The 72,089-nt window shown below is 45.6% G+C and overlaps 3 protein-coding genes across 3 annotated transcripts in view; 1 reads left to right on the top strand and 2 right to left on the bottom strand.

Annotated features, from left to right (window-relative positions):
- The window catches only part of SSPN (sarcospan), a gene marked incomplete at both ends in the record, with an annotated part of 19,469 nt that extends 18,324 nt beyond the window's left edge, over nucleotides 1-1,145 (bottom strand). Inside the window, 2 exon segments of the mRNA XM_080636887.1 lie at nucleotides 658-986; nucleotides 989-1,145. Of these exon segments, the coding sequence (XP_080493013.1) occupies nucleotides 658-986; nucleotides 989-1,145 (486 nt within the window).
- A 28,722-nt stretch (nucleotides 1,146-29,867) lies between these two features.
- Nucleotides 29,868-32,116, top strand: BHLHE41 (basic helix-loop-helix family member e41; the record flags this gene model as incomplete). The annotated part of the gene is made up of 5 exons (XM_080631598.1): nucleotides 29,868-29,929; nucleotides 30,152-30,215; nucleotides 30,500-30,607; nucleotides 30,864-30,975; nucleotides 31,086-32,116. 5 exons carry the CDS (start codon nucleotides 29,868-29,870, stop codon nucleotides 32,114-32,116), a joined length of 1,377 nt encoding a protein of 458 aa, XP_080487724.1.
- A 20,593-nt stretch (nucleotides 32,117-52,709) lies between these two features.
- On the bottom strand, nucleotides 52,710-69,854 carry RASSF8 (Ras association domain family member 8; the record flags this gene model as incomplete). Its single annotated transcript, XM_080634641.1, has 4 exons — nucleotides 52,710-52,831; nucleotides 53,980-54,124; nucleotides 56,929-57,818; nucleotides 69,752-69,854. 4 exons carry the CDS (start codon nucleotides 69,852-69,854, stop codon nucleotides 52,710-52,712), a joined length of 1,260 nt encoding a protein of 419 aa, XP_080490767.1.
- Between the last annotated feature and the right edge of the window lie 2,235 nt (nucleotides 69,855-72,089).

Below are 72,089 nucleotides of genomic sequence, written 5' to 3'. Positions count from 1 at the left end.
CACACGGCGAGGCTGGCATGTCACTCAGAACTGCATGTGACTTGGCCGACGGGCCCTGGGACGCGCTTTTTTTCCCTGCCACGCTACCCACCACTGAGCCAGCCCCTTCCCCATGGCCACGAGCGGTCTGTCCCTCAGCTGTGGGAGCAGCAGGTAGGAAGGGGTTTAAATAACAGCGGTTCTACGACGCAGCACAGCGAGGAAGCTGGAAAGACAGCCATGTCTCTCCTCTCGTTATTACCAACACAGCCAGCTAAAAGTTGCAAATTCTAGAGTTACGCTCCCACTTCTAAAACCTGATAGTTAATATTTGGTGGGGAAACGGGGAAGGCAGTGTAAGTAATCAATGGTTTTTTTCAGCATCACCAGACAGGAGTTCACTGCAAAGCAGGAGTTAGTAAATACGTCTAGTGAACAGCAACCCTGCGTTTTATTTAAGGTCTGTTGCGTACTGCAGGGAAGAATAAGAAAGATTGTGTTATTCTGCAGGAGCAGTTTCCTTGGGAAAGTATACCCAGACATTTAATCCCAGGAATATTTAGTTAGCATAACTCAAATGGCGTTGTGCATGCAGTTGGTTAGTCTAAAGTGGAGCGTCATGCAACTTGCATTAATGCTGGCAAAGGCACTTTATGGAGAAACAGACTTTATGCTTACAATTATCCCAGCCCAATATGGAGTGTCTCTGACTAGCAGAGAAGAACTGATGCCTGCCATAAGGAAGCCCAGCACTGTTACAGAGACGCCTAATGCCAGCTGCAACAAAGCAAACAGCAGTGGGAAACGGCAGCCACAACAAGTATGGGATTCCTCCTCCTGGCCAGCTTTGGGATCCCCCTTGGTTTTCTTCTGCTTCTTCTTCTTCATCGCAGACTCCTGCGTCTTGCTCGAGTCAGTGCTTTTCTCCCCTTCAGGTGCCTTCAGGGATGTGCTGTGCTGGGGTTTCTTCTCCTTCTTTCCCATGCTGATGAACTTTAGGTTTTCACGTGCGTGTGTGTGTGTGCACGCTGATGGGGGTGTGAGGTTTTTTGCCCCCCAAAGCTTTGCTTTGTGCTGGCTGAGTTGTTCCTGGTATTTGAATCAAGGAGGCTGAACAAATATGGAAAACATTTGGAGCAGATTGTCAGAGCTTCGAAATGCCACATATAGCCCAGAGAAGAGGGGGATTCGAGGGGGGTAGTGAACTGCCAACGTGCAGGCACCGGCTCTGCTGTGTACACACAAGGACTGGCTGTGTACACACAGCTGAGCATGCGTGCCACCGCGGCTTACACACATAGGTGTGAGCACACATGAGTGTGCATGTTTGTGGAGGAGCTGGACAGGCAAAGAGCGTGCAGGCAGTTTGCATTGCCAGCTGATAAACAGGAGGGAAATCTGTCTCACCAGGGAGGCGGGAGTGATCAAGTGCCTGTGCGCGCACTGAGCAGGCAGGTAGGAGCTCATCACGCCGTGGCTCCCCTGGGGATTACTGGCACGCAGAGTGTAACTCAGTGAACCCAAGCAGCACCAAGCACACAACGGGCATGTTTCATACACCAGCTGAATCAGATTAAATAGGGGCATTTCAGTGGGAGGGAGTTGACTACGTGTATGGAAAGTATGAAATTAACAAGTAAAAATTCAAATTAATATCCTAGGGAGCCAAAAGGAATCCTGTCTCTTCCCGAAAGTTGCAAAAGCACAGCTAGGCATGTTTTATGATGAAGCAGACAGGGACCAGCAATGAGGACTGGTGCTTCTGTACAAGTACAGGTAGAGCACAGAGCTGAATATCTGCTGAGCAAGTTTCCAGGGCTGCAAGTTGTCCATACCAAGAAGATTGTTAATCTTACCTAAAAGGGAGAGGGATGCATTATTGTGGACATGTGATCATTGCAATTTGTCCATATGTTGGCTCATGCTGGTGCTTGGGGATAGCACACTACACTAAAATTGCTCTGGAGGTGAACCCAGAGCTGGGAGCCCTGGCACAGCTTCTTGGATGCTGGTGGGGGTCCCAGGGCAGGGGCTGAGGTCTGAAGAGTTAGACATTGAATAGGAGGGAGCAAGAGTCGGTGGGTGGTGAGCAGTCCTATGGAGGCGATGCCAGTGGCCGTGCACACGTCTTTGGAAGGGAAGTCCGTGGGAAGCAGGAGGCTGCCACAATGCCTGTGCTTAGCTCACACCAGAGCTTACTCAAAAGCTTAGGGGTAAGCAGGTGCTTAAATGCTTTGCTGGTGCATGGCCCGGGTGCGTACAGCCTGTTGTATTGCCCTCCTATGAGCCAGGAGCTGCATCGGGACCAGCAGAGCACTGAAACCCTTCCTCCGTGTGTGCAGCTCTGTCCCCACCACTGTCACAGGACACTGTGAGGACACATGGGCTTGTACTGCCTCACCATCAGCTGGAGCAGTATAAATGGGCCAGCCAGCTCTGTCCCCATCATTTGTCTATGTGGGTTTTTATTACCCTTCGCATAGAGGAGTCAATCTGAGCAGGTGACAAGAGCAAAGCACTGGGAGGAGTAGGGAAGGCAGGAAGAAGATGTCAGATGTTGGAGAAGTCACCAGCAAAGCTGCCTTTGAATGCTGCAGAGTGGTTCAGGAGGGAATAACCAAAATGTTGAAGTACTTGGAGAGGATCTTACGCATGCTGAGACAGCATCAAGGAAATCTTTCCTTTGACATATTGGCAATGCCTTCTGAGAAACTACTCTATTTCCAGCTCTTTATGGCATTTAACAGCAATGAACTGTGTCTTCTGTATTAATAAATTATGATGTCACTTTGGTTTATGGGTTAAGCAATATCCTCTTTGGTTATTTATATTACTGAGTGTATGAAAGAAAACTAGAAACAAAGTGATTTCAGAGGCTTTCTGCACACATAACTCTCGTGCTAGATCCATAGAGCAAGATGAAGATATGTTGCTCAAAAAAGGAAAAGGCAAAGAAAGTAGAGGTTAAAAACAAAAGAAAGAAAAAACCTTCTTCCCTGGCCATGTTGCTTACTGTACCACGCTTTCAAAGCTTCTCTCCAAGATGTTTTGTCACCATCATCCACTTTTTAAAACGTTCTTACGATAACTTGCACTCACCGGTGTACCTTGCCTCTTGATCTCAAAGCCACATGCAAGTATGTTTAACCAGAGCTTTGAGAGGGAGGAGGTGTTCAAGGATCCTCACCAAGGCCAGATAGGGAAGCAGATGCAAAGCTGAGAACACATGTTGAACATCTCCCCTAATAATAAATATGAGAGTTAAACTAAGTTAGAGTTTCTTTTCCTTTCTGCCTGCCCATTTCCCCAGTTCTACCCCATAAATCTTTACCGTTTTTTTTTTCCCCCCAGGAAAACCCCTGTTTTTAGCACCTGGATTTGTGTTGGAGCTAGATTTATGTTTGTTGTCTTCTAAAAGGGGCCAAAATCCAACTGCTTTATTTATGACAACATGTCATGAATGTTAGTTTCAGGGGGAATAATTGCCTGAGGAGGATGAACAGGAATTAACCCAAAGTCAATAAAATGAACTAGCACTTACCTTAGAGTCAGTAACAGCCCTTGTTTATCTCCTGGTCCAAGAATCTCTCTTAAAACAGGCACCTAAAGATCTTTCTGCACAGCAAGTGTCTCAAAAAGAAAGCCACACTCCATGAGCAGCAGGATGAATGTGTCCTACGGGGAAATGCGCCTGGGTCCCAACCTCCTGCAGCCCCTTTGAAAATCCTAGTCGTATTGCTGGTGTCCAGAGTCTGAAAGCCTCGGGTATGAAACTATGAAACGCAGTTAGTATAGATCAGTTTGCCTTCTCACAGCTGTTGGGTCTAGAGTAGCTGTACCACTTGGAGCACTTGGTTTTCCCAAGGAAACCAAAGACATTAGGTGCCATCTGCCCTGGTCATGCTGAGACAGGGTGCCTCTCCTAGGCTGCGTATAGTGTGGCTGCACGGGGAGATACCCTGCCCATGGTGAAGGGCAGCAGGACCTTGTCCAGTGGGAGCAGTTTGCAGCTACCTTCTGCTTTGCTGCTCCTGGTGTTCACATGGTTGTTTGAGTAACATACTGACTGGATGACAGCTCACCTGCTTCTACCGGTGAGCTTTTACTTTTTCCTGAGCTGCTTTTACTTTTTACTTTGGGACTTCGATGGATGAATAAAGACAGTCACTTGTCATAAAATTCAAGAATCCCCAACAGATTGCATACTTAAAATCATATACAGTATGTCTAATCTCTGCAGGAATACATAGAGGAAAAAATAGGGGCCAAATACATTGAAAAAATTGGAGCATGGATGTTGTTGCTTTGAAATGATTAAACAATGTGTACAAGAGGGAATAAGGTTCTTTTACTGTGGCTATCTCTCCCTGCAAAGTCAAACATGCACATCTTACATGCTGGGAAGTCTAATGGGGACAGAAAAAAAGAGGCAGATGCAGGATTGATCTTCCATAATTATTATCTGAACCAGATCGTATTTGCTGATTCCACTTGGCATTAACAATCAAGTGTAAAGCAGCTGTGAAGGAATTCACAGCACTGGCAAGCAATGACAAATTAAAAGAATTACTTTTTTAGAAATTGAAAGATTAAACGAGGACACCGAAATAACACTAATTTTTTCTCAAGTAATACATCTTCCAGACGTCACTTGGAGTTTCTCGGCAACACAAGAATAATCATTACCCTTTTATGCCCAAAGGCCCCGATTAAGTACGTTCTTAAATTAAGCACATGCCTGAATACCCTTCCTGGATGAGGATGTTTTTTGATTCGAGCCCAGCTACCATCTCTCATGTGGCACACAGTTGTAATTTCTTGTCCTTTACACAAAATTAGTCATGTTGCACAGCTTTTCCATAGCCAGATACTGTCCTCTGTAAAACATTGCTTGTTCTTGTTCCTCCCTTTGCCAAAAGGCAGCACAAACTGGGTGACGATGACAACAAGTCAAACAGCACACACAACGTCAGACACAGAAATGGCAAGATCTGGGCTGCAGCTTTGCAATGACACAGCCTTTCCTATTCCTTCTCCTACCCGCGAGGACACACAGCATTGCATGGGACTTCAGAAACCTCAGGTTTTTCTCCATTGTGATTTTTACACTGGAAATAAAGTGTGTTTGTTGCAATTGAACCCACACAGGCACACAAACTCACACTCACACATAATCGCATTTATACAGATATTTCTTCAAGGCATCAGCAGTCCAGCCAAGTGCCAATCACAGGGCTGCAGCTCACAAATATGGAGCAGCAAAATTAGTAAGGAACAAAGGCTTGGACAAGGCTTGCAGCATTGCCTCAAGGACTGTGGGGCATTTGGCTCCCTTTGGCAAAGGAGCCACTCCACAAAACAAAAGACTGCTGATCCAAGTATCCCCTCAGAGGTGCCACCCCCAGCACCATGAGTGGGGCCAAATGTGCTGCAGCCAGTCAAAGGCTCACTCACTTGCCAAGTCAGTTTGGGCTATGGAGAAGCCAAAACTCATCCTCACTCCTTTCTTCCCCTGCTCCCTTCACCCCATAGCAAGCCATGGATCACAGAGCAGCACAAATACACCGTTGAGTAGCCATACTCAGCACACCGATGCTCGGCTAAACAGAAGGTTCCCCTTTAAAATAAGTGACAAGATTCTCCCTGAAAGCAGTTTTGAATCCAGCCGCTGTGATTTCTGGAGACTCATGCCCACTGACAACAGGTTATAATAATATCTAGCTTTTGAAAGTGCAATTACATGAAAGACAAGGCAAATTAGAAATGGGTATGACACACGCAATTCAGGCTGGCTTCTGACACAGCCATTTTTTATGTTCAGGTCATCTGGAGGTGAGGCTTGTTTTCAACACACGTTTGAGGCCAGTTCACATCCTTTTGTGTGCCTGTAGGCTCTGCTGTGAGCACCGGTTTGGGCCAGCTGATGTCCAGAGGAACCATCTAACCCACATTATTCTTCGTGTGTGTTCCATGTGCCCTTTTGGCAATACTAGGGATAAGGTGTAAAATTCTCCAATTTAGTTGCATGGGGTGAGAGAGGTGGAAAGAATTAGAGTTGTTTTATGTCAGATTACTCCACAATCAGAGGCTGTGCATTTGCCTTTTCCCTCTAGCCATCACATCTGACCATGAGGTAAATCTGTGCATACAAAAGAAATCAGATTTTCTTTTAGATTAGATTTATTTATTTAGATTTATTTTAGAAATAAATTGTGTCTTGCAATGTGTCCACAATAACTGTTTTACAGTTTTTGCTAAACCTTTGCTTTTGCTAAAGCATACTTAGGTGCCCTGTGCCTCAAGCTCCTCACCTTCAGCTGTTGTTCCTTGAATCCAGATGGTGGCCCGGAATTTACTGGGGCCTCCTATAAAAAACTTCCCAGTAGTTAAGCTGTCCATGATGATCTGACTGCTTTTGTCTTGCCTTCTACTCCTAGGGCAGGTTCCTTGGCGTGGAATGTGGAAGTCATATTTTATTATGTTTCTGCATGAGGCCTGGAGAGAGTCCTTACAAGCTACAACTGACAGTCCCTCAAAATTGGGATGGAGCAGAAAGAGGCGAGAAGCTGTGACACCACAGGAAAGTAGAGCTAACTGCTGCAGCTTGGTGTACACGTTACCATGCTCTGGCAAGTATTTTATACCAGCCCGGAGCCCTTTGCATCTCACTGAGCAGAGTCAAGGAGTCTGAAAACAAGGGATGACTAGCTTACAAACACCCTGTGTCCTTTCCAAAGCTGGTCCTTCTTCTTCAAAGTATGTTTGAAGAGGATATTGCCCTTCAAAATACATTAATGAGATGCTATGGCCGTTAGACCTTCTCACCAGGTGTTAATTATTACTTGGTTAAACAGAGACAAATCCTCTTACTCATGTTCTTGTCGAGGATAACAACTAAGGCCTGTTCCGTGCATGTGCTCACGGGAATGCATACATGCACACACATATGTGCAGGGCTCAAGCTGCCATCTTAGATAATATGCAGGAGTGCCAGGAAACCTGCCAGCACACTGTGGGCAGCAAACGAAAGGCAAAAGATCCTGCTCTCAGTTTTCATTAATGAGAGGGATAAAATGAAGGACCTTGACCCCACAAGAGGAAGAAAAGCTTCTGCAGCAGCATTGCTGCAGCCACGTCCATCACTCACACCCTGATATGAATCAATCCTGTTAATAACCATTTTACTGGTCTCATAACACAATTTCTTTGCATTTAAAGGCTCCAGTCTCACTATTTCCAAGTGAAGGCAATGCTCAAGGGTCCCAACAGCATATGCTGCCTGCCAAAGGGAGCGCCCGTGCTCGTGTCTCTGGCTCAGCAGGCAACAAGGCTGAATTAGACCAAAACTCTCCTTCTAGGGAAAACCCACCAGCCCCTCTGAGGTTCTTCACCAAAGGCAGCTCCACCTGGGGGGCAAGGCCAATACAGCTGGCAGCAGCATCGCCCTCATGGGCTGCTGATCTCCATTTCACCTTGGAGAAAGTGCAGGTGCCTCTTCCCCATCCCACCAGGCAGCCCCTCACCGGTACTTGCAACCCAAGGAGGGTAAGCAAGCAAAAAGGAAGCCCAGCTAAGGACTTTGGGCATAGGAATCTGGCTATCTTTGCACAGGGCGAGGACGGGATGAAAAAGAAAAGCAAGACATGCCTCTCACTGCCCAGCTCTCCATTTCTTTCACACACCCCCAAACACAGAGCTAGGAGCCCACAGAAAATGGCAGAATGGACTACAAGAAATTCTGCCAAGTGGAGAGATGATACTTAAAGACCGTCTAAGCTCTGGCTTCACTCAGCGCTGACTCCCAAGCTCTGACTGCATGAGTGGGACTCACAGCTGGGATGGAGGGATCAGTTGGCACAGAAGTCAAAGAGGTCTCCCTCACACCAGTGGGTGCCAGACATGCTCAGCTTGTCCCATGCAGTTGATGCTTTCCAATGGAACTAGAAAAGCCTTTTTTTCAAGAGGCACATGAAAAAAAAGTGCTTCTAAGTTGGTGTAATGCTACTGGCAGCTCTAATAAGGTGCTCTCTCCAAAGATCCAGGACAAACTTGGTGGTGAGTATGCATATGTATCTCATTTCTCAGACTTTCTGGCAGTTACAAACACTCAGGCCTTTGTTTCTGCAGCTGGCTCAAGGTGTCACGCTGGCACCTGGGTAGTTTCACTGTGTTATTCACTGCTCCAGCCGTACTTCAAGGTCTGATGTACTCAGAGGCTCTGCAGTTGCCTGAAGCCCACATTTGGGTCTTCCGGAAGGCATCAGCTGGAATTTGCTGAAGATCCCTCAGTCTTCAAAAAAAAAGTGGTTGTGACTTTCCTCCAGCCGGGCTCCACCATAACTGGTGGCTTTCCTCAGAGTCACCTTTGGAGTCCTGAAGCACCTGAGCACTGGAGCTGTCTCCAGCCCAAAGTTTGTACCTGACCTCGGTGTGGTGTGGCCAAGATTTGCCCCTGCCTCTTGGCTGTGTTGAGAATGGACTCCATGGTTTTCCCTGGAGACAGGAGACCTGAGTATATTGGGTTAATATGTCCCAGTCTCCTTCTGAGTTTGTCTCAGCAAATATAGGGTTGGACAAGATGCTGGGCCATAATCTTCAGCCTCACAAAGAACTGGTTAAGCCCAGAAACCAGTATTCCTTTTCTTTCTGCATTGCTGCATTGATGTAAACCTTCTATAACTCATCTCTGTAAAAGACCAAAGCTGCCTGCTCTTTATCTGAGGCAAAACAGAGGCCTGAGGCTCAGGTCAGAGCTGCGTGACAGCAGATTTGGAACTCTTGACGTCTGCCCACCTCTCCCCTGAAACAGCCACCCAGCCCTTGTCTCTGCACTCCACCTCTCCTTGGCCTCGGTTTCCCTCTGATCAGCAATAACAGCCCCGCTTTGTGTACTCCATTTTCTCAGACCTTTTATGTGAAAGGGTTCTTGAGGACACAGGGCTTTCTGCACTGCCAGAACTATTGCATGTGCTCCACCAGATGTTGAAGAATATTCCCTCCCATCCAAAGTTACCCTGAGTATTATATTTTCTTGGCTTAGCATTGTTATGAAATGTCAGTGCTTCGCAACTTCTCTGACTCTCTTTTGCAATGTCCCCAAGGGAATGCAACCGCTTTTAAAGCACTGGCTATGTCCGGCAAGCCCTATGGACTTGCATCATCTTTCCTTCTGGAAGAACCCCAACCATGCCTCAAGATAGGTGAGACATAGCAGGAGGGGAGATGAAAGCAAGATGTGCTGAAAGCAGATCTGGAATGCAGTTGCTAGTGGAAATGTCTGAGGGCTGCTTGGGGACTGCTTTTAGTTAATATTTGCCTGTCACACAAAGGAGGGAGGAGTGCATCATGAAATTTCCTGATGACACAGACATGAGAGTGCTTGTCAATACACAAGAGGCCCAGCCTATCAAACAGGAAGAACTGTGTGACCTTGAGGGTGGGAACAATGGGAATAGGATGAAATTCAATTGTGCCAAATGTAAGGTTTGGCACGTAAGGCAGAAGTGTCGGAATTTCTCTGGGAAAATAAAAAGTCTCAAGCGCCTTGGCTGGTCACAGGATTACTATGAAATGGCAGCATAGCATGGGCATGGAAAAAGGCAAATGTGATCCAGGCTGTATCAAGTATTTCTAACACGGGCCTGAAGGGTATTGATGATGGAGAAAAAGTACTGGTGGACCCCATGAGGGGCTACATACAGCTTTATTTTTGTATTCGAGAAAGAAGAATTGCGACTGGAACAAGAGTAACTAAGTGTTGGTAGGGTGTTTGGTGGAGGACTGGAGACCCTACTTGACAACAGGAAACTGAAAGGGATTCAGCCTAACAACATTAAAGGTTAGAGAGGACACAACTGGCCTATAAATACCTTGTGTTAAACTTAAAACAATGTTGGCACAAGGACAAATGGATACAAATGGCCATGAGTACATTTAGCCTGGAAGCCAGAGGAAGGTTTCTAACCATGGGAGCAGTGAGGCTGGGGAATAGCAAGAAACATAGCTTGCTGTAAGAGACTGTGCTATCAATTTTTGAATTGCACCATTTGACATGGTTGCTTGAGATGATCTGGCGATGCAGGAAGTGCCTTCCCTTCCAAATCCCTGTTGTGGGCACACTTTCAGCTCCTTCTCGTTCATACAGGCACCCTAACTCAGCCACAGGAGGAGGCAAGACTCCTGGTCCCCTGCCTAGCTGTTTAAGGGCTTGGCATAACCTAATTCTTCATTTGTTAGTGGCAATTATTTTGATTTCATGCATTTCCAACAGAATAAACTGGAGACTTACATTAGTAGCCAGCCTCCGGGGGGGGGTGTGTGTGTGTGTGTGAGGTGTTGTTTTGGGTGGGTTTTTTTGTTAATACTTTGTACTTATATAGCACCTTTCATCTTTCAAAGTGCTTTACATACATTAATTATTTAATTTTCCCGGTACCCCCTTTGATCTAGGCAAGTATTGTGATGCTCAGTTTACAAGTGGGGAAAGCAAACGCGGAAGAACAAATCCTTGCTGCTAGGCTCATCTCACCAGGACTGATGCAGCTTCACGGCTTTAAAAGGCAAGGAGAGGTTATATGATGTGCACAGGATTGACAAGTGGTGGAGCTAGGGCAGTAACTCTTCTGGTTACCCTCTTGTTGTGAAGAGGGAATGAGAGGCGGGCTGTCAGGGAGGGCTGTGGGCAGGGGCAGGTATAGGATGCTGGGTGTACAGTAGAGGACCAGAAAATAATGCACCCTGTACTTCCAAGAAAGACCCAGAACTTAGTTAAATCAAAGCATGTAGAACAAAGCTATCACAATGGCTAGGCAAGTAAGACCCAAGTGACAGGAATTAATGCAAATAGCTAAAAGTCTGCAATTAATAAGAGCTGATGGTGATCTGTGTAGACATGCGTTCAGTGAAAGGATGTGAGCCTTCCCTTTCAGTTAAAAAAATAACTGATATATTTTTGATTGTCCTTGTTGAACAATCTTGTGTTGAATGTTTACACTGTTTTCAGAGTGACTGTTGGAGGCTGATTTAGCAATAAAACTGGAGATTTTATTGCTAAATAACTGAGCAATTTTTCTTGCAAATTCACATAGTGATGTTATTTCTGTGTTTGGATTGCTGTGATGATGTGAGGATGCTGCAAATACACTCTGCCTTATTCCAAACAGAAGTCTCACGTTCCCACTCTCTTTTTCATCCTTTTTGAAGAACATTTCTGTCTTACAGGGGCAAGCAGTGTGGTCTGTTAAGCAGAGCAGGAACCTGGGAAACAACACACGTGGGGTCTAGAGCTCATCCTGCCAGTGGTTTAGTGTCTGGCTTTGCACAGGGTTAGTAGCTTCATTTCAGTGGCCAATGCCCAGAGTGGGAGTTAAAAGATCAACCTACAAATTTTGACAGATACTGACTCATTTTGATGCCAAGAGAATGCTATTTAGCACTAACTCACTGCCCAGCCTCAGAGGACAACAGTGTTGTTTGTAAGGGAAATGCAGCTCTGTGCATCCTCCTCCTGGCAGAGCAAACACAGCTTGTGCTCAGAGCACTTTCTGTGCTCCACTGGGTCAGTCAGCACTATAGCCTAATTGCCTTCTTGGGGGAATAAAAGGGGAAATGGCCTGAATTTTGTCATATTTTTCCCTGCAGCTTTTATTTTCTCCCCTGTTACTTCTAGCATTTTATTCCCAGAGAAGTAAAATGACTGAGGTTTTTTAATTTCATGGTCATTTTGATAAGCTTAAATGGCATCAAGAGAGCCAGTGGGAAATTAACAGAGCTCAAATCCCCATGGAACATGGAAAGTGCAGTTAAAATAGTGCTGTTAAATATTAGTAATTAGCAAAAATTATTTTAAAGGGTAGCATTTTAATTAGCTGCAAATGCTGCTCACCACATCAGTATTTCCCACAAAATTGACTACACCTAAGACAGTTAAGCTCTTCACTTGCATAAATCCCTTGAGCATCCATAGGTAATAACTCTGAGACACATGGGGCTGTACACTAGACAAAAGGAAAACTGTGTGAAGAGAACAAGGCTGAAAGCACAATCATCCAACAAGCATGGTAGAGTCAAAGATGTAGTTGTTGCAACTGTCTTGTTGTGTCACTCCCTCCTGCTTGGGTTCCTCTGCATTTCTTAGTATTAATTCATTATCCATTCCTCAGGACCCATGTTAAAACAGGGCCCCCATCTAGCTTCATCACTGCATCAATGGGCTTTCCCAATATTTGGTAATAGTCATTAATTCTAGAAGATCTCATTCTGCAGTGGTGGATTCACCCCTCAGGAAGGCTTTCCAGGTCCTTTCTCTTTCTGTAGGAAGTCCCATAGTGTGAGAAAAGCAAAGCAACAGACCTCAGTCTCCAAACTAAGGGGGTGTGCAAGGCACTGGCTGTGTAGGAAGAGGCAGAGCCCACCCAGATGATGAGAGAAAGAGAAAGAGAGGAAGCTCACCCTAGAAAGCTCTGCCACACAGAGTAACAGGAAATTTTGAGATACCTCAAAAGCAAAGCCATGCACAACATAGGATCCATGGACTGGCTGAACAAACAGGCTAGATACACTCACATTTGGAAAACCTGCAGACAGTGACCTGCAGGAAGAAAAGCAGGGGCAGAGTGGGGCACAGGAGCACCTTTCCTCTATCTCTGTGACATTATGATGCAGGATGTCAAGGTAAGGTTGTTCAACAGCCTGGTAAGGTGCCCTTAGAAACACCAAGACCTACCTGTATTGCTGTTTCAAGATGAGGAACCGAGGCACAGAGCAATTGCCTTCTGTAAGCTTAGGCTTTCTTGAGGACTCTCAGTCTAGCAGAACCACTGGAGTACTCAGGTGCTTATCTACAAGTAATATCAATGGGATGTGCATCCCTAAATATGCCCAGTGAGCTGGGTCGAAGCCTGTTCAAGGTCAGTCTGCAGCAGAGCTAGGAGCTGTACTCCTGCCACCTGAACCCAGGCAAGTGCCTTTACAATAAGATCATTCATGCTTAGAAAAGAATTAACAGCTATATATTAGCAATACTATGCTGAAGGAAAATTAAAATTCAGTTGCCTGCCCATGGAGCCCTGCTACTATGAAAACCCTTGGATGCATTTCTTTTATAAATATCAGCTGACAAGGGTGCTGGTGCAGGCAATGATGGGACAACAGAGACAGTCAGTTATGATGGGGTTGATCCATGTGGCCAAAAACACACTTGACCATCCTGTGCCATCCTGTAATTCATCATGGAGCTGGGCCCCATCTGCGCCAGCCTGTCTGTTCATGGGCATCCAGATAAAAGTTGGTGGGCTAATGGCAAAAGTTGGGTCTCTGCCTTAAACATCTTTTTTCATGTCATTGCTGCATAAGATGCAAGGAAAAGTATTGCTTTTAGGATACACAGCGGCAGTAACGTTTGTGAAATCTCAACTGATTTCAAACACTTTTGGTTCAAGCTATGTTGAAAAAAGCAACAAAAGGTTGGGGGTTTATCAATACACCATAACTAAAACTACATGAGACTTCAGATGTGAAAGCCAGCTGTGTGGGATGAAGCAAAATAGCAATAGATACCTCTTTTAAACCAGCTTTGGAAGTGAATTGAATTTGCACAGGTCAGTTCAAACCTGGCACTTCTAAACCTCTCAATATTTCATTTTGCAGCTGTAATAATTTTCAACACAACTTTCCGGATGTAGTTTTTCAAGTTACAAAGAGACAGAAATCCCATGGTCTCACACAGTTAAGACAGCCCCACGGCTCATTAGCGGGGCTGCAAAACTGGGAGGCACCAGGCAGAGGTCAAACAGCTCAGACAACACAGGGACTGGCAGCAGCAAGAAGGTGCCGCAGCCAAGCAGGAGGTGATGGGAGATGGAGGCTTTCACAGGTGGGAGGTAACTGAGAGACCCATGGCAAATCACAGAATTGTATCCCAGAATCACAGAATGGTTTGGGTTGGAAGGTACCTTAGAGATCGTCTCAAGGGGGGGGACACTTTCCACTAGACAAGGTTGCTCAAAGCCCCATCTAGCCTGGCCTTGAACACTGCCAGGGGTGAGGCATTCTGACACATCTTCCCTCTTGCCAAATTTCGAATCCTTACTCCAAAGCAGGGGCATGTTTGAGCTGTTCAGCTAGAAGGTCACCGAAGTGCTTTGGGTGGTATGAAAAAGCTTCTTCTGCCCCTGACTTTTGTGCTTGGTGCCAGGCGTTGGCCAAGCCCATTTGGCTGGATCTTTCCCTCAAAGAAGATAGAGATAGCCATACAGCATGGAAAAAATCAACTTACAATGTTTGGCAATGCTTTAGTTGACTGAAAATGGGGTTGTATAGTTGGACGTCCTGAATAACTTGAAAAGCAAGCATCCCTACCAGCACTGCCTATGCTGCAGTTTACTGTACAAGGTGTATAAATGCCATTTTTGAGTGTTTTTCCAGCTGCGATGTGTTCACCCAGCCCTAAAATGATGTCAGTGGTGTCTCTGACTGTCATCCACTCCTGCCAACACAGGCCACTTTACATGGGCACAGTCATAGGGAGCTGCGCCCTTGGACATCCACTGATCTGGAAGTACCAAACCTTAAGCTTAAACTACAAGTCAGAAGGAAAAACAGCCTTTTGTGTCATGTATCCATAATGAGTAACAACAGGGCCTCTTCTGCAGTGACAATGGTGTTTTCTGGCAGCTTCTCGCTAGCTTTTCATGCTGTCTAGGGCCCAGCAAATCTCCTCTGGGCAGCTACAGCCCAAGCTGAATGGGGAACACTTGAATAATCAGCTTTCCTTTTCACAGGAACCTCCAAAGGGATGCTGCCACTCGAATCCTCACTCCCATTGCTCTTGATGTGCCACAATACCATGTGCGTGCTAGATTTTCCCCCTCCTCTCTCTCTGATAGCTGTAATTGCTTTTAAAATCACTTTCCTTCTCTGGCTCCTCTTTTTACACCTGTTTTATCAGTCACTGAGGTAGAGCGCAGGCTGCCTGCACTCCACACTGCATCTCACAAACAGGGATTCTCGGGCTACACTTTCCTACTGCAAAATGAGGTCCCTGATGCACATGAGGCCTCGTGCAGCTGTGTTAGCAGTCCAGGCACAGGCAGGTCAGTGGCTTCCATGGCACAGGGAAGGTGAGGGGGGATGTCTGGCCTTGCCAGGGTGAAATAGAAGCTGCAGGAAGGAGCTGCCAGATGCCGGCTGAGGTCCCTGCTGTAGGTCTTGGCCCAGATCAGGGTAACAGGAGCAAATCTCATTAGCAACTCAGCTGAGACAGCTCCTGATTTCAGCATGGTTGCATCTATAGCAAAAGTACCTCTGCGTGGACCTCAAAATAACCCATACCATACCTGCAGGCCTGGTGAGCCACCAGTGAGGGTGGGAGGCAGTTTTGTGCCTCAAGGGCCAAAAAGACTCCTGCTCAAGATAATAGGAAAGCTCCTGTGCAACGGTGGACCAGGGAGTGAAAGGGAATATTAATAAAGGTGGTACTGAGTGACTGACACAGAGAACAAAGTCCAAGACAGGCTGGCGCAAGAAAGTCCAGGTTATTGTTCAGTAGAAGAGAATGAGAATGTTTGATTTGATTTTAAAAATGAGCAGTGGATGGCCAGAGGAATGGGGATGCTTTCGGCAGCGCACCTCGAGATTGGGGTTTGGTGCCACGGGAGATTGCCAGGACAAAAAGTTCAGGAGGTCTGAAAAAAATGCATGGGCATTCATAAAGGTTGTGGATATCACTGGAGTTACCTCATCTGAGATAATCATGCAGAAGGGATATAAACCAGAACTCTTCAGGGGACATGCCAAGTGATAAATGCCTGGGGGTAGAAAAGTATTTTCCTATGGGCAAGTTATGGTTGGCCATTCTGGCATTTCTCGTTCTGGCTTTACAGCCCTTGGCAGTTGGGTACCTTCAGAGACAAGACAGGGGAGAAGATGAACTGGGAGGCCAGTCCAAGGTAGCAATCCCTCTGCTCCCGCATCCGGCTGCGTGAGAAAGCATGTGAGGAATTATAATTCCCTTCGGACATGTGACCCAAATTGCAGCAGGAATTTGCATTCCTGGTGCCTGCTTCCATTTCAGATCTTTCCCCCATGCACAGAAACACCTGCAAGAAGCTTTATCACCCTCTCTGAGAGCACAAGCTCCACAGTGTTTTCAGAGAAATTAAGAGCGTATACAAAGGAAACCAAAACAGTAAGAAGAGTGAAAAATATGTCAATGCAATGTAAAAGCTTATCCATACAAAACAAACTTGCTAAAAGAAAAATCAACTGTCACTTTAAAACCTGACACTAAGTTTCTCAAATCACAGCCCTTAATCAGGAGTAATACTTGAAGAAGAACAAAGAGAATTTATGATGAAAAATCAGGACAGTTGAGCGCTAGGCTCAGCGGGACTAACGGCATGACGATATGGATAAGAATGATAATTGCATTAGCTTAGCCTGAAGTGGCTGGCCAGATCTGGGTTTTTTGGTCTGCTGGATTTTTGTAACATCTTCATTTACTTTTTAAGCAAAGTTGGAAGTAGAATTACAAATAGATTAGGGTACATCCACCTCTTCTCTTAAGGGGGCAGGATGTTTCAGAAATTCATCCAAAGATTTGCCTTAGTGCTTTTCAAAATGCACAGGCCCATGCGGGTTAAACCAAGGGTCCCTTACTGGTCATTCTGTTAATCACAGGGATTAACAGAAGTTAGCTCCTACTGATGAAAGTTAGAGGATCCAAACCCATGAGTCTCTCACTTTATTCTATGCATTGTACTCTGACCCCAGCCCCCAGTCAAACCCTCCCCACGGTCATGCTCTCACTTTATCCAATTTTTACATCCTATTTACCTTTTTAAAAATTGGGATAACTTCAAGCAGGCACTCATCCTTTGCCTAGAAAGATACCTCTACCCAATCTATGTTTTCTGCAATAGGAAACTGTGTGTTTACCTCCCAGCTCTATGGCCAAATTCTGATTCAAAATCAAGCCCAGTGATCCCAATCCTCTGTCTGGCTGCCAGCCCCATGCAGCCAGGACCTCCTGTAGCACCTCGTGGGGACAGCTGGGGGTTCCCAAACCAGTGCACTGTGGGATCACAGCCAAGGGAGGTGGCAGCCAGTTCAGATGGTGAACATTCAGGTGGACATTCCCCCACAGCCCATATCTGGGCCACTGGTCTCACTGTTGAGCATTGCTTTGATGGAGCGGGAATTTGGCCTTACCAAAACCAGGAGCTTGAAGTTAGGAGCATGAATGAAGTGATGGAAATGTGAACAGCAACAGAAGTGGCTGACCATGGCAAACCTGTTGCTGCCCTGTGTGCAGCATCACACACACGGCAGTTTTACATGTCTCTGTGCTGTGCAGAGGGCCAGGAAGTCTGTAAGATGGTCACTTTCAGGGTAGGAGGCAGTGAGCCCTACAGTATGAACAGCACTAACAGGTGGCAGGGGCAAAGGCTCAATCAGCCCTAGGGGCAAATCCATCCGCCTCTCTGCAATGGGGAACAAGTTACTTTTACCTGTTTTGCAGAAAATGGCCAGGACAAAAGTATCTGCACCTCTAATTCTTCCTTCATCAGAGACCTTGGCAGCTTCAAATCCCTGATCTTGAACCACTGTCTGACAGGCAGCACAACTCTCCTGCAGCCAGCTGAAGAAGCAGCATAGAATGGCTGCTGCTGGCTTGCTGTGGGTGAGCTCAGGATACCTGCTTTGAGCACCCCGGATCCTCTGCAAGGTGCTGGTGGGTCTGCAAGACTGATGGATGACCAGAGAGGAGGCTCCTGCCATCACACAAGCTGCCTTCTGTGACCCAGTCAGTACATACAGCTCCGATTGCGACACAGCTGGCCTCTCTCAGCGGCTGCTTTTATTCATCTTCCTCAAAGGCTTAAATAAACAAGAAACAGGTTAAAAACAAAATCTTGGCCCCAGCCCCTTCCTGAGCTGGCTGTTCCATGGTGGCTTCCTGCCCCGCACACGAGCTTCCCCCTCCAGAGGAAAGAGGCACCGTCTTGCAGCTGCCTTGAGTGGAAAATAGGGCCTCGTACCCAGCTTTGATATTGATGCCAGGCCACTGAAGCAGCTCTCTCCACACCGTCCTCGTCGCTTTGCGTGTTGAGTGGGAACTCAAGCACTACTTTGGGAGCTGGGAGAGGTTTGCCTTCCCAGGACTGCAGCAAAAAGACAAGGTTGCATCACTGGGGCACCAGCTCCACGTGGTGGGGCATTTCTGAAGGCATGAGCTCTGTGCACCTCTCCAAAGCCTTCACCTGGGGGGTGGGAATCTTATTCCACTTGCAATGCGTCATGAACATAAACACAACCTTGGAGAAGCCCGTCAGCTTGAGAGCTTTTGCCCTTGGGACCCATGGTGCAAGCTGCACTCAAGTGAAGCTCCTCTGGTCATTTTGATGAAGGGACATAAGGAGCTTGTCTCATTCACCCCAGCCCAAGGTCACCGTATGATGGCTGGGCAAGGCTCTTGGGGGTTTCAAAATGCTTCACATGCACAGACTTGCCACACTGCACCTTTGTGATGGCTGTTTTCTATTCTTGCCATTTGAAACTTTCAGAAGCAGATTAAAGGACACCAAGGTACATGCGAGACGCTGCGCTAGACAATGTGCATTTCTTCCTGCCCCTAGCTCTGTGCTTTCTTCATGAGGCCCAAATGTTTCTCTTAGCACAGCATCTGAGGCTTTGTTTTCTGAGCATATTAAAGAACTTTATGTCATCGTACTACTGCTAAAATGTGCCACTATCTAGCACTGGCAATATGTTCCTGACTAGTCCTTTAAAGTGTTATCTATAAGTTATATGATGCCTCCTATTTAAATTAAAATACATCAAGTTAAACTCAAGGAAAGCGGATAGCTGCACTTTCATTTTATTTCGTTCTATTTTCTCTTTATGATTAATTTTACCCTAATAATCAAAACTTGGACTCTAGTTCCCTAAGGCACCATGTTGCATGCAGGACCATGCTGGAAACTGCCACCAGGTCTCACATTGCCAGGGTTTCAGCTGCCAGACAGTGGCATACGCAAGGCGACTAATGTCAACATGGCATCGAGGGCTCTTTTTCCTCCTTCTGCTGAAAAAGTCCAAACTTCTCAGCTTGCCTGAACCCCACAGGCATGGAGATACGGATCTGAAACATATCTGATGCTGGCATCCATTGCTGGTGCTAGCAGGATCTCAAACTGTGGGCATGGGCTTCGCCACATTGAGATGTATCCAAGTGCTTTGAGGAGATTCTTCCAGTGCACAATCCCAGGAGACTGAAAAACCAGACACTGGGGGTAGAGCTCCTGGAAGCAAATGCTTCCTCTTTGGTCTGTTTCGGCCCCACAGAAAATAGAGACTTGAAGGAGACATACTGTCCCACTGCAGGCACTGGCCATTACACCAATGCCGGTGCCCAGCTCCTGTGCCACTCCTGCAGAGCCAGAGTTATGGGACAGCCAAACCCCCAAGGGCTTCCATGCATACAGATGCCTTGAGGAACTCTTCTAAATGGTTTTGGCTACACTGGAAAGGGTGTATAAAGCAAACAAACAAGAACATGAATTGTAGTATTAATCTGCAAAATTGCAAAGTAATAAAATCCAACCTTTCTCATCTCCTTCACCATTAGGTTTGTGGGGCTGAGGAACAGCAATGTGGTTGTGGTCCTGCTTGTCTGCTCACCCAGCTGGGCTTTCGTCACCTCAGCTCAGCTCACAGGGCAGGTAGAGGTATTTGTACCTCATGGCACTCCTCAGGGAGCACAGTTCTGGTGAAGGCCTTATTGCCTTGGTCATGACTTCACACACTGGGGGTCTTAAAGAGGGTCTTGTGCCACATGGCAAAGCCCACAGGCAAGACATCCTCGCAAAGGGCTGGACCACTGTGCAGAGCTCCATGGGCTGAACTTTGGCCATGGCTGTGGCACAGCAAGGTTCAAGGAAAGAAGTGAAATGCCTGCATGCCTTCTCCTCCTCACAACAGAGGAGATTCTCCCCAGCCCTGCTCTGAATGCTAGGAGGTGTGATGAGCATCACCCGCTGCTTTCCCTGGCTCACCTGCTTGCTTTCAAGAGTCCTGTACCCCTCTGATCTACTGCTTCCTTCTCACACCTTGTTCAGAACAGTAAAGGGAGCAGAGGACAGTAAAATCACTGACCTTATTACACCACAGACCTTTCCAAATCCTGACATAAATTCATGAGCTTTAATAGGTACATACTGAACATACTGAAGCGTGGCCTTGGGTTTGGTGATTTAAGTCTCTGCTCTTTGCCAAGGCCATGCAGGCATGGCGGGTTTGTGCTTGGGGACCGGATGGAAGGTATTTTTATGAAAAGATGATTTGGACCTTCATGGCTGTGTGCTGCATGCATGTGTGTGGGGGGAATGATGCAACTGCAACCTCAGCAATGTCTGCCTGAGAGCAGGGGTCCCCGGTGATCATGCTGAGATGCGCAGGCTGCCCACCACCTTTTAACAGGGCATCAGCGCTGGAGACAGAGGATGCCAGCATGCCTCAGAAGTGAGCTGCATGGGTGGCACAAGCATGTTCCCATCCCATTGGCACACACTGGGATCTCTTTCTGGCATGCACACCCCCCCACCCCACCCCCCTTCCTCCACACCAAGGAAGGTCCCCATTGCTCCTGAGGGAGAAGCGCTGCCCCTAGGGCAGACCCACGGTCTCTGCCACCCTCACTGTTCCTGCCATCAATGTGGGAGATCGGGACCCAGCGTGCCCTGGGTGGGCAGGGTCTCATTGTCAGGATGTGCCTCGGGCACGGCGCCTTTGCCCAGCCCTGCTTTCTGACCGCAGAAAGAAAATATTTGCCCAGACACAGCCCGGCCCCCTTGCCACGTTGAAAGCCTGGCTGCCGACAGCTTAAAGGGGGTCATGCAATACCTCCCCAGCAGGACACAGAGGACAAGACTGGGAGACAAGTTAAACGAGGCTGGGTTTTAGAGCCTTGTTGAAATCCGTCCTCATAAAAGGGAGCTGTCTGGAAACCTGCTCATCCGAGGGGAGGAAAGTCTCCTGTGAAGAAGGGAGGCTTGCCAGGCCTGCCACCGCCACTGCTCGCACGCAGCCAGGTGCCACGCAGAGCTGGTGCTCCAGCCTGGGCTGCTGCAGCAGCAGCCTGGGAAAACAAGGGGGAGATGAATAACACTGCAGGCAGTGACCCCTGCAAAGCAGGATTCACAAGAGCTTCAGAGCCCGCACCCCGTAGCACTGCATGCCCCAGGAAACACTGCTAGCACAGGCAACCATCCCTGCCATCTGGCCTGGGAGCAAAGGGCACCCCGGAGGGAGCAGGGAATACAGGCACAGTGGTTGAGAGGGTATTTCCCAGTTGGTACAAGGTCCAGAGGTATCCTAGATACCTCCTGACAAGCTACGATGGGTCTAAGGGCTGTCTTATCCTTCCCCCTGGGACAACAGGTTTTAGTGATCATCAGACGTGCCTGTCATTTTTCCTGTGTGTCTGTGCTGAGCTCTGTACTGTCCTGCTTATGGTCCAAGTCTTGACTGCAGTTGGTGCCCATCCTAGGTCAGCAGGGAAGAGTTTGGCTTGCCAGTGGCACCTTTATACAATGCAGAGGGTCTCTCCTTGTTTGCATACCCCGGGCAGATGTGGGGTGGTGACAGAAGCAGACAGGCACAAAGAGATTCCCTGATTTCTCCAGCTGTCCTTCTAGTTAAAAAGCTCAGCACTTCCAAACCTGTATGCCCTTATGCACCCTTATCATGTACCAAGAGGACAGCAGGATGGCGTGAGGACAATGGCCTATGATGAAAGAGACAGAAAACAACACTGTTGTATTTCTGCCCCTAAAGGTCAATCAGAAATGCAGGTTCTTCAAGATCATCCCAGCTCTGAGGAGAAACCTAATAGGAATTTAGAGGGTCTCTCACTAGAGTCTTTGTTCATAAAAAACCCAGCTCTTCTTCTTTGAACCCAGGAGGACTCGTGCAAGGGGAGCCTGGGTCTTTGCTCAGAGCCAGACTGCTGCAAGTAGTGCTTGTACCCAAAAACGATCACTGAGCTTTTTCCCTGCCTTCGCTCTCAGCTTCTTTGCACTTACCTGTCTGCAGCCAAGTGTCTGGGATGGAGCAGGTACTGTTTCATAGAGAAGGGTGACTGTCCTGCCTGTCCTACACCCTTAGATTTAGGAGGACTCATTCCCCCTCCCACACCTGCCCTCTCAGCCACCTCTTTTATCCTGAAGGAGCTCAGAATGACAAGGCTCTAATAAACCCACCGTGCAGAGAACAAGGGAAAATTATTTAAGAAATGATGAATGACACATTCTTACTTATCTGTAATTACACAGTACGCTTCTCTAAGGTATTTTCCCATTGCTAATCCAAAATATTTGTACTCCCTTTTCTCATCGTTTTCTGCTCCTTCATTCCCTCCCAGGCAGCTGTTCACAGAGCTCTCAAGGTGCATTCAGTGTGCTTTCAGCCTGCCTGCAAATGTCTGCCCATTTGGTGCCAGTGGGGAGAAAGGGGATCTTGATCCAGTTTCTCCAGCCTTGCCTTGGCTTTTCAGAGCTATATTTCAGAGTTACATTTGCAGTAAGGGAAGCGCAGAGAAAGAGCGAAATCCTGAAGTTTTGTTTCCCCAGCATGTTTTCCCCTAGTACATTCTCTAATCAGCCTCATGATAGCATGGGATTTTGTTTCAGGACCGCACTGTACTCTGTATACCAGAGTACACATACATCAATATCCAGGTCAGGACTGTATGCCCTTATACAACAAGTCCCACAGTATTCCTCTAGGTTTATCCTTAAGATTCTCATCCTGCTTTTTCTAAGACTGTAAAATATCCCAGATTTCCACTTTAAAAAATAAAGAAACAAAAAAACTCTGGCCAAACAAACATGTGCTTCTAGGCATGATCCAAACCTTTGTTCTTTTCCCGAAACTCCACAAAAAGGCATGCAGAAGTCCTTAGCTTTTCACCAAAATTGTGAGGAAGTGCTTTGCTACTCCTGAGGTCTTCAAAAGGATGGGAATCTGCTGGGTGTTGCCCCTTGATGCAGTTCCGAGGAGCAAACCAGTTGACTGGAAGAGTATGCAAAAAAACACCCCACCAGCCCTTCAGGCTGTGGTCACATGGAGATGTTTTAGGGATCCCAACCACCTCACAGATCTGCTGAAATGTTCTGGATTCAGTGTTTCTCCCTTGAGCTTTGTGCAATACTCCCATACCTCCTAGGACTTGGAGGGAGAGGACGTCTTTCACTTGGACATCTGGCACTAGTGTCCTAACAGACAAGCTTCAGGGCGTTTGTGAAATAGTCTGCAGCTCCCAGAATCTGCTTCAGACAGAAACCCAACAACATCAGGCAATGTAGCCCATTAATGAAATTACTCTGACAGATACTATTTCATGGCAGCTCTCTGTGTTTCTGTGGGACTGTTACTTGCAATAGAGGCATTCATCTCCTGCACGCATTTTCTACATCCTTCCTGAATCTTACCCAATAGGATTTTTCCTTTAGCTTAGCTAAGATTTTTCGGGACTGTACAGAAACCCAGCATCATTCAAAACATTTGCCAATTTCGAAATAATAACCTCAGAACTTCCTGGACCAGACGTCACCTAACAAGGTGTTCTAAAGATCGCTTCCATGTACTATAACTTTAATGAAGTATTTCACCCTTAATCCCAAATTTTCCCACCATGACCAGAATGTTTTTCCCTTGGTACTCCAAATATACAATTCACTGTGCTCCAAAGGTATACCTCATTCCAGGACAATTGAGTTTCCCACCTCATTTTCTAGTCATATCTTATTGGGATCCTTTCTGCGATGCACCTTCTGGTGTGAACGGGTTCAGAAGCCTACACTCCCTCCCTGGCATTGCCCTTCCCATTCTCTTGGATGCACTAGAAGCATTTGCACATCTGCAAGTTTTAAGAAATGAAACAAGCATCTCCTTCTCTGCATTCATCCCTTTGCAGAATCATCTCTTCCATTTTGCACCCATGACGTTGTTTGCACTGCGCCCCAAAGCTGCTGCCTGGACTGTAGCAGTAGGCATTGCTGCTACTCCATTCATGCCCAGACGTGTATTTAACTGTGCAGTTGCAAAACTGCCACTTTCCTTAATACTTGGGCAAATTGCATTTGGAATTCCTAGGCCCACAGAGTGAGCTATTGCAAGGATGCATGGCCTACCCTTACTGTAGTGTTCCTGGTAGTGCAAATACCAACAAAACTTATCAGTAAATCTAATTACTGGCAGGAATTGCACTAGTTGAAACTGCTAAATCTCATTCTGTTGGCCACTAAAAGGCTCTCCCTCTGTCACCTTACCTGTGCAAGGTTTTGCAATGTTAGCAAATCTACAAACAAACCTTCTGTAATAGGAGCAGAGTCCTACGGACCTGCACCTCTGCAAGTGGCTGGGGAGAGGGCCAGCTCCATGCAGTCTCAGTTTTGTTTCTTTCAGTGGAAATTCCCCATCACCAGTAGTGTAGGAGGCATAGGTTACCTGCTTTTGAAACTACTCCCTTTCCTTTGGGACCAGTTACAGACTGTCAGCCTCGAACTTATCACAAGCCACGTGCAATTGCACCTACCGCTTCTTGTTCAAAGGTCTCAGTATGCACCCATAAATAGCCAAAGAACAACGGAAGTCCGGAAAGGCTGAGGCCACTCAAGGCCTTCTGCTGGCATGGTCTGCCCGACCTTCCCCACCAGCCTCTCCAGTGGAGCTGGTGCATTATGCAAACCCCGACCATCACTTAGGTTGGACTTCGCTGAGAAGCAGTCTTCCACATCTTTCAGGTCCACTTCTGCCTGTCAATATGCAGATCTATTGTGAATGACCAAACTGGACCCACTAGTATCATCCAAGGCATTTTCATTCACAGATTCAGCTGCTTTCCAGTGACTTCAGAGCAGGGACTTACAGGGAAGGTTGTTTTATTTGTTCCTGGTTGCTGCTCCTGGAAAACACCCAGCAGGCAGATGGGGATCATTCCTATTTCACATCCACAAGATCTGACTGAGCTGTTGGTTAAGAATCTATGAGGGTCCCAGCTCTCCAGGCAGGTTTCAGACCCTCTCATCAGTCAGGGCTGGAAGCAACCTCGAAGTGGAGCCACCTTTATTTTTTACCGTCCTGAGAAGCAGGACAGCTTTTCATTGCAGACCAGTTACCCACAAATAATTTACTTCACTTGAAACACAGCTTTAAAGGGTATTTCTAAACTGATAGAATAAGGCACAGCTCCTGGTGTTTATCACACAGTTACAGACATGGAGCACTGAGGTCAACATCATGCTTTTTGCTCCAGTGCCCCTGTTTCACCAATCTGACTTTCTCAGGTTTAGAAACATCGATGCTCTCCTGTCACCGCTATCCATTTCAAGCTGATTAGCTCGGCCACCATTAGCCCAAGTGCTGGTCTAGCTTGGCTGCTCTGGTAGACTTTGGGCCATTTCTGTCAATATCACTCATTTCACATGGCCTCTGTGACCAATGGCACCCTTGTAAGGTTTTTGTAACAGTCCTGCACAAAAATGAGGCCCTGACTCTGCACCCCCAAGCTGGACCTGCCTCTATTTCCCCATTTTACAACACTGCAAAGGCTTTGTTGCACGTCCTATCTTGTCTTGGCCCACCACCTTCCCACAGTCAGGTTATTTTATTTCTGCTTCTGAATTCAGCTGCATTTTTGCATGGCCACTGTCTCTCTTTTTAATGTATGTTTTACATACATTGGGTGAGTGTGGCACTCTCTAAAATAGAAAGTTCTCTTTTCTTCTTTCTGCATTAGCCACAGAGCTGTGCTGACAGGGCTCCTGGTGACTGACCAGCTTCTCACCAGAGTCTGCTTCCTGGCCCAATGCTCTGCTGCAGCTCATGATTTAAGCACCTTGGCAAATTCTTCTGCCTCTCACGGCGTCTTTGGCTTCTCATTAAACACAGAGATATCATTTCTGGCTCAGGAAGTTTCTGCACCACGGGACACCAGGACCTGGGAGACCGGCCTGGAGGGCATTCATTATGTGCATGCTCTGTTTGTCTGCTCCTCCCGAGGCATCTCCTGCTGGACTCTGGGGCAGCTGGACCTTTTTCCTGACCCAGCTCAGGTTTTTATGTGCTCTTGCTTCATTCTTTTCCCCTGGTCTCAATCCGGCCATCCCATAATTGAAAATCTATTAATAGTCAATGTTCAATTTACCCTGGAAGTCTTCAGTATTCTCTGCTATTCAACTAAATCTCTGTTACTCAACTAAAATGATCCAGGTCCTTCAGCTGAACTCTTTGTCCCTCTCTTTGTAGTATGTGGCTGACCAGCTGTCTCTAATTTGATGGTTGATTCTAGTCATATAGCCAGCCTAGATAATTTAATCTTTTATCCAGAAGGCAAGTACTGTCTGCCATGAGAGCTGAACCCATCAAGTTGCCTCCTAGGTGCTCTATTTCAGAGCCATTCCCTTACGTTGTGGTTATGGACTGAGTTGAATAACCCTCTCAAAGGTATTCTCCTCAAAGACCGTGGGTTTTGCACTTATTCAGCTGGGATAGTCAGTCTGATTCCTTCCTCCTGCAGACTGAAAATGGTGGCGAGTGTTTGGTAGTAGGCGGTGTTCTGGCTAGCCCTTGTCTACAGCACAAGGCTGTTTTTTCCTGCGGTGACCTGCAAGCTTTTGATTTCCTTTTCCAAGTGATTTTTTTTCAGATTCTTAACTCTTTGGTGTGGTTCATCTTGGCTTGTAAATTGGCCAAAAGTTTCTTGTGTCTCCTATTTTCTGGAAAGCATTCTTTTCCATGACAGTCATGCTGCCGATCACCTCTTTGATCCATCTTGCCATTTTAAACTGGGAATCTTCCAGGAGAATTTTGCATTCTCCCTTGACGCTGAAGCTTTTTATCCTTGTCTGCAGGTGACCTCTTATAAACCTCTCTTAGAAGTTTCCAGATGTTGCTTGAACTCCTTTTACAAAGTCTCCAGCTGTCTCGGCTCGCGTTTTGCATCTTTTGGTCATCTTTGATTTCCATTCCCAATTGGTTCCAGAGGAATCCCACAATTAGGACTTCTCCTAGAGGCTGAGTCTCACTCTGGGCATTGTTTCCATAATTTGAAGGTTTGCAGGTTGTTCCTGAGAGGATGGAACTGGCAAAGATGGTCCAGAAATGCTCCAGGTGCCCCACAAGAAGGTGCTCCAGAAATGCTCACCCCCATCTCCCCACCCCTGTATTAGTTACAGAAACCACACAAAGCCTTGCTTTGCTGCCCATGGGAGGAATCAGCTAAAGAAAATGGTCTTTTCTTTCAGAGTTCAAGTTCCCTTTGAGTCAGCACTCCCCCAAAAAGTCTCAGGGTTAAGCTCCTTCTTTTATTTGGACTGTGCCTCTAGTTTTCTTGATGCTTTTCTCAAAGACCAGTCCAAATCAGGAAGAGAGGAATTTCATGCTGAAGGTGATTGTTTCTCTCCACTGCCTAGCAAGACAGCCTATAGCTCCACCTTAGATGTCCAACATGGATTCCTAACTTGAGGCTACCAACACCACCCGGCAATTGCCCTTCCTGAGGGAACAGTTGCATACAGTCCAGCCTATGTAACAGTTCGTTTTTCCCACCAGGAGCAGATTCTCCCAACAACCTCTGCAGCAATCCACAAGCCTCTTCTCCTGATATTCCCAAATATAACCTATGGGCATGCGGTATACATTTATGTTCGTTATTTTTAGCCCCCAGTTTATTTGCACTGACAGTGTGAAGATGCCATCAGGTTATAACAGGGAAAAAGGCTATACCAGCCTGCAGTGCCACTCGCTTGCCTGCCAAGCAGGAGCCTCCAACACCTCATCAGAGTCTTTGCCGCTCCTAAAACCTCATTCGCACTTCACAGCGGGGCAGTGGGGTTTCAGCAGCCCCTCCGCGTTTAAAAATCACGAGTTACACTCCCGGTAAGATTACCTGTAAAGCACCATCATTAGGAAGGAATGACGCGGATCTTTTTCTCTTTTGGCTGGCGGGGGCATGCTTTTGGACTAGTTCCCTCCCACGTGCTGTGAGAGCCCGAAGCTGACCTTCTCCTTAGTGCGCCCCGCGTTTAGGGGTCCCGCACCTCCGGGAGCCGGAGCCGAAGGGAGGGAGTGAGGAAGGGAGAGAGAGAAGGTTAACCAAACGAAAGGCAAGCGGCCAGGGCTGGCGCGAAGGGGGGGATAAACACATCGCTATGGTCTCCTCTGCTGCTGACACTTCCCACCGGGAATACCGGAGAGAAAGCCACTTGCCCGTCCCTGTGTCTGGGAATAAGTGGCAGGGAGGGAGAGATGTCGGGGGGGGGGGGCGGGCCTCATCTCCCCCCGCATAGCACGTGGGATGGGTCCTCTGCACATCCCGCATGTCTCCCCCCGCCCCCCCGCCCCTGCACACCCCGCACGTTGCAGGGCCGCACATGCGGCTCCGGCGTGCACACAAACACAGCGCGCACGCAGGGACATACACAGCGCCTCTTCCCGGGGCATGGGAAGAGCACCCCATTTCCCCGGGGCAGCAGCACCCCCCCACCTTCCGCTGGTGGGGTCCGCGGCATCCTGGCGCGCTGCCCAGCAAAGGGAGGGGAATGTGCGGCTGGAGGGGCACGGCGCCCGGTAGCCCGAGCTAGGGGGGGTGCCCGGTGCTGCCCGGTGCCGCCGTGTGCCGGTGCCTATGGGGGGGGCGGGGCAGCGCCGCCAGTTGCTGCCGGCGGCAGTGATGTGGCAGCAGGTCGGGTCACGTTGCCGGCCCTGTGCTCGTACCAGTGTGAGACGGGATTAGGGAGGCGGCTGTCGGTGCCGCCGCCGGCGGGGAGCGAGGACTGCGCGGAGAAGGGGAGCGGCGGGAGAGGGGGGGTTCCCCCTCCGCCCCGTCCCGGGACTGCCGCGGGCGGTCACGCTGCACCGGTGTAAATCGGCTCCCAATGTCACCCCCTGCGCTCCGCGGGGACGCGGGCTGCCTGTCAGGAGGGCAGCGTCAGCGTACAGATACGTTTGTCTTAGGTAGATATACATATATATATATGGGCATATACATATTGGTATATATATGTAACCGTACGCATATATGAAGCGGTGTCGCCGCGGTCTGGCTTTGCAGGCGGACCCCCTCTGCCGTTCAAAGGTCTGCCGAGCGGTATCACCGGAGGGCGAGAGCTGCGGCACCGCAAAACAACTACGCGTGTGCGCCTGTTCGTGCTCACGCACCCTCAAATGTATATACGACGTATACCAAACGTGACGCCCTATTCGCCCCCCTACCTACTCCTCCGAGGAGAGGGGCTCGATCCCCACCCCCCCCCGTGGGCACCTTTTCCACGGGCGGCTTCTCCTCCCCAAGTACAATGATAAAATGACAATAATAATAATAAAATTACGAAAAGTAATGAGGGTTCAAGTAGTAATAACTACGGCAACGATGATGACAGCAACAGCAGTGACACGGGGGAAAGTCGGTGTCTGGCAGGGCGGACCCTGGGCCGCCGGCGGGGACATCCCCCCCCCCCCCCCCGCCACCGCTTCCCTTCCCCCCGCCCCGGTCCCGCCCCCCGCCCGGCGCCCGCCGCACGTGAGCCGTGTGCGGGGCTGGCTGTCGGCGCGCGTGCCCCGCGGCAGCGGGTGCAACCTCGCGTGTGCTGCGGGCGGGTGCGCGGGGAGCGGGAGCGAGGCGGGCAGGGGGAGCGGCAGCGGCGGAGGCAGAGGAGGGGAAGGGGGGGGGAACGGGGACGAGCCGCCGCACACTTTCGCCACTGCACGGGAGAAGGGGGGAACGGAGGCTGCATGTGCGCAGCGTCGCTCGCGGATCTCCACGGACTAATCTCAGCATCCCGCCGGCTCCATCAAAAGCAGAGACGAAACGTCAGCCGCTGCCAGACATGGATGAAGGAATCTCCCGCTTGCCGGAGAGGCAGTTACTGGAGCACAGGGATTTTATAGGGTAAGGAGCCAGGGCAGCACCTCCGGCTCCTGGCTTTACGGCGTTTCGTCCCTTGCAGAAAGTGCTGTGAGGCGCTGGCAGCATAGCCGTCTGCCCGGCGGTGCGCGGAGATAGCCTCCCTCCGCGTCCTCCCGGCCGTCCCTTGCCCCATCCCCGGCCCTCCGTCTGCCTGCCCGCTAGTCCTGGCTCTTGCCGATGCCGGATCTTTTTGTTTCTCTCCAGGCTGGACTACCCTTCCCTGTATATGTGCAAACCCAAAAGAGGCGTGAAGAGGGACGAGAGCAAGGTAAGTTTCTGGGGTTGTTCTCACTCGAGCGCTTATTTGGGGGTCGCTAGATTTCACGGCGCAGCTGCACCCCCAGGAGCATCCCCGGATGGCTCCGCTTTAACTTCCCCCCCCCCCCCCCCACGAAGTGCAAGCGGGTTTCCGAGCGATCTGGCACGGCGGAGAGAGCGGTGCCTTGGTGATAATTTGCGCGGCATGTGGTCGGCTTGTCATTTGTTTTGGTTTTGGTCGGCGTTCCGAGGGACTCTGTCTAACGCCTGGCTTTTCCGGATTTTGCTAATTAGGAAACATACAAACTGCCACATAGACTGATAGAGAAGAAGAGGCGAGACAGAATTAACGAATGCATTGCCCAGCTGAAGGATTTACTGCCCGAGCATCTGAAATTGACGGTAAGGTGTAGAGGGGCGTAGATGTACATGCAGATGCGGGCTCCGGCAGCCTGCCCGCTGCGCAGCCCGAGGGGCGGTGGGGTGCGGGACGCCGTGCTGCCTGCCCGCTCTCCTGCCCGTTTGCCTGCCTGCCTGCCCGTAACTGGCCCCTCGGGGACCAGTTTCCCTAAGTTACAGAGGCGGCCGGGCGTTTGGCAGTGGCCACGGCATGCCGGGAGTTAGCCAGCCAAGCTGCCCCCTTCCTTTGCCTTTGCAGACGCTGGGACACCTGGAGAAAGCAGTGGTGCTGGAATTGACTTTGAAACACTTGAAAGCGTTAACAGCCTTAACGGAGCAGCAGCACCAGAAGATCATTGCTCTGCAGAATGGTAAGAGGGGGGCACCGGGAGCAGACGGGGGGGTGCGGGGGAGGCGACGAGCTGAGCACCCCACAGTGGAGCCGCGGGCAAACGGTGTCTCCTGTCTGTGTCCGCCTCAGGCGAGCGGTCCATGAAGTCCCCCGTGCAGGCCGACCTGGACGCCTTCCACTCGGGCTTTCAGACGTGCGCCAAGGAAGTGCTGCAGTACCTCTCCCGTTTCGAGAGCTGGACCCCCCGCGAGCAGCGATGCGCCCAACTCCTCGGCCACCTGCACTCCATCTCGTCTCAGTTCCTCCCCGGCCCTCAGCTTCTCTCCCCGCCGCCAGGCCCCCTCTGCAAGGGATCCTCCTCCTCTTCCTCCACGCCTGCCCCCCCCTGCGCGCCGGGCCACAAGCCGGAGGGCCAGGCTAACTGTGTGCCCGTCATCCAGCGGACTCACGCCGCCGAGCTCAGCGCTGAGACCGACACGGACACGGACAGCGGCTACGGCGGGGAGGGCGAGGCGCGCGCCGAGCGCGGCCCTGCGGCTGCCGGGGGCGCGCTGCCCGCTCTGGCCATCAAGCAAGAGCCGTCGGGGGAGGAGGCTCCCCCCGCGCCCAAGCGGCTGAAGCTGGACCGCGGCGGCAGCCCCATGCCCACCCCGCCGGGGCTGGCGGCACGGGGAGCCGACGCGGCGGCGGCGGCAGCGGCGGCGGCAGCGCTGGTGAGACCCGACGCCGCACTGCTGGGCTCGCTGATGGCCCTGGGTGCGGGAGGCAGCGGGGTCCCCTTCGGACAGCCGGCTGCGGCCCCTTTCTGCCTGCCCTTCTACTTCATCTCCCCCTCTGCCGCAGCAGCCTACATGCAGCCCTTCCTGGATAAAGGCAGCCTGGAGAAGTATCTCTACCCCGCCGCCCCCATCCCGCTCCTCTACCCGGGCATCCCGGCCCAGGCCGCGGCCGCCGCTGCTGCCGCCGCCGCTTCCTCCTTCCCCTGCCTCTCCTCCGTGCTCGGCCCCTCCGAGAAAGTGGCCGCCGCCGTCGGGCTGCCCCCGGCTCCCCACCTCCCGCACCCCTTCGCTGCCGCCGCCGCCGCCGGGATGGCCGCCGCCGAGCCCGGCGAGGAGGCCGATACCGCCGCTGCTGAGGAGCCCGGTGCCGAGGGTCCCTGAAACGCCGCCGGCCGGGAGCCCCCACGGGCCGGCTCCCTGCCGCCGCTGCCCTCCCCTCGGACTGGCCGCCCCACCGCGGGGCGGGGAGGGGCCGTCGGGCCGGCACCTGCGCCCCCGGTTTCCTATGGAGGGCAGGGCGGCATCTGTAAGGGGTCGCCGTGGCAAGGCCGAGCTGAGCCGGGAGCTGGCGGTTGCGGGATGGCAGGGCCCGGCCCGAGGAGCGGCCGCCCCGAGGGGAGCCTCACTGCCCCGCAGAGCACCGTCAAGGAGAAAATTTGCTACTCAGTATTTTTTTAATGTTTGGCTTTATACATGCATAAATAAGGAAAAACAAGGAAAAAAAAAAAAAAAAAGGAAGAAGAAATAGTAAGGATACTTTTTTTTTCCTCTCTCTCTTTCTAAGGTAACTTAAATGTTGCACCTTATTTGCAATGAATTCATAGGAACTTGCACTCGCGGCCCGGGAGCCCCGGGTGGGTTTGGGGTGCGGGCGGGGCAAAGCGAGGTGATAGAAGGAAGGAAGGAGGGCAGGCCCCCGCACCCGTGCTAGCACTTTACTGAAAGCAGAAGAACAGAGAGGCGGCAGCACCCCGAGCCCGAACCTGCAGTGCCTTGAGCACCCGGGACTGCCGCTGGCTCCGGCGAGTTTTGGGTGTGCAAGGGAAGGAGGGGCAGACCCATTATGTAACCTTGTGTTTATTTTATAATTATTATTTCTTTTCGGCTAAGGTATACAGGTGTGGCAAGTGCATTTGTTCTCACCCTCTCTTTATTTAATTCAGTATGTCCCCGATAGATTTCCCCCCGAACCTTGCTGTATGAAATGAATGTTTCTGCACTGAACTACAAAAAATATCCCCCCTCCTCTTTCTTCCCTTCAAGAAAACACAGAGCAACTTGTCAGCCTGAACTACTCCTTACTCACTTTATCCTAAATCCGAGGGACACAAAGCGGAGGCCGTAGGTAACACACCTCACTGTGCAATCATAAACGATTAGACCAGTTGGGGTAAGTTTCCCAAGTGGGTTCTCCCCTTCATCCTGTGCTCAAATGCCGCCGTTTCCCTTCCCGGAGACAAACCAGACCGCCAGATAATCACACGGATAAAGCTTTTAGAACAAGGCTTAAACCAAGACCTTGCCTAGATATTTTTAGTTTGTTGCCAAGGTAGCACTGTGAGAAATCTCACTTGAATGTTACGTAAGAGGTGAGACATGACAGCCTGGCGAGGCGTGAGCGCGCGTCCATCCGTCCGTCCGTGCGGGCTCTGTCCGTCTGTTTGGTGCATCCGCTGCTGCTGTTGCTACTGTTTTGCCTCAAACGCTGTGTTTAAACAACGTAAAAAAAAAAAAAAAAAACCAAAAAAAAAAAAAAAAACCCAGAAAAAACTACACTCTTTCTGGCCTACAGAGTGGCTGTGTGTAAATAAGTTGTTAATACATCCAATTAATGATGTCTGACATGCTATTTTTGTAGGGAGAAAATATGTGTTAATGATATTTTGAGTTTAAAACTTTTCTGGGGAGGGTTTGCTGAAAAAGTTGCACTTTTGTTACAATGCTTATGCTTGATACAAGCTTATGCTGTCTTAAATTATTAAAAAAAAAATAAATCCTGTCTGCAAGAAACCAGCTGGTTTAGAACAGTTTAGTATGTGATATATTAGAAATCAATCTTTATATTCAGTATTTTCCAGCACTCCATGAATTCTATTATCTAAATATTTCCACACTATTTTGTGATTAAAAAAAAAAAAATTCTTACTAAGGAATAAAAACTTTAATACACAAAATTGGGTTGTCTTCTAATTAAAAATCTAATGATAAGACATGATCATGGGTGCACTGAGCTTTGGAACTTATGATTGTGTGGCCGATGAAAATGGTTTTAATGCCTTTTCACATTTTTAATCTGTGTTTGGGTTTCCTTGGTTTCCTTTAACTCCCTTTGGCAAACTCTGTTTGCAGATATGTGCGTTTCATAAAGCGTAAAGCGTGCGTGTGGAACATGCATGTTTCTTCCTGACATCTACTTTTCTCCTCTTTTTGCAAAATAATAATCTTTACAATGAATACTTCACAGCCCTGGTGCTGCACAGGAGCCATCTTTGTTCACCATGAGCAAACTTCACGATTTGCCTGACAATCTAATGAGGTATCATCAGCTCTGGAAGGAATGATATATGTCCCAACTTGGAAACCCTCAATGAAAACTGAACGTTTGGAGGGGGAGGAGGGGAGTAAGCAGGAGGGGGAAGAGAGTGGTGGAAACAGGCAAGTAATTCATTGCATGGAAGTGCAGCACCCGAAAGACTTCCACGGATTTAATATCTAAGCTGCATCACCTCTCCTTTCAAAAATTCTTCCTGCTCCAGAGAAATAAAATTAAGGAAACCCTCAAACAGTAGCCAATGTTTATGTAAGAGCGCAACACGAAGGAAGCGTTTCATGCTCCCTCTGCCGGTTCTTCAATACCAATGACTCTATGCGCACAAGGAATCAAGTTGGAGCACAAAAGTAACAGAAAACTCTTAAGAGTTGTGTTGATTCCAGCAGTCCTTTAAAATAGAGGAGGGATTCTAAATCGGGTGAAAAATAAGCACTTCTTTAAAACTGTTCAAGTGAGATTACTAAGAAATAGGTATACGTCTTTTCATCAGGAAGCTATAGTAAAATTAACTCCTGTTAGACAGAGATACAGGCAGGCTGTCTGTACAAATACCAGACGACAGATAGTGGTGCTTTTTCCAGAAAGTGATGCTGATGGACCAAAGGCTGCTACATTCCATCAGGATACCCACTGAAGCCAACTGTTCATGGGCTGAAGTCAAAGCTTACTAAAGGTAATGAAAAAAACTGTGTCTGACTGCAGCTGTCTGAATCCCACTCTGCATCTCGTATTATTGCAGGATCGAAAGTGAACTGGTTTCAGCCCTTCACCTCGGTATCTTGCCAACCACTTCACTTTGACCTGCATACTTACACAGCTCAACAGTTGTTATGTGGCCAGAGCTACACAAGGATGAACATGCTCATACACTCCAACTCCTCATGCTAGGGGAGGGGATCTGCCTTACTCTGCAGGAACGAAGCCCTTCCTACCAGTTTACTACGCACCCAGAAAGGGTGGAGCCATGAATGCTTTTCAAAAGAATCATACCCGTCATGAACACTTGGGTTGTTTGAAACCTGGGCATGGGCCAGGCTTTATGCCTTTTTCAAATTTCCATCCTTCTGAACCTAGATCCTCACAGGGTTTTATCAATTTCAGTTCTTTTCCAAGTACAATAACAGGAAAGCTTATTTTTATCAGTCCTTGAATCAAACATACCCAATGACCTCAAGCCAAGTTGCCCCATCAGTGGAGTCTATTAAGTTTTATCACATAAACCATAAAGACAAATTATGTGTGCTCAGATAATCCCAATGCCTAACAAAAGCAAACACGTGAAAGAAAGGTTTGTAGTTGAGGCTGATAACCCACTGCTGCTGTAGGCAAAAGGTGACTGATAGGAGGGACCCTAGTGTCAGCTTTAATTATTAAATCCCAGGATTCCTCAAATCCCTTTGGCACCTAAGTCAAATTATATATGAAATACATTTCATATTTTCCCAAGGTTAAAAAAAAACCCCAATCATACAAACACTGGACAAGAGCCTGATAGGTTTAAATATACATTTACTTATGTACAAATATGTATTATCAAAGCTTGTTATTTCTTACCTGCTTTCTATAACTGTATGATATATGGGCCTTCGTCTGCACTTCCCAAGTGCTAAGCACACAGGACCACGTGCTACATTTATTGTATACACTTGAGTACGCTTATTTTCTCATAAACCACAAGATAAAGGATGTAAGCTGGTAAAATGTATTTTCTTAAGCAATAAACTTTGAAAACAGGTCTTATTTATCCAGTATATTATAGTGACATGAAAGGCTCCATTACAGTGCATTAAATAAACACAGTTGAGGTTGTTAAGCCAATGGAAGGTAATATCATGTACCTCCCACTGAAGGTCATGGAAGTTTTATGTTTGGAAGGATCACATATATAGAACTCAAACTGATCATCAGTCCCATTAAGAAAAGCCTGACCTACCAATTAAGTCAGTGGGAGTCCTTTTCTTGAGTAATAGGCTTTGGAGTAGGTCCTAAGTCTACATTTTGGGGCTTGTTTGTTTAATTTTCACCTTTAGTCAGGGAAGACTGAATGTCTTTGACATCCAGCAACCCTGGAGATTGTGCACAATGTGCATTTCGGCACTGGCAAATTTATTGTCTGTTCTGTACCCTGGGTCTCACAAGGTATTTCGATTTCCCCTCAAACATCAGCTCCTGGAATCATGTGATCACCATTGCCTTTGACAAGTTTCCTGCCTGCTAGTTGCAGAAATGACCATGAAAGTATGAGCTCAAGGAAAGCATCCTGGTCTAGTGGAAGGTGCGCCTGCCCATGGCAGGGGGTTGGAACTAGATAATCTTTAATGTCCCTTCCAACCCAACCCATTCTGTGATTCTATGAAGTAACAAAAATGCCAGACTTTCTCTCCATAAAAGAAAAAACAAATAAAACAAGCAAACCAACCACAGCTGGATTTTTTAGTGCTGGCTGCACTCAAGAAAGTCTGAATCTCTATTAAGTGGTTATCTCTGGTTATACTGCAGCCTCAGAGTAGCTCACTGCAAAGCAGCAGAGAGAAGCCAGTGGCTCACCTGCCACTAACAGGCTGTGCAAGTCCTAGACACGTGCAGGCTGGACGCGAGCAAAGCTGAGCTGCCACTGTCACTTTTCCTTCTGCATCCTTCCCATGGCTACAGCATTTCAGCCTCTGGGTTGCCATCTGTCACAAACACTAAACTCACCACAGCCTCAGTGACAGCAGTGGCGCTGGCTGCTCAGAGCTGCCCTGCCCTGGGCCGAGCAGCAGCAGTTGTTCCGCCTCACTGCACTCAAGGGCATCCAGTGGCAACACACCTGCTGCTGCCACCGCTGCCCTTTCCTGGGGCACAGGCATGCCTCTCCCTGCCTGGCATTCCCAATACATCCCAGGGTGGCTGGTGGGAAGATGTGACCTCATGGTTTGGAAAGTAGGGACTGTGATCCCAGGCAGCCCTACGGGGCCATGAGGGCTGGGGAAAGCTCTTTCTCCGGCCTGTGCAAAGGCCTGTTGGTTGGGCTTGTTTTTTTGTGGCCAAGCCACTCTCAAAACTGAGCAATTTCTAAAGAACCATCTAAGGAAAAGAGTTATGTAAATATGGCACCTTCTTACTCAGCAGAAAACTGGCTCCCCAAGTGTGTTTGGAGTAGTACTTGCACTACAGAGCCAACTGATACTGCAGCAGAGTCTGTTCTCACTGTACTTTACCAACAAATCCAGCTTTGCAGTTGCTGCCAGGCAGGCACACAGCTTTGCTCACATGCAATGTTATGTGCAAAGAAGCACATCTATGTAGAAGCAGTAGTCCATCTGCATGGTCCTAGTTACGGCATCAAGGGCTTTGGACTTACTTAGAACCCACTGAACTGACTTCAGGCTTGGATCCTGTGAGTAGTGACTCCGATCATTATTTCTGTAGTTTGGAGATCACAGTTTCCAGTGAAGGTTGTAAGACCTTTCCTAGGTTCCAACTGCAGCATCTACTTTTCTCCTTTTCTCCTTGGCTGGAATATAAGTATCTTCATCAACACCGAATGGGAACAATCACACCACTGAGGGCAGACTTTGTAACAATAATGCAGCCTGAGGTGCAGAAAAAAAGGCTTTGCCTGGCAGCCAGATCTTCAAATGTGTTTGCAGGACTAACAGTCAGAGAAACAAAATGCCTTGGGTTTTTCAGGGGTTGTTTTTGAGGTTTTTTTAAATATGCAGGTTGAACTCTTTCATTCTGCAACTGACAGGCTGACTAGAACGTGCCTTCTAAAGATTAAGTATCTTTTATGCTACGCTTGAAAAGAAAGAGACGGCCTGACAGGGCTAATCTGCATTTGTTCAGATGGTAGAAGAGGTGAAACTGTACAGCTGCCTGCGCACCTACTTCTAGTTTTAAAAGCCAGTGCTCGTACAGAGGCGTTAGAGTTGGACAGCAATTCTGGGAGACACAGGCACGGACCCTGAAGAGGTAAAGAGGTCACCTGGGTTATTTTGCCTGCACTCCCATTAGAGCTTCACGCAGGCACCCAGAAGGCGGGCAACGGTTCTGCCGCGGAAGGGCAGCGTCACACCTGCATGGAGGTGGGTCTGCCACAAAGAAGCCCCCCGGGATGGCACAAAGAGAGGCGGTACACCTACCTGCCTCTCCCCGCCTCACCGCAGCCCAAAGCGCGCGGCCGCCCCTGAGGCACCCCGAGGCAGCCAACGGTCGTCACGCGCGCGCCCACGTGACGCTGCGCACGCTGCCCGGCACGTGAGCGCGGGCCGCGCAGGCTCGGGGAGGAGAGCGCGCTGAGGGGAGGGGCCGGCGGAGCTGCGGCTGTCGCCTGGCAACGGCGCAGGCCCGCAGGCCCGCCCCCACCGGCCGGGACAGCCGTTGGGCTGCGGGCATTACCTCAGGCGTCACCGGCCGCGGCTCCCAGCCAGGCGCTGCCCCGCGAGCCCTGGCTTCCCTCGGCCTCAACCAGGCCCAGGGTGCTAGAAGGCGGCTGCCAGTAGGCACGGCCGGAAAAGCGCCGCTGGGTCGGGGCGGGGGAAACGTCCGCGGGTTGAGGGCTTACCCGAATTTGGTGCAACTTCACTCGGAACCCCTGGCCTGCAGGCAAAGCTGTTACGGGCATCGGGGTTTTGGGAGCCCGGTGTGGGCTTCGCAGTCTTTTGAGGAAACTGAATTACCTTTATCCCTCCAAGCACCCCTCTCAACATAGCAGCTGAGGTGAAGTGGTACCCTTGGCCTTTGGACTGTGTAGAGCTAATAATGCTAGCACTATCACTGTCGATTAGGGGAGATGAGTTTCAGCACTGCCCAGGGGTTTAAAACAAGTTGGATTTGGAGTCGTGGCATTCAAGAGACTTGCTCAATGCATTTTGAGCAAACAGAATGCAATATTGTGCAGGTATGGGCCAATGCTGCTTTCTTGTAAGGAAAATAACAAAGACCAGGAGGTTTGTAGCCCTTGAGGGCATAATAATAAATCATGGTTGGGGAACTCCTTAATAGAGGCTATTCTTTCACTTCAATTCTTCTCAAATAGTAATGTTACTACAAAGTTCTATGGATGGAAGCAAAACATGGGTAGGGGAAGCCAAGACCTTTTATTAGCACAGCAGATGCCACTAGAAAACCAGCCTAGTTTTCAAACACCCGGCCTTTTTATAGCTTCACAAAAGGACTTTAGAACCAAGAGTGCTTAACCCCCTAGCAGAATCTGCTACACATTTTAAATACTTGAACTTTTTCTTTATTTAGGAGCTGCAAGTCCTCCCTTACCCTGCCTGTCAGGTACCCTGGCCTCCCATACCTCAGAAAGCCTAAGGCTGGAGGACCTTGAATGGCATCCCATGAACCCTCCCGCCTGGGCCAGGGAAAGCCATCAATACCAGCCTCAACAGCTCTTGCCAGTTTGCTTCCTATCACAGCTAGAGCTGCTAGGGGCCTAGAGCAGGCACCAGTCCTGGCCAAGAATAATCCCGCTGCTGCTCACATGATATACTGTGGACACAAGAGCTGCTGGGTTCTGCATGAGAGCCACAGGCACCCTGCAGACAGCTGCCCAGGACATGAATTCACCACAGCCAGTGGGACCAGAAGAGAGCCATACAAACTAGTTAACTGGACACATCTGTACCCCCTGCTTGCTCTGGACTTCACATTATTATCCCTGCCTTCTACTTGGATTTCAGCCCTAAAGCTTTCCACAGAGGCAGCTGCACAAATCAGTGTTTCTCAACAGCTGAACTAGATTTGCTACCTTTTATATCAAAACTGTTGATGGTGGCAGGGCTTACCAGGTGGCATGGGACGCTGTGGGTGGGGGGCTCCTGTTGGACAGCACAGGATGATCAGAAGATAATGCAGCCATCTGAGAGGAAAAACTTAAGATTCCAAATCTGCTTTGCAGCATGTTTATGCACTTTATGTTACAAACCCACTGGAATAAAAACAGATCTTCACAGGAGCTGTGGTAGGAACCTGGACTCTGATTTCCTCTTCCTGCAAGTGAAGATGCTAATCAATTAGCTAAAGCCATTTCTTAATGATTGCTTAATCATTTTGCACAAAACTAGGCCAAGATCTACAAGAGAAACAGTACACGCATGTCTGAGAACAGCTTTTGGCCATGGCCTTCCCATAGGGAGCAGGAGATGCAGAGGTGATTCTCCCTGGGGAAAGAATATTCAATCCGAATCACCTACTGAGAGAGAAATGGTCTGGTTATCAAACCATCATTCAAACACAGGGCTGTTCCTCTTCCAGCTGCAGCTTTTTATGTGAAGAGTGATGCCCTCTGTTGTTTTAGAGAGAAGCTGCTACGAGTTAGGGGACTGAAAGCATGAATGTGGAGGTTGGCTTGTGTTTTCCAGTACTGAAAATTTAGAGGTGCTCCAGTTTTGACATACAGGCTTGCTGGGTCTGCCATGGTGAATGTGCTGCAACTGGGACTTGAGAGTCAGGAAAAAGACATCTGTAGAGGGCTATGTACCAACACGAGTAGAAAAGAACCTGTTTAACAACACACCACTTAAAAAAACGTAGAAAAAGTGTGTAGAATAGGCAAGAATTGGTTATTACTGGTGCTGCCAAGGTAACTGAGGAGTATGGGAATATGCGTGGGCAAGGGTCAGAGTTAAGGCTGCCGATGCATCCCTCAACATCTGACAGCTGAGAGAGAAGGAAATACCATGGCCTAACAAGCTGCCTTCATCAGATAATCCTGATGGGCACTCCTAGTCCACCTGTAAAAATAAATGTGTTGGTGTGAATCTAGGCTGCAAGTGTTCCCGCTCCCTGGCACAACAGAAAGAAGCTGTATATATGGATTGCAATTTGTTCTACAGAGCGGATAAGAAAGCAAAGATGTATCTGTCTGCAAAATGTGAAGTAGCTTTGCAAAATGCCTAACACAAGTGGTCACAGGGGCAACTCTGGTGTTGTAAATTACAATGTAAGTACAGTTATTTAAAATGACCTTTGAGAGTAATCTGTGTGCCATGGCCCAGGAGCCATCTGCGTGCTCCCATCAGTGTCCTGCCAGGCCTGGAGCTACTTCCAAGAGTCTGGCTGTTTGCTGTGATTGCTGAACATAACGAGTCTGCAATAACTGTTTTCAAAAGTACACAGTAATGTCATGGGGTTGCTCAGGTTTAGTAACCCCAGGACAATGCATTCAAAAGGGGTAGAGGGCAATTCAGCTCCTGTTGCTCAGTGAGAAGGTGCTGCACATCCCTTCCTTTTGTTTTACTCAGAGATCATCTATACCTTCCCCAGGAGCAAAGCTGCTTGGCTTGGGACAGCATTCTGGTAGTTTAGGACTACACTGGCATTTTCCCTAGTGGGTACAGTCAAGTCATTTGCATTTGTACAAACCTGTAAAGAGAGCATCTCCTCCCCTTCCTCAGATGCTCCCAATGAGTCCATGTGGCAGTGCATTCAAGATGCAAGCCTGCCCCCTTGACTGAAGTCACCTCTGCATTACAGGAGTCTCATGCTTCTAGCCGGGCCAGAAGGAGCAGGAAGGCAGTTCAGAACCACTGCCTCACATTTGCCAGCTGCAAAGTTGAGGACAGGAATACTTTTTTCCTTCTGACCTATTTTTTATCAATATCACAAAGTAGGTGGCACTGAAATTCAGCCATGCAGCAGTGAACTGTAGCAGGGACACTGCTGTAAAATGCCAGCTTTTCTGGATGTATGCTTTCAAACCACTGTAGTTTCTTGGGTGGCTTCAAATCTAAATGCAAATCTAAATCTAAAGTTACCGTGCGAAGCAGGTTACTTGCATATGCTGACAAGAGAAGCAATAAGAAGAAATCAGAACAGACTCATTTTTAACCCCAAACACACCAAAGCCACCCCAGAATTGCACTGCTCAGATGGAGTTCCTTTTACTAATACCTCAGTTACCTTTTCACCTTCCAGCTTTAATCAGACACAGAGGCAGAGAAACACAGCCCATCTCCTGTGCCTCAGAGAGTGTATGCATTTCTATAGCCAAAATGAGACAGAACAATGCCAGGAAGATTTCCCTTATTCTTAGTTCAGGCTTTAAGAATATTTTATATCTCAAAGGTGAAAAAATGATGGAAGTAACTGGGACTCTTGGTGACCTACAAGAAAACACAACCCCGACACTTTAACATCAGATATCTTGTTATTCTTGTTAATTTTGATTTCCCCACTTTGCAGCCTCTGCTAAAGAACTTAAACAAGTTTAATTCTGCAAGGAGCTGAACTCCTGCACATACTGAAACCAGTGTGCTAAAGTCAATGGTAGATGAAGACATTCATTTTGCAGAGTAAAGCTTTAAGTTTAAAACAGACTAATTAGATCTCAAAGGTAAAAGCTTTGTTGGTTGAACCTGGCTCAACAACTGCAAAAAGGAGAGATTAAGAATCACTTCTTTTGAAGTGCTTACATTGTTTAGTTTGGAAGGGAGATAAATCTTCTGCTATCAGGAAGTTTAACCTCTGACTGAAGGGTTAGGGAAAGTTTTCCCTCCGAATAGGTTATTTTGGAAACTCCAGACAAAGCATGCTGTTTACTATTGAGCTGCCTGTGCCCATCAAATCCTTGCTATGAAACCAGAGTCTGAATGCTAGGCCAGATGGCCCTCTAGCCTGACTGAACTGTTGTTGGAAAACTGTCTGTATGATCAGAACAGACTTTATAATGAAAGATCCCTATACAAAAGTAAGTACATGGAGATGATGAAGAGCATGTACTTCTTCTTGTGAAGGCCCTGCAGCTCCCTGGGCCTTAGTTTTTCCAGCTGACAAAAAGGCAAATGATATCTAATGACTTTACTGCATACAAGTATATGTGTGTGTGCATGTATAAATGGGCTCAGATGAAAACATCTTAAAATGATCTTTAATCTCAGAACTGGGCACTAGGATTGAGTCTCTGTGCTAAGGCATGCTGAAGGGTGCTCATTCTGTGCAGGTTTCCAGACTAAGCGCAGCTGAGGTGTTTCTTAGTTAATTAAAATTATTGGGAGCACATAGAAAACACTTTGGAATTAAGAAAAACCAAAAAACAGCACCCTCCTACAATTCTAACTCTTGTGCATTTTCTTTTCAGCCCCCAATACCAAACAGCACTTGGGAGTCTACAGAAAAGTGTGAAATGGCAACCTGTGACGGTGGATTACCAGTTGTATGCACGTTGTTAGAACATCATCAGACTTGTGAAAACACTGGAACATTTAGGACCACCAAGCAACTGTCAGCCTGCTCTCTATCAATCAGGTGCAACACTCCCAAACAGCACTTGCAAAGGGATTTAGGCTGCCTATTTTAATAGCATCACTTTGCAAGAAAAATACTGTTGAGCAAAAATTAAAAGAGGTTTTATTCCTTTACTCACCTTTCCTTTTTACCCCTTTAGAAAGAGAAATACATTTAAAGCTAAACAAGAATTCACCTTCAGAACCCCCGAACCTCCTTCGGCACACCTGCATCTTGCTCTCACTGTAAGTTAATAAAGTAACTCGGGGCAATTTCTTGTCATCCTCTTGGTACAATATAAAAATGTGCTTCACTGCAGTAGTAGCTAGATGAGACAGCCAAGATCAGGACCACATTGTGCTAAGTTGCCAAACAAATAGGAAATGAGATGTGTTTCCCCACGGGGCTTGCCATATATATAGACAAAGTCAAAGGGATGAAGCAGTATTATCTCAAGCTTACATCTGGGGGACTCCAATCCAGGGGGATTATAATAGCTTGCCCAAGGTCACACACAGGAAATCTGTGGCAGAGCTGGGAAATGAAGCAAGAGCTTCCGAGGCACAGGCTGATACACCAGGCACAGGATAATCTCTAAAGTGGAATGTTTCAGCCCACAATCTGTGCAGGTTTCAGAAAGCTACTGGGCCTGAGTCCTCATCAAAACTGCAGGAATCGCATAATTTGTGCATCAGCTACACACATGCTGTGACTGGGACGTGGTTCTTTATTAGTGCTATTGTGTCCTTTCTAAAAGAGCATATTTAAGGATGGAAAGTTGCATATTTTATGTGATTCTTTACTATGTGCTATACATGCCTAGAAAAGCTGCTTTTCAACTAGCTGCATGCCTACGCAGCGCCAGGCATGGCGGTGTGTATTGCTGCCCTCTCGTGTAGACCTCGTTGTAATTGCAGCGTTGTGACAGAGCTAAGGGGACAAAATTATCCGGTGCCCTGCATGTAGCAGTAACCTTTCACACCAGCCGCACAGCTAATGGACATTGTTACCTTTCTCATTTTGCCGTGTCACTGTCCGGTCCACGCTTGTTTTGTACATGAGACAAACTCCACGAGAATGGAGAATCCAGGTCATAGTCTTGGTAACCATGATGCAGATTTGCTAGGTCAAGAGAACAGTTAAGATAACTTTGTAGCAAGAAAGCCTACTTAAAGGTCAGCTGCTGGTACCGGGTTTCTCTTCAGCTTTCCAGAAGGGCCAGTTCTACCTTACTGATCAAAGTTCACCTCAGGTTGCTTGTAACTGCTCAAGTCAGATCATTTTTTCTAGGCACATAACACTTAATGAAAGCAGTTTGGTACGCCTGATAAAAGGGATATGCTATTGCAGGTTGTGACAGGTAATAATTTCTGACAAGCTCTATAGGCAACAACAAAGAAATTCCCATTATTTCCCACTTAAAGGCTGGCCTGAATTTTACGTTAGCAACAGCTATGGATGGGATACCATGTCACTGGCTCTAAAGCCCCATGATTCCTGTCACTTTCCATCACATGGGCAATGAAAGGGACTCCACGGCAAATGGCAAACACAAATTAGGTTAAAGTTATTTTCCTTGGTGTATGTCCATTTATTTATTTTATTTTTTCTGACTGTCTTAACCAGAAGCCCTCCCTTTTAAAATACCCAGGCAGGTAATTATCTGCACTCATTTGTACGTCACTGGATAAGGTGATTTTCTTTTTAAGTGGACTTTTCATAAGCCCAGCTGGGGCTCTTCTGAGTATTTTCCTTCAAACTTTTGCTCATTAAAAAGAAATCATAGAAAACTTCTCTTCCTTCCACCTTGACCAAGGATTGAACATTAGATCTTTTATACTGCATTTTCTCACTAAGTCTTCCAATTACTTATTGCCTTCCTCCTCCTGCAGAAGAGCAAGACAAATCGTGTAGCTGAAACAAGCAGCACAGAATAGCAAATGCAAAAAAGATGTACAGAAAGGAAAAACTGTATCTTGAACAATAGCATCATTCTGTGTTCTGCAGGAACAGTATCTATGAAAGCATGCTCTTGGGGAACAAGCCAATACATAGGTAATTAATAAAGTAATTACATTATGAGACAGAGGTGTGGGACAGACCTTATACATGTTGCAGGCCAAATGTGTTACCATACAGGAATTTGTCCTGGTGATTGGACTTCACGTTGTTTTCATAACTCCACTTCTCCTCAATACACCTGTGACTCAGAGGACTGGAAACTGAAATCAAAGTCTCTTAACCCATGTGGACTGAAGCAAGTACTGGAGATTAAAACTCAATGGCCAGCTCCCGCAGCTGAAAACCCATTCTGCTGTAGCTGTATGTCACCTCTGTCAGCTTCCAGATGACTGAACAAAAAAGCATGATAATGCAGTGATGACACTATCGCACTCTGCCACAGATTGCAGAGATTCCTGCAGCTTTTCCACAGCCAGGGATTCAGATCAGAAAAGCCTCTAGAAATCAAACTTTAGTTTGCATGAGGGATGGACAGCTATCCTAGCCAGGAGTTGGTGCACAGTAAATACACATTCACAGGAGAGAAACACCAGGACTGTATGACAGCAAGGAGGCTTCTTCCCCGGAGAGGCACCAGACAGACCCACTTGAAGTGGCATGAGGGACACTGGCAGTCTCTGAGTTGATCAGACAAGTGGTGAAGTTGGCTAATTATGATCTCTGCTTGCATCTAGTTCCTTGTTGAACTAGCACTTGCTGCAGAGGCTCTTTTCAAGTCACCCACTGGACAGTAGCTCATGTTTAACGAATCAACCCTGCAGTTTGCTGACCTGACAGCACACAGAACAGGGAACTCGCTGCAAAGGACAGGAAAAAGTACACTGCATACTCACCTGGAAAAATGGAACAAGACCGGTCGAGATTGTCTCCACCCAGTATTTCTGGAGAAACCTAATGATGAAGCAGTGGCTGACCTAGAAAATACTCATTAACACTAACTGCAATGCCAAAGGTAGCAAATATATAATTTTCAAGTAAGAGGGACTGTTGCTCACAGGGCCTTACTTCAGACACTAGGCAATGTAGTTGAAACAATCATTAAAAATTTGAATTATAAAGAAATACCACCTAGCTGACAGAGATGTGACAGGCAGAACAACCCAGTACAGCTTTCTAAATGAAATGGACCATTGATTGGTCTGGTTTTGCAACTCATTAGTGGTCCAGTTACACTGAATTAATTAGTGCTGCAGCAGTCATGCACAAATGTACCATTTTATTCTTTAAAGGCAAAGAAAAACATCAGAACTGTGAGCTGTACCAAGCATGCTTGGAAACTATAGTTACCACAAACCCTAGCATGGGAAGTAAGAAGCGGCACCTTTCCAGAGCAGAGGTCCTCTGCAACTTACGTGGTACCACCAATACGAATGTCACGTGCTAGGGCTTTAGCGAAGCTCACGACACTCTTGATCGCATTGCCAGTCAACAGTGCTACTACTGTGAGCTCTTTTCCTCTCACATCTAAGGAGATTAGGCTCCAGTTGGCTTAGGAAAATCCATCTGTTGGGATATTAGACTAAGGACTGCATTTGGATGGCTTAAAATCACAAGTTCCCAGCTGCAGCAAGTTCCCTGTATTGATTAACTCAAATGATCTTCACAGGTGCTCCAGTCTTCAGCACAGTACCTGAATCAGGTCTTCAGTTCCTGTTCAAAGCTTAATGTTGTCCTGCTCCCTGAAACATTGGTGCACCTTGTATCTGTTGTGTGATGATCCTGTACGTTCAGTTCCAATCCTTGATCATCTCCAAACATACCCCGCCTCTTTGCTTTAAATTACACTGCCTCTGAGTACTGACCAATTCTATCTTTTCAGGATTAATACTAATCTTAGTAACAGTTCCTCAGTTGAAAATAAGCTTGCAATTCCATTCTTTTACAGCTCCTTGGCTATATCTACTTAAAAATACAGCATGTGCACAGTTTATGGTAGAGGACCTCTCCTGTCTGCCAAAATGCCCTATACCAACCAGTTGCATCTCTCACACCTCTACATAAATTGCCATTTAGGGGGGTTCACTGCGCCCTAATGCTTGGCACATGGCCACTTCTGAAAGCGTTTGAGCTCTAGGCACCCCAAACTTCACTTTGGCCTGCTTTCAGGCCAAGTGTTCTTTGACAGGCAGAGTTCCAGTAGCTGTCATGAGATGCGCGCGAAATGAACAGTGCAATTCCAGCAAACCATGAACTGTAAAAGACCCAAAGTTTCAGAGGGGAATTTATTGTGTGGGAGCATATCCCAATATATTTTGTCAACCATTCATGAGGATAATAAAAAATAGAAGCTTTTTAAATGACAAAAATATAGTTACATATAGTACAGATTTTCATCTTGCATCGAAGCAGAGCAGTAATAAAATGCTCACTTGTGTTTTCACAGTTAGTTTGCATTGCTTCTCTAGGTTAAGGAACAGCAACTCAAATCTTCCAGTCAGAACCAGTAGTTTCACAGGGTGATCATGAGGGTGAACGTTCTCTGCATTTTGATACCCTTTACAACAGAGCAGGCATACTGGATCCATCTTGTAACCACATAAATTTCCAGAGGTACCAGCTACACTTGAAATGAGTCACCCTGGCTGCAACTGAAAGATTTTTGTATCATAATACGCTTTTAGGCCCAGTTCAGAATTGCATCGATGGAATACTCAAGAATGTGCTTAAATCCCATTTGGTTCAAAGGGCTCCAAGTTGATCCTCTGTGACCACCTCATAAGCACTGCACACTGACATGAAGCACTAACCAGCATTTGACTGCACGGGTAAGCTGCTTTCAAGACCACAAAGGATTCAAACATTCTTCAGCACTCCACTTACTTGAGACCTAAATGCATTCACTGCATGCATACATTTATGTACATACTACACACATTTAACACCAGCCCCTCCCCACAATATTATTGCAATAATTCTTTGCTGGTATAACAGTTAATATACCAAGTTTCACTTAGTTTTCTATAAACATAGAAAAAAACACCTGAAGAGAGCTAGAACAGCTTTCAATCAGTCACTATATTGGCACTGAAAGCTTTATTTTGAAAACTTAAAGCAGCAATACTGAATAAATAGACAGAATGATTGTTTTGTCGTCTCCGTACAACTGATGGCCTTCATCCAAAACATTAAAATACTGTAGCAAATAGAATAAACATGCATGTTTCAATGTTCTAAAAAAAAAAAAAAAGGGAATATAAAAGTAACACTTTTGATACTTATTTTAATATAGTACAGACCATTAGAGACTATTTTCTGGAAAAAAACATCTGAATAGAGTTTGTTATTTACATGGATCATTAAGGCCCAATTCGCTCAAGTTAATGCACATCAGGAATTTATATGCTTCAAGATAACTCACTAAAATTTACAAGATCAGGTTTTTTACTCATATGATCCCAGTTCGCTAAAATAACGCAATACTCTTCATGCTAAAAACAAGGCCATTATTGCCCCAAGAGGAGATTTTTATTTCACTAAAGGATCTTTCCTGTCTTACCTCACAACAAAAGCATTTTTGCATATTGCTAATGCTAGTGGTAGTTCTCTTCTTCAAGAGCTTCCTTCCAACTTGCTAGGGTTCAGAAAAGCAAGTAACCTCAAAGCTAACAGATCGTTTCCAGAAGCAATTCAGGCACTTGGGAACCCAAGTCCCACCCAAAGGTAATGGGAAGCAGGCTCCTAGCTGATTTTTCAGAGTAGGGCTTGGGTTTCTCCCTTGCACAGGCATTCAGAACGTTTATGTTCGCCTTAACCTACTGGCTTTTCAAACTGTCACCACTCTCAGCCCCCCTTTTCCCTAACAACATAGCATCACCAGCAAGAATAAACTGTATCCTCATGGATGAGAGAGGTAACACAGTTAATTTCCATTAGTAATAAGTTACAGGAGTTCTCCATATAAACTCCCTGTGCACTGGAAAATAGTGCTTGTGTAGTCAACTATTTAATGCAAGCAAAACACCCCATTTTTATCATGCTGCCCAGTAAACCATATGGCACTTGTTAAAATTAGTGTGTGTAGCTTCCTTGCTGCTAATGCCCCATAAGCAGATTTGAAACACTTCTGAAACGTGTTTTTCTACATTTGTAAAGAAAGAGTGAGGTTCTGCAGTTGATCAGAAGCAAAACTCTTAATGCCATAATGTGAGGAATTTTTATAACTGTAATACATTTCTCAGTTCACATTAATGCAAGGGCATGCCAATTCTTTTTGGTTTATTTACACAGAACTTCAGGCTGGGTGAAATTTAACAAGAGAAGCATGGTGAGGGGCAAGGGGATTTGTCAGCGTCTCACAAATGACAGGTCTGGGTACCAAAGCCTCTCCTTTGACATAACAGTGGCTGAAGCTGTAAACATTTTCCAGGTCACCTTGACATATGCTAAAGCCCTGACAAGGAAGGCCCACTCAGAGATGATGTGGTGGCTACTCCTGAGCCAGCTCCAGGCTGGCCTCTCCCGTCAAACAGCTGGTGCAGTCAGCAGGTGCTATTTTTTAACTTAAATGGCAAATTCCTTCCTTGATTCTGTTACAAAGCCGTAACTCAAGCCCTTCAAAGCTGCTCTTACCCTTCCTTTTAAACCTTTTCCTTCTCCCTCCCTCTTATAGAATAACATGACAGAGAAAGAGAGCAGTTTTTATGATGCAAGAGTCCAATTCAGCTCAGACTGACATCTGTGGGAGATGGACCAGCCAGAGTATGACAAAAACATCAGCTGGGTAAAAGTATGCTGATCTGCCTTAAAAATACTTCACCTCAGCACCAGACTGAAGTTGCAACAGGCTTTTCCTTGTGTTTTCCCCCACCCCCATGCAGCATAATTTGGGCCAGACTTTGCAAGGTGCTGAGTGCCTCAGTTCTCTAACATCAAGAGGTGCTGACAATGCAAGATACCCACTGGAGAGGGCCATTTCATTTCTGTAAATTGAACTCACAATGTAAGGCATATATGCTCAAGTACCTTGGACAGATATTGTCCTGAAACTATGTATTTTACTTTCTTTTTTAATATATATACACACATTCTTTTTTTTAATACAAAGTTATGGGCACAGTGAACATGAGCACAGAGTTGTGATAAATGAACAGTAAAATCTGTGAGCACTGCCAAGATTCCTCAGGTAGGAACATCTCGTTTTCCAGTTCGCTCACAAAGGAAAATAAAAATAATAAAAAAAAGACCTGATAAGTTAAACAGTAAAAATTCAGAGTTCATTTGGAAAGGTCCTTTATATATTCACAGCCTTATCTGGTGCTGTTAGTCTAAATACAGCAGCATTTTTAGAATATATGATGCCATTAATAACTGGAAAAGGAAAAAAAATGCATTAAACGCTCAAGAGTCCTTCATCTTCTACTATACCTTATAAAACTTCCACTTGTCAGGAAGCTCCTTTTTTAAAAAAAGGAAACTTCCTGTAACATTTATCTGCATATCAGTAAACCAACACAAGAGGATGCCAGGAGTTAAGAATTCTGAAGTATTTTCTATGGCAAAAAGACTGACGTTTCCTAACAGTGGCAAAATCCTGACCCTCTCTCTCAAGGGCATCAAGAATTCTGTCATTCTGGCACTAACTGAAGTGCAGGTATTCTACACAGTGGCGGAAGCATGGTGATCCCTCTCACCTCAAGCTGGGGATGAGAATATCAGTTGCTCTTAGAGCAGGAAATCTGAATGCAGCTGGGTAAAGCCCATCTCTTCTCTAACCCATCCACGAGGCCAGCCTCCTAACATACATGGTGTGTCCCATTGTTGCCAGTAACTTTCTCCACAAACTTGGGGTCCACTCCAGCAATCTAATTTCAAGGCCTGTAGCCAAAATGCTACTTGGTAGTGTCTTACTTTCTGCATGAAAGCCATTCTGTCTAATCCTTGCTCAGCTCTGATTGTATCTGACTGACATCAAGATACGATAATATTCTCTTTTCATGTGCTTTGCAAAAAATGACTACCAAACCTGTACATTTCCTGTTTGTAAGCTTTATATACTGTAAGCGACTGAGCAGTAATACATCTTCCAAAGGGACTAAACATCAGCCATTTAAGACTGGGGACCTGGAATGAAATCCTGGCCCCAACTCAGGTCAGGGGACTCTGCCAGGTTTCTTCCCTCCACAAAACATGAATGAATTCTGGAAGGCTGGAAGAGGATACTCATTTGTTTTGTGGATGTTTGTTGGGTTTTTTTTTCTCCCCCAATAGCAAGATTTACCGCAAAACAAGAACACTGTAATGGCTAGTGGAAAAAATAAAGTACAAAATCACACACAGTGAAAGCCTCCTACTCTCTTTTGGTAAGATATATGAAGACAGCTTCTTACATTGTTCTTTTCTCAAAAGGCATATACAATGTGGCAAAATATTTCAAATATACATTCTATATAATAAAATATCATCTAACTAGTGCATCCTCAATCATATACTGGAAATACTTTTACCAAGCCAAGGTTTAAATTCCATAAATCTTTTGAACACTAGGTGCTTCATTCAAGACAGATTCAACGGCAAGTAAATCCCACAAGCTCACTTTTCAAGCTTTAGAAGGTAGCTATGGATGGAACATGACATAATATGACCCACAACAGAAATTAACAGAGTCAGTGGTGAGAAACCATTTTAATGGTTCGGCACTCCACAGAACTCTGCACTGCAAATCATTGTACTTGATCAAACGGTGGATGTTTGTACCCGCAGACTAAAGTCACCTTGTCAGACTGACATACAGCCATACATGATTATTCACAAGTTAAAAATAAAAATATAAAAGGTCAACATTCATACGTCCATTGATTAAAGGGAATAAATTAAGCCTCAGGTAAGTTGCATACGTGTTTTCCTTCACCCTCAGTCTTTTATTTATGCCTATACAAGGAACAATACTTTCCCAAACACTTCTGAAGTGGCAAAAACAAATGAAAGTTTTTGCACTCTAGCTGTGTTGACAGCAAGGTCATCCTTGCCAAGTATGAATCGAGACAGTTGCTCTGTCTCTTTAGCGTCAGTGCACAGAGTATGGCTCCAAGTGGTGTGTTGGAGGAAGAAGAGAAAATAATATGGTGGCTTAGCTAAGAAACAAAACAAAAAGGAAAAAAATCTTCTTCCATTCATCATTGGCAGAACAAAACAAAAGCATATCTTGTCCAGGGTACCTTGTTCGGTCCTCTCCAGAAGAGGTATGTACTGTCATACGTAAATGCCCTCCGGGTTAAAACCAGATGACAGGGGATTCTGTAGAATCCGAAGGTTACTGGGGAGTTGCCTCGATGAGCCAGGGCGCTTCAATGACCCAGACTGAAATGTTGGCTCTGTGTAAGAAAAAGGGCAGTTAGAAAAGTCCTCACCAAGGTGGTGTCTCTAGAACACTTCTTTCTGCCTGGTGTAGTGTGTGCTTAGTCAGGCACAGAAAAATTACATGCCATATACAACAAAGTCAAACACCTGACTGGGAAGTGATGAGATCCAAGATGCACACTTCCAACTCACTTCAAAACAGAAGGATACCCCTGCACAATGTAACTGCCCTCCCAGGAGGAACATGCACACTGTTACATGCAATACATCTACACAGTAACATGGAGAAAGTGCTTGAGCCTACATGTCACTCACAGCTTCAGCTTCCTGCCCACTTAAAAGAGAAAGTTCATGCAAGCACTGACTTTCAAAGGCCTGGCTGCTTCCTCTCCCCACCTCCCTACCCTCCCAATGCCTTTCAGTTAGAAAGTTTTCTAAAAGAAAGGCCAGAACCAACAAAGGAGAATGCTGAGAGAAACAGGCCCCTTCCAAGCAGGCACTGGACAAGCACAAGACAGCAGAGGCTGAGCCATGCACCAAGGGAGTTTCTGCTTGTGCCACAGTTCTGACATGCATTCAAAGTGCTCCCATGCTACTGTCAGGGAAATTCTGAATTCAGATGTGGGCATGTGCAAAACACACTGATCTCACTAGAGGCAAAGTTAGTCTGTACATGCTGTAACAGTCATATGTGCAGGACTTCTGGATGGCAGGCAGCCCAGCTGGATTAGCTCCTATTCCCGTGTGGCTGCTGTCTGGGATTTCTTGAGATCCAGATGCATTCCTTTTTCTACACATCCCACCAGAAGAAGATGATCCAAGATGAACAGCAATGTCAGGCATGCAATCATTCTGCGTGCCAGCTTATGTGCCCGCAGCCATAGTGGCCACACTTGAAAGCTACTGGCCTAATGGGTTACTGATGGGTCAAACGCATGCCGATGCACAGCAGGACAGAAGTTATCTACATATTGTGCTGTATTTATAGCTTGCTAAACCCTTGAAATGAAAAGAAATATTTGACACTGTGCTTTTCTTAGTATTTTACTAGCTTCTTTGTTAACAAAGCAGTCACTTCATGTATGACTGCTAGCATTAAGGCAGCAGGTAAACGCATTGCCATCCCCTTCCCCGCCGACCAAAACCATTCTGAGTGCTGCACCTCTCTCAAGCTCCACGTGTGGGGCTTCCACCTCAACTGGGTCTGCTGGCAGCACGGTGACCTTCGTTCCTGTTTGCTGGATGAATTGTTGCAGGTTAACCTGTCGCAGCTCCTTTGTCAGTTGCTCCAGTTCTTGCTCCCTGTCCTGCCAGGAAAGAAAACATCTGTTTAGCAGAAGTGGATAGAGCATTAAAACAGCTTTCCAAGACTGTTTGCAATTTGACAACTAACGTTTCTCCTTTGGATGAGAAAGTCTCTTATTTTTAAATCTAGGTGCAAATGAAAAAGTTGAAAGGTATTTTACCCCCATAATTTTTTCCCCTAATTATCTTGTGTAAACAGAATTACACACAAACTCACACTATGATTGGGGGAGAATAGTTTTGTAGATCTGATCAGGGAATAGTCCCTGATAGCACAGCCCTCATCCACTTTAAGCTTGTAGTAAGTTACAGTTGAGGCTGAATTCAACAGTAAGAAAACCAACAAAATTGATCTGAATTAGGACCTTTTAAATGGCAATTGCTTTGCCACTGATGTGTCTGACCTGTTCTGTCAATGCACATCATGCAGTTGGCCTCAGCTTCCTGTGATACATTTGTGTTCCCATTCATTGGCTATGAGCTTTTGCAGAAACTGGACTGAGAAATGGAAGCCAGGCCCCCTCCAAATTTCAAGACAATTCTACAGAAAAATTCTGTAATTTATTTTAGGCCCATGAGACTTTACAGCTGGGCACCTGGACACAGGAAATTCTTAACTGTCTGTAGTTACTACAGCTCCATGCTTTATGAGATTGTTACAAAGTTGCCACTGAAGGGAATTAGTTTATTGTTTTTTAGGTTGGAATCACTGAAGTAACCAGGTTAGCAGAACTAGCATCATAACTAACTTGCTCTTCATATTAATCAACCTCAACAGAAAATGAGGTAAAAAAATGTTAACTATTGCTCCAAATCTTACAGGTTTAAGCTCCAATTTAGTAACTAATTGTGAAACTTTAGTGAAATCTTTTACCTGAAGAAGGGGGGGATTTTTTTGTTTGCTTGTTTTTGCCCTGTTTTGTTGTTGGGTTTTTTTTTCCTTTTTCTTTAAGTCTTTGTCTAAAAGCAGGGAGAGCAAAGTGCTGCTTCTGATCCTTAACAGAACATAGCCTCATATTGCTGGAAAGTAATGTTACTGAGGTGGCTAGAGAAAAGGAATGAAAGAGAAGAGGTAGCACAAATTACTACAAATTTCTCCCAAGCTACTAATAACTCTGCCTTCCTGGTTTTAGTGCTTAAAATCTACTGAATTTAACAGGAACTTTCCCAAGAAAGCAAAACCCTAGCCTATGAAAAAAACCAAAGCCATAAAGATTCTGAACTCTATCATAGCCTCACTGTGTGTTACTGAGGATAGGGTAAGATATATAGAGGACTTTATGCTTTCTGTTAGTGTAAATCCTTAAGCACAGTGTGCCTGGAAACTTGAGACAGATAAATAAGGCCAAAATTACATACAGTTTTCATCCATTTTGCTTTGGATTTTTTCCCCTCCTCATGTAGTAAAACCAGCTTATACTGACATGTTTTTAGGTGTTTCAGGAGTAAGGATACAAAATCCCTTAACATTTTACCAGCAGAATCACCTTATTGCAACTGCAGCACTGTGGAACATGGTAACTGTCAGTGCCAGGAATACAGCAACAATCGCAACTCAAGCTGATAAGTGGTGTCTCAGTCTTATCTTATGTGGCACATTAAAATCTCAGAAGCCATAATCTTTCCTTCACCTCGTCCAGCTAGCAGCGGGACTTCCATTTACATTTATTTTTTTGTGCTCTAACACAAGTTCCAGGTGACACCATTAACTTTAGCAAGGAAGCACAGACTGGATTCTCTTTTGACACACGAGCCACAAATGCCTGAGGTGCAGAGAAAATATAATCCTGAACACCAGCAAGTCACCCAGGAAAGAGGAGACGCTATTCTTTAACACAAAAGCCCTGTATGCTAACACTTTAGCTCTACATCTATCTATCTATCAATCTATCTATCAATCTATCTATCTATCTATCCAGGTGCTGCTTTTGGACTGTTCTTTTTAATGCATCTATTTTGGTGGCGGACAAATTTAGCAAGAATCAGAAGTTCAGCCTCAGGGAAGGCTGTGATGGTGTAAATTTCCCTGAAATTCAACAATATGAAGCACTGGAGCTGCCAAGATCTAGGACCTAAATCCTCAAAATGCCTATCCCCAACTACAGGAGTTTGAAGACAAATACTTGTAAAGGCATTGGGCTGAAAGCACTATGTTCCTGTTTAACACACAGCAGTACAACAATCCCCTGCAAAACCTTGAGTGTTCATGCAGGAGGTATTATTTGTCTGAGGTGCAGAGCACCTGGCTGGAGCAGGGTGAGGCAGTTAGATGCACTGCCGTGGGTGCAGCCATATTTCCCTCAGCTACTTTGGCTCTGGTGTTTCTCAATCACGGACTGCTGCACAGTGAAGACAGGCGTCGAGTGATTTCTCAGAGGTCACCAGGCAGTCAGGGAATGGCAGAAAACCAAAGTCATTACTGGTGAGAAAGAAACTGGGCCAGCATATAAATAAATGGAAGGTGTTGTGGCACTCAGTACTAACCCTGCAGGCCACCCTGAATGGTCAGGAACACATCCACCAAACAGCTGCTGGTTTACCTTGAGACAAAGAACTAACTACTGCTTTTCTTTTCAGGTGGTTTGAATCAGCAAAATACACACAGGTGAAATTGAAACTGTCTGCTCTTAAAACAAACAAACAGAAAAATTGAAATGCAATTTGAAAATGAGGGCAACACTTTCTTTTATCCCAATTCCCTGTGGAAACTTTCTCATGTTTTCTCCAAATCTGTGCAAGAAAAATTTGTTACAGCCATGCCTTTGGCTTTTCTTTCGCTATGGATAAAAAAAAAAGACAGCCTTACCTGTAACCGTTTGGTAGCTTGGCCCAAAGACCGTTCTACAGCTTTAATGCCATTTTCCAGCCTCAGACTCTGCTGACCCTGAATATCAATTTCACCCTTCACCTTCTCGATCTTTTCCTTGACCTCTTCTTCATTCACCTGGGACTCCTGAACTTCCCGCTGCAACTTCTCTGCTTCAAGGCCACTTTCCATGTTGTGGATCTGAGACACGTAGTCCTTCAGCTTGCTTTCGCACTCCACGATCCTCTGCCTCATCTCCTGCAGCTGCTCCTTCAGTTGTTTTTCGTTCTCTTGTTCGATCTGCAGCTCATTTTCCCAGAACTCTTCCTCTTCAATCTCCACTTCGTTCCTTTTGATCTTCTGCTCTAGCTTGAGAATTTCTTCTTCCAGGCTGGAATTATACTTCTGTTCCCAGTAGCGGATCTCAGCTTCATTGGACTCCAGCTGTTTCTCAATGCACTGGAGCTTCTCTGTCTGGAGGTGGATCAATTTCTTCAACTCATCTGCTGTCGTTTTACAGTTGTTGAGCACCTTTTGCTTGAACTCAGATTCCTTGCTCTTCCCAAAGATGTCCATTAACCCTTTGGCCCCGCCGGTGAAGGTGAGAGATTTCCTTTTCGGCTCCCTCCTCTTCATGGGTTTGTCGCCGGGTGGCCTCAGCTTGGCGAGGGGCGGCAAGCTCTGCCGGTACAGAGTCCTCTCGGGGATGCGTGCCACGCAGTCCGAGGTGGGCCGCTCGCTGAGCGAGGGCCCGGTGCGGCGCAGGATGAGCTGCACGTCGCTCGCATACTGGCCCCACTTGTTCAGCGACACGATGGGGTTCTCGTGCGGCGCCAGGTGCCGCTCCGTGTCCCGCCATTTCTCGATGAGTGTGTACCTCCCGGTGCGGCCTGCGGGGGCAAACGCAGCCGTCAGCGAGGCAAGACGCCAGGGGGCGCTGCCGCACAGAGCGAACGCGCGGCGCGGCCGGGCACCTCAGAGGCGCTGAGGTACAGAGCGCTCCCGGCGCGCTGTCCTGTGCCGGAGCCCGCCGAGCTGGGCGCGGGGCCTGCCCGCTACTTGTTCCAGCCGTGAGGAAAACCCTCACGGTTGGAGGGGTTCATTACAACTTTCCTCGGGAAAACCCTCCCCGCACAGTGCAGCCGCTGAACAAGCGAGTACCGGCTGAAGCTGCGAACCCGAGTGAAGCTGCCCGGCTCTGAGGCTTCTTTCACCTCTGGTCACTGAAATTAAAGCGGTACTGATAGCGAAGAAATACACGAAATATACATCCCTAGAGGAGGAAAATAATAGGAAAAGTTCTGCATCTTTCCTACAGCCACATATCAAAATCAGAATTTGGAGACAACGTTTGCTTTTAAACAGTACCATCAGCCGGAAAGGCAACTGTGACTGACCGAGCCTCAGTTCACCATTTAGTGCCCTCGATCAGTTTCGACACTGAAGGAAGCCATCCCAGGCCCCAGCAGCGTTACAGCAGCTCACGGGGACGCGGCAGCGCTGCTGACCTGACAAACCTTTACGGAGCAGAACACGGGACTGCTGAGAGCGGCAGAAGCTGCCTGAACTGGGACCGAGCAACCTGGGCTCTTGCACTGACTCCTTCACCCATAACAGCAGCTCACGAGTGCCCCCCGGGGTGCCCTGCCTTCAGGAGGAAGCTTGAGTCCTCTAGTGACTGTTGTGATGTTCTCCGACCTCTACATTGACACCTAGCCGTACAATGAACGCAATATGGTTTTCTTTTGGGGTAGGAGGAAGTACAACTTATGTTTATAGCTTCATTTGTGCTGCTACCAAACATATTTAAAAATTCAGCCAGCAGTCTTTTCCCACTGACACCCTTTATGGGATGCTTTGAATGTTATATAAATACAGCATCTGAGGTTTTCCGCTATTTTTGTTTTTTTCTAAAGACTCTTACTACTCTGAGATAAAGCATTCTCCAAAAGCAGATGAGTTTCCCTTATCGTGAAAGTAACTTCACTTAAAAGCTCCAACACTGTGTACAAAAAGATGTGAAAGATCACCTGCTTTTAAAGCATATGATCCTGATGAATTTCTGAACAGCTCCACAATTGACATTAACCTTAAAAACACCATTAGCTATTTTAATGCATTACATATATCCATTCCCATGACAGATCATAATTCAAATTAATATTTCAGCACAGAAATGCCAACAAAACCTGTCATACATGCAACTACAGTGTGGGGGAGTTGGAATAAATATCAGTGGTAAACCATTTGATGCATTTTCTTTCCTTAACACCACTCACCCAAACACCATGCTTCTTCCAAAAGAACAAAAATACCCTAATCTCAGGCTGGAGATCTGCCTCTGGCCTCCAACCACAGCACTTGAACAAATTCCCCACCTCAAACTTGTAGGAGACAAGCACCACCATGGTGATTAATGCACAGTGTGGCGCCCTAAAACCTGATATTGTCAAGACCAACCTTATGAAGAGTTCCCTGGGATATTACTACTGTATTGGGAATGGTTCTTCTGATCTCACTTTCTCACTATTAGATATTAGCTCCCAATAGAAAGAACAACAACAACAAAAAATCAGCTGCTCAGGCAACACCTAGAGAACAGGCTGCTTTGGCTCATAGTGGAGGGAGGTAGCTGGTCAAGTAAGAGACCAAAATGTCCATGTTCACTTCCAAGTTAGAGGAGAGAGCTGGAAGAGAAGGTGAAGATCTGACTGACAGCAATCAGCAAAACAAGGCAAGCAGCACTGAGAACAGCAATTCACTACCCCAATGCGCTATAAATAAATTACTTGAGGCAAGCAGTGGGAGAAAAAAAGAGGAGGAAAAAAAAGTAACAGCACACCAACATGCTTGGCCAACACTCTCAGAAACAGATTAAGGTTTATTACAATAAAGTACTTCAAAACCAAACTGACTATGCCAAGATACAAGGGCAGAGATTTCTGCCAACCCACAATATTGTTCATTGATCCATGAAGATTTATAGTTTGTAGTAGGCATCAGTGTTGTTATAGGAAAAATAAATCTAGTCCTGCTTGCCATAGCATACTAACAATAAAATCTCAGAGAAGAAAGATGGATTAAAACATACCGTAGAACCCAGGACAAAGGCTGCACTTTACCACTCTACTTTGTCAATCTTAAAAGCTTTTGGCTTTCAGCTTGTAATCATGGTAATGATACTAACGTTCTCGTGTCAGAAACAGCCAAGTTCAAAGTCTTGAAATTGTAAACAAGAGTTCATACCACTAGGGGAGTGATCAGTGTGCACCTTCTTTTCACTTTGCTATTAAATGCATTACTTAGAAGACATTTAACAAGAGGCAAAGAAAAAGGAAAAGGAAAAAAAGAAAAGAAAGAAAGAGAGAAAAAGGAGGGGAGAGGGAGTAAAGCTAACAATCTCAATCAAAAGTAAATTCAGGAATTAAGCAGAACACTTGCAAAGAACTATTTCCATCTTAGCTTAGGGTTCCAAATCAACATGCTGTCCTAAACAATGACCTCAGCACTCAAGATCCACATAAAAGAAAATGTTTTGTAGAAGTAATACTTCCACAGTTCAATTACCACACCTGGAGCTCAGTGTTGGTCTAAACCAAAGCTGTCCTCGTCTGAAATCGTAACTTATATTTTGTGTGTTCAGCCTACGTATGATGCAGATTAACATTACCTGGACAACCGCAACTGTGATGTTTGTTTGCATTAGAAGGGATTAATTCACAAATGAAAGGGAGACTTGACTTAATTCAAAACTAATGACAGAATATTTCAGAACACAGGCATCCTTGTAACAAACAGCTGGTTTGATGTGCTACCACTGACAAGGAGAAAGCAGCCTGCTTGGGTTGTTGACAAAGAATAGTTCAACACCTGCGTGCTGCTTCTTGTCTTGTATGTTGCCCGTAAGCTTTCTAAAACAAGAGATTGTTTGTGCTCCTGGCAGAACTCAGGTCTACCTCATTCATGCAAGCCACATCATTTTAAAAATAAGTTACTGTTGTATTCATGTAATGTGCCCCTTATCAGCAACGCACAGCACTCATTAAACCATAGTGTGCTTCTCACAGCTGCTTACTGAACACATTGAATCTCATGCAGATTTATGAAGTTCTTCCAGGTAAAGTTGGATGAGCAGTTAAGAAGTCAGTGCAAGGAGCTGCCAAAGCACAGCTTTAGTTATTGTACTGATGTTCACAACGGGCATGTGCCTTTCCAGTGGATCCCTTACAATACCTGAAATCAAGCTTTTCTTTCAGAATATGTCAAGACTAGAACATACCAGACTTTTTTTTTTTCTTTAATACTTCTAGCAAAGACTTGCACTTATGAGAATGGTCGAGAAAACAATGCAGCCAGCCCCGAACAAGCACCAGCAGTGCTGTGTTCCCTGGTTCCATCTTCAGAAAACAGCAGTTCAGGGGTTGGACAAAGCACAGAGCCTCTATATCCCCTTCGCTGGCCAGCTACTTCTCATTAATACTCTGTGCTGATCCACTGACTGTCTAATGGTCCCCCCCATGTGCCATATAATACTACCGTCTCAAAACAAGCATCAAGAATTTGTATCTATTTGTATCTGTTTTGCAAGACAGCAAATGAGAAGCTGTAACAGAAGTAGGTATATATTTATATATATAAAGCACACTGCACAAAGGGCCAGTGCCAAGGTTAACCGGTCAAACTCACACCTACAGCTACCTAAACATACAAACTTATCACAGGCTCTATTAATGCAGGGACATTCAAAACAATTTTTTATTTTAAAAGTGGGAAAGAGGTCAAAAAAGGAACACTGATGTTCTCATAGCCTGCAACTAGCTGTCGTAAGTGGTTTGAACCTGGTTCTAATGCCATCACTTACCACTTAATCCCTGAGACATTCAAGAGCTAACTACAGCCAGCATCCCGGGTCAGCCACTGCTCTGCTCTATGACCAAACTGCAAGCTCTGGGCCTGAGTGCCCATGTCATGTGCCCAATCACTACAGTCTTAGCTTGGGACTGATGTAATTTGGTAATTTAAACACAGATTCCATTACAATGAATGATGATTAAACTAATGAAAGATAGGAACAAGGTAATTGAACTTTTTTTAAGACTCTCAAGAGGTAGACTTTTAAATTACACTTCATGAAGGCAGTAGGATCCATATAACTATTACTCACTTTAAGCTTCTCTGTGTGCTCTAGTATTTGCAGCTGACACAGTAGACATGAGTGGCTACCTCTGCTGCCAAAAGTCAAAATGAATTTCCAAAGGAAAGAAGCAGTAGCAGTGTTTCTCATGCAACACTTTTGGCAGGACTGTAACCTGAGAGCTCATCGATACTGGTTTTCAGAACAGGAAAGATTCATCCCTTTTCTCCCTCCTCAAAGTACAACATCCTTTACATTCAAAGCACTCCAGGGACAGGGACTACATTTTTGGTTTTGTATGCAGGTAGCATGATACACCATTTAAAACCATCTCTGTGCCTTATCTTTCCAGTCCGGCTACAAAAGTTTATTTCAGGCACCAAGATCCATCTTTTCATTAAGTGTCTCTAATGCTGCACAGCCAGGATCTGCAGCAGTGCATCAGTGCAAGCAGGTGAGTCACTGCCCTGGTCTGAGGTAATTTACAGGAAAGATGGCTAGAAACATGGGGGTTTCCCTCCTTCCCTAGGGAAGGGGTGAGGGTGGGCAAGAGCAGGTCATGCAGTCTTGTGCCCAGTTTCTCCTCCTTTCCCAGGACCACCAGGATGCACGTGGTGCCAGGGGAATTGCCTGGCAGCATACTCTTAGTTCCCATTTTTCCCCTGAGATGCCACCACCTCTGCTGCTTCACAGCAGCTGTGCCAAAGACCTGTCCTGCAAGGTGGCATTCTGGACAATCTTAAATAACACCCCCCCCCAAAAAAAAAAAAAAAGAATCAAGTCTGGATGTGAGACAGAAGTTTTAAGATGGACAAGCTAAAACAGAAGATGTACTAGTGCTGCTCTGGAGCTGAATCTGAACTAGCACCCCAAACTCACAACAGTGCACAGTAAGAACATACATACCTGTATGTGCACAGGTTTCCACAGAGGTAAAGCCAGGCATGGCAATACATGCTTAAGCCAAACCCAGACTGGGCAGAGCTCTGGGGCCACTGACAAATGCATTCCCTCCCCAGTTTGGATACAGCTTTTTCACCCACTTGGTTTCCTCGAGATAGCTCTCCAGCCCTAGGCTGGAGGATGCTGTCTGCCTTAACAAGGCAACATAAAGAAATAATTGTACATGGGTAAAATCTTGTAAGAATTTTTAACATGTGGAACAACGTGAGAGAAAATGCTCTGCCTTAACCAAAGGAGCAACAGCATTAACTCCTGAATCTTTAACAGCACCAACAGAAAAGTAATTGCTGGCAATTTGAATAAACCAAGTATGAATTGAACTCAGTATCTTGATACATGAAGCTGACATTTCATTCATTATGTGATACTTAACATCCATAGCAATTAAAAAAGTAATTCTAGCTACCTGAGAACTCATTAAATACACAAAAAAGATTAACAGTAATAAAGCCTTCAAAATAGAATCACAGAATCATAGAATCATGGAATGGTTTGGGTTGGAAGGGACCTTAAAGATCACTCAGTTCCAACCCCTTGCCACAGGCAGGGACACCCTCCACTAGACTACGTTGCTCAAGACCACATCCAACTTGGCCTTGAACACTGCCAGGGATGGGCAATCCACAATTTCCTTGGGCAGTCTGTTCCAGGGCCTCACCACCCTCACAGTAAAGAATAGAGGTTAGTGTTTGCATTACTCAGATTTCTTAACTGATACCATATTTTGCACTCGTGTGTATGTATACCATAGAAAAAGATAAGAATCAGTGTAGGAGTCCAGTCCTAGAAAAACATGCCCATAGAGATATATAGACTTAAGTGCAATCACGGCGAAGGTCTGCTTATAGTTTACCAGGTACAGCTGTGCTCATGATGTCTTTACCAGACTGAAGTCTTAGTTTATTACTATCATCCTTTCAGATAGAATGAAAAGGCTACAAGAGTTTCTCACAGCCTGACAGAAGAAAGCACTTAGAGTAGTCTGATACATTCAAGTGCCCTCATCTAAGCACCCTAAGGTACTGCATCTATTTTAGACCCACTCCCTGAATAGGTAAAACAACGCAGAGGAGCAGTTTGGCCGAGGTTGAACAGCAAGATGTGGCAAAGCAGATCAAGCAGCTTAGGTCTCTGCTGCACATGGCACCGCTGTGCTAGACGTACCACACCATTAAATGTGACAACAAATCATCTCACCCAAAAACCATGCCTCTCAGCAAGGTTACTGTCACGAGGTTTCTGAACCAGAAAGTTTTTATGATCACTCCATGGGATCACCACAGCACGCAGCTTTCTTGTACTTATTATCGCTCTTAATGTTGCTATTTAAAGCAGCGGAGAATGAAATTCTGGGGTCAAAAATAACACAAGTTTTAAGTGATTCTTAGCAGTAAACTACATGGTTAATGTAGTTTAAATGTTTAAAAACCTTAGTTTCTACACAAGAATTGTTCCCTTTTTCTAATCCTCTTCAGACTCATCACTCTGATTCAATTCAATCTCAGACTCTTTTCTTTCTCTCCAAGTATCTGACAGCCAGCTCTGGCACTTGCTTTAGCAAGTTATATGGAGGAAGGGAAGAACATAAGAGGAGACATCAATAAAGTGGTGTGATTTTTTCCAGATACAACTCTGGCTGAGCCTCACAATGCTGTATTGCATGTCTGAAAAAGCATGAACAAATCTGTGCTTTATTTTCATAAATACACCCCATTTATCTTTGAGGAAAAATACTCAACTGCAATAAAAAAAATGACAGCTGCATTTGTTTAATTTTAAAAAGAGACAGCTGTACTCCTTGTTCAGTGAAGTGTTGCTCATATTCTCCTGATACTGTGCTACAGCCAAGAAAACCAAAATCCACAGCACTATCTAAAGCAAGTCTGTCATTTTAATTATTTGCCACAGAAAACTAAGGGGAGGGCAGAATGCAAAAGTGAACTTTGGTAAGAAATTCAAGCTTCACATCTGTAGACTGAAATATTCTCTTTCTAGGAAACAACCATGTCATTCTGAGTATAGAAGGCATACCCTAGTCTCCAGAGGGAAAAAGAAATTGCAACAAGCCCAGTAAAAATCCTCACAGGGGCTGGAACCAGGAAAAAAACACTTCTGAAGAAACAGGGGCAGTGTATTTGTAACCGTGCTATTCATCACCATATCCCTTTGGAAGATTTTTTTTTTTTTTTTTTTAGATTTGAATGGAAAACAATCAGTAAAAGTCAATTAAAAAATAAATAAATAAATCTGTAATTAAACTACATTTGCCTCAACTATCAGCTAACACAATGAGCTCACCTTCTTCTAGGATACTGCCTGTTTTTTCCCCTCAGTATTACAATGATTTTTTGAGAGAAGCCACTATGCTCACACACACTTGACTATAATAGAAGAAATTCTTCACCATGAGGGTGCTGAGGCACTGGCACAGGTCGCCCAGAGAAGCTGTGGCTGCCCCATCCCTGGTAGTGTTCAAGGCCAGGTTGGACATGGCTTTGAGAAATCTGTTCTAGTGGAAGATGCCCCTGCCTGAGGCAGGGGTGTTGGAACTGGATGAGCTTTAAAGCTCCTTCTAACACAAACCATCCTGTGATTCTGTAAGCCCATATATTACTTAGTAAAACAGACTATGACTGGATTCACCAACCAGCTCACCATGTGTACAGTTGAAAAGTATCAATACCTTTGGTTTTAATTGTTTTCCAAGTTGCCCAGATTAAGAAGAGGAATCCAAATGAGCAAGCAACATTTGTATGAAGCCATTCCGGCATGATTTTCACAGAATGCACAGAGAAGCTAGTGGACACAGAAGAACAGGCAGAACTTGCTGCCAAATGTACATTTTTAAAATAGACAATAATGGATGTGATAAAATCTAGCTCATCTCTCCTGGCAAAAATGGTTTTAAAACAAGACTCATGGCTCTCCATTTAAATTGTATGCTGTGGTGTATTTTTACTTTTTGGTGAGGGCTCTGTTTCTTATGATGAAATGAGCACTTTTCTTATTTGTATTTTAAGGTCAAATCTTACATTTTGTAATCTGCGAACAGCTTGAGGGTGGGGTTTTGTTTGTTTGTTTGTTTTTAAAAGTCAGCCCTGGATAAAACTCATAAAAGGTAATATCAAGTGTTCTTCAAGACCCCAGTGGGAGGTGATTTCACTCTTTTGAAACCTGTAGCTGGGTAGTTTTATGTTTGTCTTGAGCAGAATTTCAGGGACCCTCCCTCCAGCTAAGGCTTTTCTAAGTTAGAGACACAATCAATTACAGTATCCAAAGTTATATTCAACTGATATTATTCACTCTCACATTTTTTAATTATATGCATTTTTAAAATAAGATTTGTTGCGATAGTCAAAGGAGACAAGTCTCCTTTTTTCTTTTAATGAATGAAGTTTATTTAAGATTTAATTGAAACCCTTTAACTTTTGCCCAGGGGGGTTGTGGAGTCTCCTTCTCTGGAGACATTCAAAACCCGCCTGGACACATTCCTGTGTAACCTCATCTAGGTGTTCCTGCTCTGGCAGGGGGATTGGACTAGATGATCTTTTGAGGTCCCTTCCAATCTCTAGCATACTGTGATACTGTGAACTTCAAGCCAAATGGCAATTAAAAAACCCCCTAATTTGTAAAGAAACCTGGAGTAAAATTATTTCCTTTCTGTAAAATGGTCAAGAGATGGGCAACAGGAAAAGGAGATCCCAGTGCAAGAACAAGTAACACAAATGTTACCCATCAGGTGTGCAGCTCCAAAGGAAGAGAGACAAGTAGACCTTTCCACTGGAAGAGTAATGGTGGCAGACACTATCTGTAAGGAACAGGTCAAGGAGCATTAGCCAAGCAAGTTAAAGTGACAGAACTCTGCTGCCGAAGGATTAGACTATACTTTGGGTATGAAGCAGAACCTCCTACAAAAGGGGCACACCCAGCATGACTCGCTATTTTTGCTTAGCTAAAACGGCCCTAGAACATAAGTTCCTGTCTCTGCATTAAAAAGAAAAAAAAAAGCTGGAAAGTACATAGATGGAAACCTTTTTGTTGCTCTTATCACAGTGAGAGATCAGGAGACACGGCACTGCGTTTGATCAAGTGACAGCAAATTTCTTGAAATACAAGAAATTCCATTTAAACATAAGGACAAACCACTCTTACTGTGAAGATGACTGAACACTGGAACAGATGGCCCACAGAGGTCTCCATACCTGGCTATATTCAGACCCTGACTGCATTTGGCCCTGAGCAACACTCTATAGCTGACCCTGCTTCAAGCAGCAGAGTTGGACTAGATGATGTTCAGAGGTGCCTTCCAACCACAGCCCATTCGATAAACATTTGATTTTCCTATTTCTGAAATACATTGTAAAGCTTTACTTTTCACAGCTCTAGAATAGAGGCAGCTTCAGTTAATCCATGAGAAGTTTCTTGAACCATGGATGCCTTATTCCAAGTATCTTTGGCTTGTGCTTTCTTCAGTGGATACAGCTGTAAAATACATTAATTTGCAGATATTCCAGACACTGCACTTCAACACAAGTAATATACCTATTGCAGTTCATATTTCAGGCTCAGTGAAGACGACCACACTGTATGTGTGTGCTGTATTTTTTAAGTCAAAGATCTAGCAATAAACTGAAAGACACAGTAAAACAAAAGGAGCATCTCAAAAACTTTACAGACAGACCAACAGACAGACAAAATAATACTGAGTCCTGCTAAGCTATGCGACTGCTGAAGGAGCCAGACTGCAAAGTGGAAAATAATATCAGGGCCAACCGAGGAGGAAGCCAACTCAGACTGGCTCCTTTCCACCACCAAATGTCAGGTAAGAGCTACAGGGATACATTTTAATAGATCCCCATTCAAATTCTAGTGACAATTATTCTTGGTAAGCTGGTACCTAAAGCCAAATCAAAGGAGCAGACATATGGTTCCTTTTCTGATGAATAACCTGACAGAAGGGTTCAGAAAGTCCTATCTGCCAGACATGCAAGTGTTATTTATACAGTGTTTAATATTGTCCTAGCTGCCCCCGTAAGAAACTGGAGCACCATTACCAGAGGTGTTTTCTACAGAGGTATTTCCCTTAGGAAGGAGTTTCCAAAGTTATCTTAATTTGGCTCTAGTTGCAACTGAAATTTATCTCCCTGTGGAACCAGTCACATGCCTCAGATAACTGGTGAGGTGTTACAGAAAAGGAAGTATGATGAGTTGAGAAAAACTGTGAGCATTTCCAAGGCTGATGGAACCTTTTCAGAGCTGAGGCTAATAAATGAGGACACATTAAAAACAAAGAGAAGTTACACAGAAGAATATTAAATTACTGTCTAGAACTTGGAGCTTAGCATTTTTTTGTTTTGTGGGAGGAGGCAAAGGAAATAAGATGAAAGAGACTGAAAACAAAGTAAAAACCAGAAGTCTACCACAACCAGTTTAGTTTCTCTATCTAACACTTCTTAATCAGTACTAGGAACTAATCATGATACCATAATTGTGCCTTGAAAGACCTACAGGCAGAAAATGAGATATGGAAGCAAGCAATTCATAAACTAATTAGCATTAAATGAAAAGCTGCAGCTAACACAAACAGTAAAAGCAAACTTAACAGTTAACCATCAAATACAAGATTTGAGACATAGTGACTTTCTTTAAATGAAACTTTAAAAGGTATTTGATGGGCATAGATAGAGGACACATGCTAGCATTATGTTCCACCCTCTGAAGATACAAACCAAAAAAGTGCCAGTCTTCTACTCCATCAGATGAAAGTATATGGAAATAACGTTCAGAAGTGCACACTTAAATAAGCATCACAAATTCAGAGAAACAGACTTCATGCTTACAGGTACAATATCTAGTTGACATTCACGGCCACCAGGTTGGTTTTCATTAGAAAATCATTATTTTGCAATTGAGTTAGACTGCTAAAACAATCTTGCAAAATTGTTGCAATAGTGAAAATTGCAAAAGCAAGCCCTAAATTTATCAGTTTAATTTTAGGAAAGACATATGTTTTAACATGTAAATTTGAATAGTATGTGAAGTCAATTACACCATTTTAGCAAAGAATAGGATTCAGTATATCAAGCACTGGAGGAATGAAGTTGAGGCTTATTCAGGATGCTCTCAGTCACTGAGAAAGATCTGACAAGACTGAAGGAGCCATAAAGATTTTAAAATTTGGTCATTTTTTTTCCCCCACTAAAGTGTTCAGCAAATAGCTAACACTGAGCAGACTTCAAGTTACCCTTTCATTAGTACTAAGTTATGTGACATTCAGGAGTAAGAGGAGAACTTGAACGATCTATTTAATTGATATACGCTGTTCCCAATATAGCTACAATGTTTATAATTTCAGTGAACATCATTAGCATGTGAAAAGCAATTATTTTTTTAGCTATTATTTTACACTGCTTTTATACTACTTTGGTACTCAAAACATTGACAGCTTAGCTCCTTCTGCAGTACAGGATGTATTTACAATGACAAATGACAGCATATTATTATTTAGAGAATAAATCTGTACTAAATGAAAGTTTATAGATTTCAAAGTGTTTCTTTTCTTTCTTTTTAATCTGTCAGGTTAAAAATCAAATGCTGCAAGTTTACACTGCAAGGTTATCTCATGTTCTACGGGTATTTAGTGCAACCCCACCTCCCCTTGGTTTGGCTTTGTAAAACAAGCTTCCCCCCTCCCCGTTCCCGGATACCCACCTGACAGTTACTTACCAATAGCCTGAGCAAGGGCTATTACAACTTCCTGGCATGTTGTGACTTCAGTGACCCCACACACGATTCTCTGGACTCCATCCACCCATACTTTGAGCTCCATGGTTCACTAGATCATCCAAGAGCCATGAATGCAAATGAGTCAAGTCATAGTTGCAGCTGTACCAGAGGTAATGCAGCAAACTTCTCTCAGCAGCTACAAGAGAGAAAGATCCTGGTGTTTATAGTGAGGCATTACCAGTTTTAAAAGTCAACAAATTTACCTTAACATTTATTGGACAGAAGAAGCAACACAGCCTCCTTTCTTTAAAAATACTAACACCAATCAAACATCCCGTGCTTTAGCAATGTTTATCCATTCTGTAGACATACCAGAAGCTCCATTACAGTTAATTTCCTAAAACACTAAAAGTTATTACAAAAAAAGCACCAAAAGAAATAGCATTAAATAAACAATTCCAGAGTAAACTCATAACAGTTTCCAGCAACGGGTACCCCTCTTTCTTTATATACTGCCTGGATGTCTCAAGGGACTGGTTATAGATGCTTTCAGTGTTTGTTCAGTAATTTCTAGCAAAGGGTGGCACAGAAAAACAAGGGGGAAACATTTTCAATTACAGTCCAACCTTGCTCTGCATACAGAAGCAGCTGAAGGCTCCTAGTCCCAACAATGTATGCATTTAGTCTCAATGGTGGAAAGCCCAGAAAGTAAAGCAATCAGGCGGATTGCTTCTCTCTTTCTCTAAAACAGAGAGATGCATCAGGGAAAGTGTTGCAGAGGTGGTTTAACCTCTGCTAACACTGTGCTGGTTCTGTAAGGAGACACACTGAGTAATGTTATCTGAGGTTTTTCCACAGGCACGGCAATGATACTAAATAAAACAAGCCACACTATCTAGTCTAGCTGGTACTTGCTTTTGAGTATAGTTCTATAGCCTTTGCTGAAATAACAGCAGTCATAGCAGCTAATATGGTGTGCCAGCTCCCAATTTAATTTTAAAAAGGAAAAATTCCTCAAGTTTGTAAATGGGGGGGAGGGAAGGTCAGAGGGTTGCTTTTTCTGATACAAAGAAATCCCATGAGTCCGAAAGCATCCTTCTGCACTGGAATGCCAGAAAAACTTTCAAGCACAGAAATACTTATAAACCTAGAGAGCTAGATTAAGACATAGCAAGCAACCATATGCCCTCTGCTATCTTATTACCAACAGTCAAGTTTATCTAATCAAGGTTTATCTAATGCTAGCTTCTAGATTAATTACTGATGTGAACTCCAGTGGGTTTGCTATGAGCTCAGCTTTTCCAAGAGCTGTTTTTCTTCTGCATAGGCAGATCCACTGGCATCATGGCTCACAAAAGTTCATTTCTAACCAGAACTGCTGAGATGCTGAATTTCAAATATTTCAAAGTATAACCTCCCAAGAATTGTCTTCTTAAAAACATAAAATCTCCCCCCAAAACTGAAACAAAAAATAAACCACCAATAATGATTATTCCTTAAAAACAAATAAACAAAACCAACAAGAAAACTCACCAAACAAAACAGGCCCCTAATGAGATAGCAGAATTATTTAAGCAGATAGAGGAAAAATTAATCATGACAATAAGTTAAAAGCAGCTCATGTATTCAAGTAATCTAACATGGATAAAATTATAAAACTAAAGACAATACTTTTTAAATATTAAGTACAAGGAAAATGGATAACACAGGAATAAAGTAAAAGAAATCTGAAAGTTATTTAGTGGAGATTAGTAAAGGCAAGCAGGGTAGGGTTACACAAGAAACATGGAATCTGATGATCCTGATGGATTTAACAGATTCTGCACATGAAGGCAGAAATGGAGCAGGAAAAACTAAGCAAATTCTTAGTACAGTTCATGTTTACAGTCTAATCAGAGCTGCTTCCTGCTGGTGAAGTGAACATCTCTTTCTGCATCAAAAAGATGTATCAGTGCAGTCCTCAAGCTAGAGTGAAAAGATTATTTCCCTTCTACAACCAAATGCTTCATTCAGCAGCTGACAAATACTGACACATGATCCAGAAGAAACACAGATCTTCTTCTGACAAGCTGTGACAGTCAGCCGCAGTACACCCCAAAGTCCATTAGAGTCAGAGGGGTCACACCACATGGAGAGGACAAGCTTTAGCGGAGGAGCACTAAGCAAGGCTGCTGTGAAGTCAGTTCAGCACAGACAGCCCAAATTCCCTGTCCAAACATATCCATTTAGAAAACAAAAGAAACATAAGTAAGTTCAAATGTATATGTAAAACCAGACTTCAAACATGCTCGTATAATTAATCGACAAAAAAAGTGATAGGCTTTAAGAATACAGTGTA

This window comes from Psittacula echo, assembly GCF_963264785.1.
Source record: "Psittacula echo genome assembly, chromosome: 1".
Taxonomy (NCBI): Eukaryota; Metazoa; Chordata; class Aves; order Psittaciformes; family Psittacidae; genus Psittacula; species Psittacula echo.
Note: the sequence above shows the minus strand (reverse complement) of the source record. Positions and strands in the feature narration are given on the sequence as shown.